The sequence below is a fragment of the Bidens hawaiensis genome, unplaced genomic scaffold (genome assembly GCF_021521415.1).
Source record: "Bidens hawaiensis isolate Kalapana, Puna unplaced genomic scaffold, B.hawaiensis_p1.1 tig00029603_1, whole genome shotgun sequence".
Classification (NCBI taxonomy): Eukaryota; Viridiplantae; Streptophyta; class Magnoliopsida; order Asterales; family Asteraceae; genus Bidens; species Bidens hawaiensis.
In genome coordinates this window covers 157,721-229,809 of record NW_027494901.1, presented here as the reverse complement: position 1 = coordinate 229,809, position 72,089 = coordinate 157,721, and the positions used below count along the sequence as shown (strand labels likewise).

Sequence of the window (72,089 nt, the reverse complement as noted above, 5' to 3'; positions counted from 1 at the left end):
AAGATGATATCAATAAGTTTACTAGTAACAATTTAGATTTAAACATAAAATGTTAAGTAGATTACATGCATGTATAGTGTATGTGTTTTTTTTAACAAAACATATACTTAAGTTAATATTATTACCAATCTTGTATTATTATCATATCGTTCTCATTTTTGTCAAGAAACTTATATGTATTATCAAACTTTAAACATGCATATCAATATTTAAGCATAAAACATCAAAATACACATATGTATGTAACATTAACCAGTTGAAATCACACATATTCATACTTTCTCTCTAACTCACGGCTCTCTCTCTCTCTACATATATATATATATATATCTTTGTATTTTAATCTCATCTTTAACCCTTTAGATCTTAAAATCACCAAACCAAGCTTAACCCATCTTTCTTGATTTGATGCTAGGGTTTTGATGGAGATTTGGATAGTAATATGGACATGAAAGAGAAAGATGGATGTGGGGGTGGGGTTCGGCCGCAAGGAGGAAGGGAGGGAGAGAATGGGTGGTGGTTTGTGTTGGAAAGGGTGGATAAATAATAAGATTGTGTTGGGACAAGTGTGTAGTCTAGGGTTATGTATTATGCATGCATGTATGTAGAATGATGAGAAAGCAAACCAAGGGTTAGGGTGGTGTGAAGGGTGGACGGCTAGGGGGGGCTATAGTGTAAATATTTTATTTTTTTGTTTAGTTCATTAACAACATGTATTTTATTGATCTTATTTTATAAAATACAACTAGTTAGGATTAGTTTTATGTAAAACCAATTACATATCTGAATTCCTTGAAAAATTAGCTTCGAAACCATATAAAGATGTAAATTTTTTGAGTTAGTTGATTTCGGGTCCTTACGGTGAGCGGTATTGGCTTCTACTCGCTTATTTTCTAATTTTCGCGAATCGAACATTCTAAAATTATACTTATGACCTAATATTAATATATTTACTGATTTTATAATATTTTAGGTCATTCCCCACGTTTAGGAATTTATTTGGACATTTAACCTTACCCGGGTCGCTGTCAGTGTCAGTTTTGAGCATTATTCGATATGCGCCAAAACTTAACTTTTTGAACACAATAAAATATAATATTCATATTCTTAGTGTCTTAAGACTAAAATATTATTATTTTATTTTCCATAATACGAAATTACACAATAAACAAGGATTACATTAGCATAGGATTATTCTTAAAAAGCTCGGGTGTCACATATATATCTTCCACTTCTCCATTTTTATTGAGGGTGGTCTTACCATAAGAATTCATAATTACAATTGTTTTATTGAAAATGTTCCTACTCATTAACGTACTATTCAGTTGTCACCTTTCTCAACCAAAGCCACCAAACTCAGTCGAGTTGCCTATATGTGTAACTATGATGACTATTTCACAAAAATATTACTTACACGCAGAATCTAGACCACGCCCTCGCCATCCTTACCTCATTCAACATGGGCTATGGGTTATATAATTCCTCTGTCGGCGAAGGTAATGACGTCGTGAACTCCATAGCCCTTTGTCTAGGTGACATCCTTTAGGAAGTGTTCTATAGTTGTTTGATGGTGTAGCATTCATTATTTTTCAAACCGGAAACCCGACTCATATATAAAAAAAATAAAACTTTCATTTTCGGATCCGCACATATTAATAACAAAACGAATTCTTATGACTTATATTATTTTTGTTATGTTTAACTTAGAGTATCGATTATGTTTAATTTCCTTATGATTTATATTTTTACAACTTGTGATCGATCAACCATAAACCAGGGATCAATTTGTACATATTATTTAAGATCCATGTTTTCCTTTCCCTTTGACCTGTCATCAACGACCAGCCCCACCCCCTTTCCTATCTTCAAGTCTTGATCCTCAAATCAAGCTGTAAAACAAGGAATCATTCATGCTTACTCGCGTCTTCTCCAACACGTTAATCTCCTATATGGTAATCTCGCGTAATTGACAGCAAACTTTGAACGAATTGATCAATTATCATTATAACAAACCGCGGACATATATTGACGCCAATCCCCTATAAATACTAGTCTATAATTCAATTAAACAAAACCACACTATCCTCTCAACATTCTGAGTTAAAACCCTAAATCAATTTCAACACAAAAGTTGTTTAAGATCGAGTTTTTGTGTTCCAAGCCGAAAACCCTAGGTTGTCATTCACCCTCAATACATCATCTTACAAGGTAATTAATATATGGGTTTTGATCAGATTTGAATGCTTGTTAAAATCCCTCTGTCAATTTCAACGAACAGAGGGTATAAGATCATCAATTTAGGTGTTGTCTAATTAGGGTTTATGTTGATTTGGGAACTTATCGTCGCATATAATGTAAGGCCCCCGCTACCAGTTCCCTACATTGGACGTTGGATTTACTCATAAACGCAGTTGTAAACATCAGAGTTAAATAAAACTTTCGCGGAATATTAAATTTTTCATAAATCATTACTATTAATTCGTAACTTGTCTTAAACAACAACTTGTCTTTCAATTTTAAGAACATTAAACATAAAACATAACAATCTTCCTTGAGATGCCAGTCTCTTCTTTTCCATGCCATGTGCCCACATCAAGAGAGCTGCCTCATCCTACTCACTTGCGTGCATACTAAAAGTCAGCTACGCTGAGTGAATTCTAGTTAATCAAGTAACATACAGTACTTTCACATACTTATACATGTGCATCCGTAGATACTTAGTATATACTTAACCTGCTTATATTTCTTTAGTACATACAAGAGTATATACTTTCTTTCTTTATTTCATTCTTTCTTTATTTTCTTTACATCTATTCATACTTTACATACTCATACATTTTAAAAAACATTACGCCCTACTACCTTTATTATTGTTAGGGCTCGGTCCCTTGTCTGCCTCGAATATTATTAGGGTCCGGCCCCTTTCTTCTTCGAGTATTATTACGGCTAGGTCCCTTTTCTGCCTCGAATATTATTAAGGTCCGGTCCGTTTCTACCTTGAGTATTATTAGGGCTCAGTCCCTTTCTTCGGTACCTAGCCATCCCTTATATTCATTCATAACATACATATATCATTCATACATCATATATAACATTCATATCTATAATTATAACCTGGCAGTACATGTAATATCCGAAGATCGTTCACATACCGACAAGCAATCATTCATATCCTTCACATAAATCATATATGGCATACACTTATCACTTAGGATAAGTGTATTAACTAATCACGTCGAGTATGCACACAGCCCCGAAAACATAACAAGGAAGGGGGCTAGAAACTCACATGAACTCGGTTATGTTCACCGTTAATGGTTATTCCTTTCTTTGGTTGTGCGCGACTAACTGTATAACAATAACACGTATCAATTAACTATCACTACTCATATCGTGTTTCTAGTTTAATTATAACCATCAAGGGGTCCGGGGGCAGCGCCCCTGGCAGTAGGTTTCTAGGGGCGGCAGCCCCTAGCGAGTCCAATGGGCAGAGCCCCTGGCTGGGGTCGATCTGCCAGGTCAGCTTAGAAAAGTTTTATTTTAATTAACTGTCTTAACACATTTTCCATTAGAATTTTAATCTATTATTTTATTTGCTAATTGATAAAGTTCGAGGGCTTCTTTGTAATTAAATCATTATTTTCTAAGTCCAGGGACCATTTTTGTAACACCCCGACCAAAGGCGGATTATACATCGGGGCGCCACATATTGTTTCATTACTCGTGACACTATTGAGTGTCAATATTTAATAAATACATTCATTCGCGCACGCGCAGGGTAAACACAAGATAACATAAAACATCATAAATCAATATATTATAAATCATAATATTCGAACAGCAAAAACTTGTCTTGATACATTTTAATCTAGGTCCAAATTAAAGAAACTTCCTATGTGTCCACAAGCTCCAAAACAGCTACTGCAAACCTGAACATGTGTTAAAATAAACGTCAAACACTTGCGTGTTGGTGAGAAATCAAGTTTAATACAATACATAGATAACCATAAATCTGCGCGCAACATGTGTATGTCTGGTTTTCAACAAGGGTGTAATCTGATCGGGACCAACTCTAAGATTCATAAGACTGCCAGTGCTCACAATTGAGCTCACAAACAAGACAAACTGTGTATGTGCAAACAAAAGAGAAAATCATAAACGATAGTTCTCCCGTGTTCATCTAATGGTACCATGAAAACTGCGGAATAGACCGACAAGACGGTTAATGATCCACACATACAAATAAACAGCCAAGTCTACGTCCTCAACACATGGGATACTGCGCGACTAAAGTTCATAAACAAGTTTAAGACTCTAAGTTTGTATGAACACATGAACATCCCAAAACATTAAAAGCAAAAAGGGATTAGGTACGAGATTACTCACTTGATAAACGATGCGGTGTAAGATAAAGCAAGAACCAACTTTAAACAAGCACAAGTTAACCTATAAATAAGATTATTGTTTTAATGATTGGTTTTAAGTCTTGATTATAAGTTAGTATAAATAAGTAAATTATTATATATAATATATATATACCGAAAATCAGGGCAGAGGAGAGGAGAAAACGGAGGCAAGAGAGGAAGACGGCAGAGAGAGCAAGGGGCAAGAGAACAGGAGAGATTAAGTGTTTTGTGTGTGTAGTGTTATGAAAATATTATTATTATTTATAGGAAAACCCTAGGAGACATAATCCCTAGAAAAGGGGAAAGGATCTTTAACAGGATCAAGCAAAAGATATCAAAAAGCATAAGAATCCAAAAGCAAAAGATGTCAAAAGATATGGTAGCTGCAGGGGGCAAGATAAAGCTGACAGGGAACAGTAAAAAGCATGGGCGGGTCAGATAAAGGTTCTGGTCAAGCATGGCAAAAGCAGATCTCAAAAGATAATGTCAGTCACTTTATCTGCCAACCAATGGGGTTGGTGCGCATGCTGCGCCGAAAGTAACTTTTCAGACATAAAGCAGATTAGGTCAACAGCTCAAAAGATAAGACAACACAAAAGCAAACGGCTAGATTCAACAGAAGAAAACTCAAAGGGTTCAGCGCGAGAAGCTCGAGCGCGAAGGCAGACACAGAAGGTCAAGAGAGCGTGAGCGCGAAGGCAGACAGAACCAACCTTAACGCGTCGCGGAAAGAAATACATTTCTAAGCGCGCCGCGGGAAGAATCACATTTCTTAGCGCGCCGCGGGAGGAACTAAAATTCCTAGCGCGCCGCGGGAAGAACTATAATTCTTCGCGCGTCGAGGGATGAACTTCGATTCTTAGCGCGCTGCGAGAAGAACTACAAATCCTTAGCGCGTCGCGGGAAGAACTACCGTTCTTAGCGCGCTGCGAGAAGAATTACAATTCTTAGCGCGCTGCGAGAAGAGTTTGTCTCGCGTATCGCTGAAACAGGTGGTCTTCACGCAGGATTCCTTGTAAGGGGTCTGGCGCGTGGAGCTGCGCAGACAACCTTAGGCGGGAAGGAACAAAGGACAAGCAAAGAGTTAGAAGAAAAAGAGGGAAACAAGGCTTAAGGGCGGGACGGCGACGAGAGGGAAAAGAGGGCGGAAAGAGAGAAGGAGAGGGACGGGACGGCGGAAAGAAAGAGAGAGAAAGAGGCGGGAAGGAAAACATATTATTATTATTAAAAGTAAAATATAAGTATAAATATTAAATCATAAAAGGAAGAGATCGGGTCAGAGAAACGGGTACCTGGGTCGGGTCGGATCAGGGCAGATGTCACAATTTTGTCATTTTATTAAACTTCTAGTTCGTTACCGGTTCTTAATGAATTGGGGTTCATTCGTTACTTCTGTCTTTCATACCGAATTGGCTAATTCGTTACTTTATAACGAATTGGCCTTAATAGTGAATTGGCCTTTAAGACGAACTGACCCTTATAACGAATTGATTTTTACAACACATGACCCTTTTATAACAAATAGACCTTCTAACGAATGAGGGTTCATTCGTCATCCCCCCCCCCCCTCCCACAACGAATTGCTTAACGAATGAAGCTAATTCGTTATTCTTCCTTAATGAATTACTTGCTACTTCGTTATTCTTCCTTAACGAATTACTTGCTAGTTCGTCATTTCCCCGCTAACAAATTAGGGTTAGGTCAGAATGTCAGAACATTCTCTGACATCCTCGTACACGATTTTCCGGCGCCGCCTTTCTGGCGCCGTCATCGCCGGGAAACCGGGATTTCGCCGGAAAAGCGAGATCTCAGTTATTTTCCACAGTTTTCACCGTTTTTCATCCCGTTTGATCCATATCTAAGCTAGGGTGACCCCAAAGCTCATCTTTTGATCGATTTATACCCGATTCCACCCGCATCTGGTGACTTTAACGGTTTAAGGGTGTCGGCTCTTCGTTTCGCGACTAAATCTAGCGGGTTTGGGTCCATACAATATCATACTATCATTACCTCGGGTCGGGATCGATTCTTCTTCTTGGTTTCGGTCTAGAGAAAGAGAAAACTTAAGTGTGTGTTTTGGGTGGTATATGGAATATGTGAAATGAATGAATTAATGGGTAATTATGGTTTATATATTACGGATCATGGGCTTAATCCCATGGACTTTTCTTCTTTCCTTTTTAACTCAAGTCCATAACTCATATCTATTTAACCCAACACAAGTCCAACTCATAATAACTCATATTTTATTTATTACCCGAAACGAGAAAACAAGATGTTACATATAATTATATTTAATCTAAAGCAAACTTATTTCAATATTCTAGTTGGTCCAGTTGGTCGTATTAGTGTATGTTCAACCCAGGCCCTTGCAGACCCAGGTTCGAGTCTCTGCAGCATCAGTTTTGACATTTTTTTTTTCTTTTTTTTCTTTTCTTTATTTATTTGTTTTAGTTAAATTCTACTATTTTAAGCTATAAATATAATAAAAAAACAATAGTGTTACACTTGTTTAACGAACCAAACTTCATTAAAACTTCAAAATAACTCTCGATTAATGTTTCCATACATGTAAATATAGATATATATGTTTTACATATATTTATAAAATTTATATTTTCTAGATTTAAAACCTAAATTTTAAAAGAGAATTAAACTAAGAATGGTTTTATTCGTCTAAGCGAGCGTATCACCAAAATAAGTTTTTCGTTTAAATACATAATTATATAATAATATTAGCAATTTATAGTTAAAAATAAATAAATAACTTGTGAAAAGTAATTGATCGTTACGTTTAATTCAACTTATGTAAAATGTATATTTTATAATATATATAATGCTTTATTAATCCCAAATCCGTTATAAACCCTTATTATTAAGCTTGTTCATTTATAGCATCTGAGTATTTATTTTAGTTGTACATTTAAAATTAGGACATATCATCAGGACTCGTCGCGGAAACTAACTAACTTATTCACGTTACCCGTCTCCCCGTTATCATCTACCATATCTCTAAGGTGAGTTTACATACCCCTTTTTCACTTTCATATTTTAGGGGTAGCATGTATACCTTATTCAATTTTATTCATTGTTTTATTTCTACATCTATTTCTAACACAATTTGTTACATTTTTATGTGTGATGTTTGCAATATCTATGACTATGCTCTATGTGTTTAAGTGTTTATTTTATGTTTGGTGGTTGTTATCTCATCCTCATCTATTCTCATCTAGTATGATCATATATTTACCCAGGTGCATTGTTTTTGTATCAATAGAAACGGATCCACATCTATTTAGTTGTTTACATGTTCGTAGGAATTGTAATGCTCAACATTAATATATGATTTGTGGTTTATATATATATATATATATATATATCAACTAAAACTTATGTATTCTCAACAACATTCGTGTTAACAAACTTTATTTTTATACGTGCTACATGTACAAGTAATTTACGTTGTTCAAGACTGAATAAATTAGTTTATCTTAGGATACTATTCAACTTACAAAAATATGATGTATTGTTATAATTATTGAATTTGTGTATGTGTTTAATGTTAATAAAATTAAATATTTATTGTCGTTTTAATTAGCGTCTTTTAATCAATACAATACGCCCTGGCATGTTCTGTCGCCTTTGGTCGGGGTGTGACAGATGGCCTCGACTGTTAATGCACAAAAGTATTGTCCATACAAGAAAGAAGTTGTTGTTTATCGTGACGAATGCACACTGGTTTATTACAATAAATTCCAGCACGAATATTTGCGGATGATTTTTATGGAAGATAAAGCTTTGTCACACTCGGATCCATTTAAAGAAGTGTTGAGATCACTGCTGGATGATCTCATAAAGGATGTTGCATCTGCACGTGGGGATTATCTAACAATGGTTTCCAGCGGGAACAAGAGCATATCAGATTCTACCTATATTTATGGGCTTATAGAATGGACTCCAAATTTATCAAATAAAGAGTGCACTTAATATAATGCACTCCTTGTTTTTCAAGTACGATCACTGTATTGGTCGAAGAGGAGGAAGAGTTTATCAACCTACATGTACTCTTATATACATGTGTTCCCCGTTTTTTAACATGAGCACTTTGGTGAGATCTCCGCTGCCACCCCCACAAGGTTCAAATTAATTTTTTCTTTGAACACTTTTTTTTGTAATATTTAGGTCATCATCGTGAATTAAGCATGTTCCGAAGGGTCAATGGACATTTTTATAGTTCTATTACGTTTATTACAAAATTTTTACAAAATGCCTCTTACCATTTATTTTCTATTCGTTCTAAATATATCATTTTGTTTAAATATTTCATTTTCAAAATTGAATAATTAGTAAATTTGTTCCATAATAAGTTTAATCATTTACAGAAAAATCAACTTTTTTGTTGTTAGATGTTTTTAATAGTATTGTTATATAGATACAATAAAGGAAAGTTAACCACCTATACACGTTACCTTGTTTTTTAATTTTTATTTTTTAAAAGTCTTATATTACATATTTTTTATGTCATGTACGGGATTTGAACCTGATTATATTCAAAATCAAATATTTATTTGATGCCATAATTCCATATTTTTTATGTCATAATTCCAACAGCTCATCCATCTTCATCTTAAGGTTTTAACAGTGACAACCTCGTATGTTTGTTATTATTAAATTGCTTGCAAATGGCAGGTTTTCACGGTTGTCTAGTTAAACGTCATTTTGTAGTAAAATCTACATCGTTAGATGATTTTCATGTAATGATGTAAGCAAGACAAGATTTTAATTTAGAAAACCAGGTAACTAACCTAAGGTCATTGTTTTAATAAGCCTATCGGTAGGGTCCTGGAACTGCGACGCTAGGCACTCATTTTTGTAAAAAAATTTGCAATGTTTTAAACCACATTAGGTACGACAATATGCATTTAACATCTGTAATAAACAAACATGCCCAGTTTAAGATCACTCGTAGCTACTACTAGTAAGGTTTGGATTTAATATCTAAATAACGTCAAGCTGACATGTATAATACTAAATAATAGTATCTATTAAATACAATATCATAACTATTGATACGTTATATTAATACGTTATGCAAGACATATTCGATCAATAAATATGTTTAGTTACAAATGTACTTGCTCTTTATGTACACCAGTCGCCTCATGCGGGTTGATGTGTAAAAGTGTCTTCTAGCACATGTTTCATGTAAAACCGAATAACTGAGTTAACCATTGCACCTATAGGGCAGACTTGGGTCGAGTCCCAACCGTGCTCTGTGAATAATGTTTTTCTATTCTCCACATAAACATCCATCACAGACTTAAGAATGGGATTCATTGTCTACAAATGAGTTTCTAGAAAAGAAATTATTTATAATGGACCACATTTCATTTTCATCTCTTGGTGAGCCATTGTACAAGACTCTTTTATCCATCTGATTGGTACATTTGGAGAGTTACAAAAATCCGCTTAATCTCACATGATGAGTATCTTAAGCATTATTCCCTATCACCATACACCCTCTATTCACAAAATAACGGGCCTATTTTTCTAAAATATTACAATTGTGCAATTGACTATTAGACTATAATGCATCCCATTGTTTGTGTGTGTGTGTATATATGTGTGTGTCTCTCTATACATGCATATGAAATATTACATTTCACACCTCACTTCATTCTAATTTCCCAAAACCTCCACAAGCTAAACCCATATATCTTCCACTTCTCCTTTTTTATTCAGGGTGGTCTTATCATATGAATTCATTATTACAATTGTGCTTCTGAAAATCTTCCTACTCATTAACCTACTATTCATCTTGTCAGCTTTCTCAACCAAAACCACCAAACTCAGTCTAGTTGCCTATAAGTGTAACTACGATGAATATTTCACAAAAGTAGTACTTACGAGCATAATCTAGACCACACCCTCGCCATCCTTACCTCATCCGACATGGGCTATGGGATCTATAATTCCTCTGTCGGCGAAGGTAATGACGTCGTGAACTCCATAGCCCTTTGTTGAGGTGACCTCCTCGAGGAAGTGTGCTGTAGTTGTGTAAATGTTGATGCTAGAGTGTCACTATCTAGTCAAAAACAATAAAATCAAGTTCTTAATCACCTAAGCAAGCTAGGGTAAGTAGGGTGTCGAACCACGAGTAGTATGTAGTCAGTGTAATGTGTAATAGATTTTATACGATTATGAAGTACTGAATTGTAGTGCTGATCACACAAGCAAACAAGATTGAGTTTTAATACTGATTAAACACTTTAACAAATCAACCAATTAATAAAAGCAAATCACACCCGGGGTTCAAGTATGCACACAAGCAGTAATCTCATGCAACCTAACAGATTAACTATCACTGATTAACATAGACTGACTAACGAGCTAAACCTTAGGCAACAACAATCACTAACACATGGCACTGGTTATCAAACAATCCCTACCAGTGTGACTCAACTAAGGGCAATTGCATGCTTCATTGAATTCAACTAGTCAAAACAGTCCTCTGAACAATTATTATAACAACCGACAAACTAATCGTTCTGATCAACGTAAACCTAAACCGACTGAATGCACAGCAATACTAAACATCAATACTCATAGATTAATCAATATTAGTTACAAAGCATTCGTTCTTAATACATGAGAAAACTGAAAATGATACAAACTTTACATCCTGGGTATGACTCGAAGGATTTAGCGAGCCTCGACATTATGGAATCTTCAATTATGATGATAATGAACATGTATGTGATCTCGGTATGATTTGGAATGATGGATCCGTCCTCTCTTTTCTCTAGAAACTACCTGGAACTGGTTGTAGAATCACAGGGTCATCCAAAGATACAAAACATAAAAACCCTAAGTTTCCCGTCTTCATAACCAATCGCGATACACGATCGGGTCTTCTGGGGTCCATCGTGATACGCAATGGGTCTTTAGGCAATCCCATCACGTATCGCGATGGGTCTTCTCACCAGCAATAAATTATTCTTTTCCTCTTTTCGCGTGCTGGACGTCCCGGGTCTTCATCCCGTTCTTCAATTGGTCCTAATCGCTTTAACGTCTATGACCTGAAATACAATAAACATGTATGAAGTATCAAAATTCCCATAATGAACAGTTAAAACTAGTAAATAAACGAGCTTAACTATATACAAATTAACCAACCATCAAATGCCTCGACTGTTAATGCACAAAAGTATTGTCCATACAAGAAAGAAGTTGTTTATCATGACGAATGCACACTGGTTTATTACAATAAATTCCAGCACAAATTTTTGGGGATGATTTTTATGGAATATAAAGCTATGTCACACTCATATCCATTTTAAGAAGTGTTGAGATAACTGCTAGATGATCTCATAAAGGATGTTGCATCTGCACATGGGGATTATCTACCAATCTTTTCCAGCGAGAACAAGAGCATATCAGATTCCACCTATATTTATGGGTTTGTAGAATGTACTCCAAATTTATCAAATAAAGAGTACACATACTGTTTAGACAATATAATGCACTCCTTGTTTTTCAAGTACAATCACTGTATTAGTCGAAGAGGAGGAAGAGTTTATCAACCTACATGTACTCTTATATACATGCGCTCCCCGTTTTTTAACATAAGCACTTTGGTGAGATCTCCGCTGCCACCACCACAAGGTTCGAATTAATATAACACTTTTCTTTTAAATATTTAGGTCATCATCGTGAATTAAGCATGTTCCGAAGGGTCAATGGACATTTTTACAAATCTATTACGTTTATTAAAATTTTTCACAAAATGCCTCTTACCATTTATTTTCTATTTGTTCTAAATATATCTTTTTGTTAAAATATGTCATTTTCAAAATTAAATAATTAGTAAATTTGTTCCATAATAAGTTTATTCATTTACAGAAAAATTAACTTTTTTATTTTTTGAGATTTTTAATAGTATTGTTACATGGATACGATAAAGAAAAGTTAACCACATATACATGTTACCTTGTTTTTTAAATTTCATTTTTTTAAATTCTTATATTACACATTTTTTATGTCATGTACGGGATTTGAACATGATTATATTAAAAGTCAAATCTTTATTTGATACCCTAATTCTATATTTTTTTATGTCATAATTCCAACAGCTCATCCATCTTCATCTTAAGGTTTTAACAATGACAAACTCGTATGTTTGTTTTTATTAAATTGCTTTCAAATGGCAGGTTTTCACGGTTGTCTAGTTAAACGTCATTTTGTAGTAAAAGATGATTTTCATGTAATGATGTAAGCAGAACAAGATTTTGACTTAGAGAACCAGGGACCTAACCTAAGGTCATTGTTTTAATAAGCCCGGCGATAGAGTCCCTGGAGCCACTAGACGGCTAAAAGAAAAAAAAAGACGACTAAGTGAAACTTTAGCATACAAGTCGAGTAAACGACGACGTTAACAAACATACTTATGTTTAAAAATGGGGATCTTGTGTGATAAGAAAGTAAGAAAGTTTAATAGAGTGAAAATGGTTTTATAAGATGGAGTGACGATGGTTGTATAGTTTTATAAGAATGGTTGGTGAAAAATTAAATTTGAGTAGGTAAATGTATTTATTTCTGATGGCTAAAACATGCCAGCTAGGAGAAAAAAATTGTCGGCTAAGAGAAAAAATAATAGAAACCGGCTAAATATTTAATTAAGTGGGTAAAAATATTTAATTTTGGGACTAAATTTACATCAGCTAAGAAGACGACTAGGAGATAAAAAGATAGAAGTCTGTTAAATATTTAATATAGTTGGTAAGATTGGTAAAATATTCAAATTTGGCGGCTAAATGAAAAAAAAAGACGGCTAAGGCTACAAGCTGAGTTGGAACCGGCTAAGAATGAATATTTGGAGCTGGCTAAGTGAATAGACACATATCTCGAAGCCGGCCAAAAGTCAAGGATGTCAGCTAAATAACCATATATGTAGGCTAAGTTTAGCCGCTTTTGACACGTGTCGAATTTTTATAGGCTAAAGATGGGTCCCGTTTACTTTTCATAAAATTTTGTGTCCACAAAGTTCTTAGCCGGCTTCGTTGACGTATCACTTGTTTATTGGTCAAAAACTCAGTGATTGGAGAGATGTAGTCTAAAATAGGCATGTCTATTTTAGAAAAAATTTGGTCAAAGTTGCTTATTTTGGTAATTTTCTCATCTATTAAATACAATATCATAACTATTAATACGTTATACAAGACATATTCAAAATTGCTACCTATAGGTGTAATGGTTTACTTGTTTTAGCAATTTTGTTACAAATATACTTGCTCTTTATGTACACCAATTTTGAATATTTGATTTTGGTGCTTTCAAATGGAAAAAAAATAAAAAATAAAAAAAAATGTTAAAAAAAAACAGGGTTGATTAGAGGGTCACTATGGAATTCAGAATCAAAAATGGGTCATGCTCGACTTACTCTATTATTTTTACTTAATGTACTTCTTCACTTACTAAATTAGTCACATCATCTCTCTACATTTAGTAATGTAAAGTACGTTTTGCTAGGGTCAAGTTATTTTGCCCGTCAGTTACCGGTCTACTATTTTAACATTTATCCAGTTTTCTTCTATATGGGTTTCCCCGTGTTTTCTTGATTTTAGAGAGAACAACTTGGTATGACACTACACAATTCACATATAAATTAACAATGATCTTTTGTATGATACATTTGACATGCATCTTTTTAGTTCATTCTCTGTTTGACCCATTATAGAAAACAAACCCAATCAAAATGCCATTAAGACAAACAACTCATAGGTGCTACAACTGAATAATCAATTAATCAACTGTTTCCTTAACCATACGCTAAAATCTGGTAAAAAAACAGCAGCTTTCATAGTGTCACATATGAAACAACAATCTTTTTGGTGGAATAACGAAACACGTGGTGGTCGTTATTGATATTATTTGTTTGTTTTTTATATCTTCTCGGCTGGGGGTAGCTCTTGACGCTTCGTTGGACTCCCTAAAACACGTTCCATATCAAAACGAACTTCAATGTTGCGTATACTGTATCCTACCACCATTAGCCAATAAAGCAGCTTCGCCAGTTCCGGGGCACTTGTTTCTGTCACACTAGTCTGTATAATCATCACAAAAATACAGTGTAAAATAATACAACATTTGACAATATATAGTTGAGAAACAAATACAAGTTCTTATTACAATAATGAATTTGGGCATGGAACTTTGGACCTAATTTTTGTTCTTAATTAAGTATTTATACACATTTGACATTTACGCTATGTTCCAGAGTTAAATTATAGAGAGAAAGGAAAAGAAAGTGGAAGGAATTGAAGAGAAAAGTTGTTCCAGAGTTTTTGCTAGGAAGGAAAACAAATGGTGAGAAAATTGGTAGTATTTGTTTTCCTCCCAAATTGGAGAGAATCAAAAGGAAAGGAAAGAAAAGGAAAAAGATTACAATTAGCCCATACCTTATTTACATTAGGTCAAAGAATGTGTTGTTCTTTTTCTAACCTTCATCCCTGATCTGTCGTTCCTCGTCAGAGCATTATCATGTTCAACTAAATTGCTTTATAATCATCACCTGCTATGGAGATTTGTGAATGCTAAAGCTCAAGCCTCTAAGCATGTGCAGAGAACCGAAATGAAGGTTTGTTAATGCGTATTGCTTTTGTGTTTAGATGTAGATACAATTGGCGATAATTAGGTGTGTGTATCGGTTGGTTTGGGTCAATTTTTGGTAGGGGTATGCACGTTTCGGTTCGGAAAAAAGGCTTGAAAATATGAAAAAAAAATGAAGGGTTCGGTGTGGTTCGGTTAATTTTGGTTTTTGGTTTTGTCGATTTCGGTTAACGATTCGGTTATTGCTCACCCCTACGTTTTGAGCTAAATAATTTGGCAATAATTAGGAGTGTGTATGGGTCAGTCTGTTTAATAACCGATTAGTTATGCTTATGTTTGGGCTAAATTATCTTGGTTACATATTTATTAAATTTTTATAAATTATAAATAATTTATGATGAAGGTAGACTGATCTTGATGATATGGCTTATACACATCAGATGTTCTCATATTCATGAGAAAAGTTATGTACTAACCTATGTTGCATGGGAACCGGTACGGGAACAGGAACGGGAAACGGCAAAACTCAAAAAATCAAGAAACGGGTACGGCACGGGTACGATAATAAATACATATAAAAAATAAATATATAATATAGATAATGTACCACAAAGTCCAAAATATATTCATACGTTGACGTAAACTTCAAAATTCATATATCTTCCGATGATAATCAATCATAAATTTTTCAAAATTCATACATCTTCTAAAGCAAAGTAGTCAAATTTTATCAATCATGTAATTATTTACCAACTACGTTAATTTGGATAAACGTTGAAAAGTTAAATAAGTGAAGAAAAAAACTAAGCCATGCGCGAGCCTCGAAAATAGTAAGATACTAAATGTATTTTAAAATATTAAACGTAGACTAGTAAAACAATATAGGCATATAGCCTACTTTTTAGTTTTTACTCCATAACACAGAAGCCATTTAATAACTTTACTCGTTACCAACATCTCCTTCCTTCTTCTTCACCTATTTATGAAAGCTTGTCGCCATAGTTGCCGGAAAAACACTCCAACCATGCTATTTTTCCCCCTTCTGTTCACACTTTAAACGCTTCTGAAGTAACAATTTACTGGTTAAGCTTAAAGAAAGGTTCTTCTTGGTATATCTCGGTTAACATAAATTCCGACGAATTTGGAAGGTCCATGGACCCTCCCCTAAATCCGCCGATTAGCACCCTTTAAATTGCGGAAACGTATCGAAACAACCTATGACTTTTCGAAACGGTCAACGACCGTCCCCAACTTTAAGGAAACGGTCAAGAAACGTTTCCGGCCGTCCCCATCGGCGTTTCCGTCCCTGGCGAGTTTCCGGGACGGGGTACGGCACGTTGGCCGTGTTTCCGTGCATCAGAGGTACTAACATTATGAATAATAAAAAACTGTTCAAGATTCTTCAAATGACTAACTTTTATTTATGCAGAAACAGTTATCATTATCAATAAGTTTTGTGGTTTTAATCAAGAAAGGATTTTGTGGCAGGTTAGAGTAAAAGTTGCAATAGAGGCTCTTGATTCGGCAGTTAACCGAATGCAAATGTTTATGCCTAAGGTAATTATTACTATTATGATACATGAGTTTAAATGTTGAAGGAAGGAAGAATGAGGTTATCACGTTAAAATATGGAGGCTCGTTTGAGACCACAAAGGTAGAGATGGTTTAGAGAAACGAGTAATGGACACTTAGAAGTAACCTAAGGATATAATAGTAAAATTGTAATTTTCTTTTCATTTCCTCCCAACTGGGGAACACATAAAATGTAAACTTCCTTTCCTTTCCATTCAATTCATTAAACTAGGGAACACGCAATAAAATTACATCATTTCCTTTCCTTTCTCTCATACTTTCTTTTCTTTTCTCTCTTTAAATGAAACTCTGGAACAGAGTGTTAGACCTAAGCATTTTTTGGCTACACAATTTATTAATTTCTTAGAAATTACTTAACATTCAATAAAGAAAAATTATCATTCATAAATTCAATAACAAAAGTCGGTTTTTACGAGTTCAGTTTAGTTATAAAAGTCATTTACGGGTTCAGTTCGGTCATAAAATCCGGTTCGGTTTTACAGGTTCGGTTTATAATTACATGCAAAACCGAACCTAACGGAAATTCGGTTTTTGAATAAATATAGAGTCAAACCGTCGGTTTTAGGTTGGATTCGGCTATTTCGGTTACGGGTCGATTATTTTGGTTTCGTGCACACCCAACGAAAAACATTGCCTTTTCCGAAAAATCTTGAAACAGAGTTAGGATTACAATATACAAGGATGTGTTCTTGAGTTATTTATTTATTTATTTATTTATTTATTTATTTTTGAGATAGAGATGACAAACAAATAAAAGGGAAAAAAACTTCAAACTTGTAACATTTTAAGTGTATATTTGTAAAATTGTCAACTCTTCATGCTCTCAATCCAACTCTAAAACACTAAAAGAATATAAAAATTTAAACATCATGCTAACCTTCATTTGTGTAGGATCTGAAACAGCCAAGAGACGTTTAATAAACGTGTTCATTGCAACCACCACGTCCTCCCCAGCACTACTTGTCAAATCCTGCATAATTTTATACAGACAAAAAAAGCATTCACGAATTCATGCATGCAGTAGATAAGTTGACATATCCGGTAACTTTGAACAAGTTGACTTTTTTCTGAAGTGGCACCGACATGGCATGTGAGAATCAGTCAACTTCAAAGATAGCTCTAGGGTTAATACCATAAAAAAATCTTATTTCTCATGAAAAAGACCCTCAACTTGTAAAAAAGGACAGGAAAAATCTCTATACTCATTATGTATATTAAAGTCTTTAATGTTAAAACTAATGGCTTGTTAACTCATAACATATGTTGGTTAAAATAAGATGGCATAATGTTTTTTCACAAAAATGTTAAAAGCTCACTTAAAACTTTAACCAATTTAAGAGTTAATAACTCATTATTCAAACAATATTTTCACAAGCATTTTATACAAGTTTAGGACTTTAATATAAAAACTCTAGTGTAGTTAGTTTAATATATCAAAGTTATGTTTATCGACTTTTTCGTGAAAAATAAGAAAATATGTTGGCTTTCTTATGATATTAACCCATTGCTTTATATCAGTATTGTGAAACTTGGATAGATTTTTCTAGCTTCAAACGAAGTTACTTTACCTATAACAGAAAGTTGACTGTTGACTAATAGTTTAGTGACTTTTTCGTGTGTTTTCTACAAGTTAGGGAGACTTTAATATATCAAGGTTAGGTTGAGTGACTTTTTCGTGAAAAAACAAGAAAGTATATTGGTTTTTATGGTGTTAACGCATTGGTTTATCTTGATATTTTAAACTTTGATAGATTTTTCTAGCTTGAAAAAAGAGTTGGTTACTTATAGAAAGTTGCCAAATGTTGGTTTACCTTTTTATGCAATTTGCTTTAATTAATTACCAACAAACTTTCTAACCTTGAGATTTTGGGGTTCGAGGGATTTAAGATAGTCCAACAATTCATTCGATCCATTGGCGGATATTCTTTCTACTTGACGATTAAGTTCCTCAACTTCTGCTTCAAGTAATTCAATGTATTTGATTGCATCTATTTTCTCGGGACCCGAAACACTATTCCATCTAATAACCTCCCCCGTCACCTTTTTCTGTGTCCCCGGGGCATAATCTGGTGCATCCTGTATATTATACAAGTGAAACTTAATAATCCATACTACAAACATATATTTTGTTTTTAATATGGGACAAAATACAGATACCTTTCCGATTTTATAAAATCAAGACACCCATTTTGGTAAGGACTATTAATTAAAAAGTGGACCATCTTTTTACTCAAAAGACATTAGGGGACCCAAATCGAGGAAAAGATAAATGGAAAAAAATGAGCTTCAAATCTGCAATATCAGATGTCCGTTTTCTGTGGGAAACTAGGTGGGCCCGGATGAGTTGGGTAATGTGTCCAAGCAGATTGAGTTGGAATTTGGATAGAGTTCAACTCGTTAACGCTTTTATGTACATAAATCTGGATCAGTGTGTTAAATAATACGATTCAATATCACGATACAGGAAGTCGTAAGTAGGCCTGTAAATGAACCGAGCGTTTAGTGAGCTGTTCATGAACTGTTTGGAAGAAAGTTCATTTATTCAATAAACAAACAGACATGAACAAAACTTTTTGTTCATTTATTTGAACGTACGAACATGAGCACTTGCCTCGTACACTCATGTATGTTTGTGAAGGGTTGTTAATTATTATTCACTTATGTTCGTTCATTTACGTTTTCTTAGGTCCAACAGATTGATATGTTGACTTCTAATTGGTGTTTGCTCAATTATGTTCATTTATATGCTTTCATCTATGTTCACTTATGTTCGTTTACATTCGTAAACCGTTCATTTGTACTATTAAACGAACAAGAAAACCCCATTTGTTGTGCATTTTCAATCGTTTGTGTGGCTAAAGTAAGACGAATGAACACGGACATGCCCATTAGTGTTTGTTCAGTTTGTTTACTGGCCTACCAAAAATCGAAATTTGAATCGGTACCTTTTTCTCCTGTGATGTATCAGGTAGTGCAACTTGCTCCAAACTTTGTTGCAATTCTAACCGATATTGTGCATTCCTAAACATATATCCAGTCATCAAAACACTGTACATGAGTTGTGCAAGATTCTCTGCAACCTGATTGCACCAGACACAATTAAAAGAATGCAATGTGTCAATAACTCTATACTCAAATTGTTTAAATCAGATTATATCCTTATAATCAAACAATCTATAAAAAACAAAGACTTACAGTGGTAACAGTTACTGCAAAAAACTGAGGGGGTAAAGTTCCCACCATATTTGTTACGGTTTGGCGCATGGCATCTACAACCTAACAGATATAACAGTAAGTATGATCAGTTTATAACACACATATAAAAGAAAAAATAAGGAATGAATGTTACCTGCTGAGGTGCTCGTTTAACAAATAACTCCATAAATTCTGGTTGCACATTTTTCACATACTCCAGTAGAATTTCCCTCCTGTTTTTCTTTGAAATTCATATATAATCAAAGAAATTTATATTTAACATTAGTATTAGTATGAAAAACATTGTGTCAAAGAGTAATGTTTCTTAAAAGTTAAATGAGACATTATCAACATATTCAAATGCATGCTTCTTTTAATGTTCATGAATCTACAATTGTAATTAATATATAATGACATAAAAGACAAATGTCAATATAAGTAGGTGACTCAAAATCATTAGTATCCTTAATTCCTTATCAATCACAAAGAAGGTGCAAGATATTAAAGAAACCGGTCATATGAATTCACGTAAAGGAGTATAGAAGCTGGTCACATGTATAGATGTAGCAACTTATAAAACCATGTTTGTGGCATATACATAAGTTATTGTCAGTTTGTCACATATAAATTGAACATGTTTGTGGCATATAAAACTATGTCATTTTTAGTAATAAGTCTACCTGTTTTGTCAAGCATTTATGACGATTTCACTAGCTTAGTAAGTATCTTCACATGCTCATTCTCCCCATTTTGGTTTGTTATTAACTTCTACTTTCCACAAACTAACAAGAATGAATTCATATGACTTGTAAGTTCAAATGGACTTTCTGTCCAATTGATTTTCTTCCATAGTTATTAAAAACGTTGCTTTTTTGCGCCTAGGCGTTTTTTGCAGCAGAAGCGCAATTGCAGCGCTTTCCATAAAAGCAGGCGCAATTTTAGGCAGTTGCTAGTTTTTTTTTTTTTGATATTTTAGCTTGATTTGATTTAATTTGTTTTTTGATTTATCACTTACTTACCTAATATTAATAGGTTTAACAAACAGTTCACAAAGCAAGAAGCCAAGAACAAACTTATCAAAATAAATAATAATTTCTCTCATTTGAACACATCGGTAACGTTTCAAAACTGTTTACTAAATATATATATACAATAAACAGTTGATCATTGGCAAATTATTGCGATTTTACTGTTTACTAAATAAATACTTACAATAAACAGTTGATCACTGGCAAATTATTGCGAGTTTTTCATGAATAGCAAGAGATCGATCATTTTGGTATTTGAAAAAAGTGATATTTTTCCATTACAAATTTTGTTTTTGTTTTATTTTAAGTGCGATTTTTTTATGTCCACGCTTTTTTTACGACTAGTGCCTAGGCCCTCAGAGAGGCCTATGCGCCTTGAGTGCGCCTAACGCATTTGATAACTATGTTTTCTTCCTTATCCAAAATCTGGTACACGGGTAATGAAGATTATAGCTTTTTAACTAAATCTTTTTCTTCATATTTAACATGTACTTTTTGGAATCATTCACATCTGTTTGATATCATATCTGTAATAAACTATGGTGTCGTCTCCTAAAGAAAATTTGGCCTTATTTTGTAACTAGTCCACATCAAACTTGAACAGTTGAACTTTATTAAAAGGTCTGATCTCAAAATCAAAACAATATACAATTGTGCAAACAATAACAGTATACAATTACTACTTACTATAACCTATTTTAACAATTTAACATACTACTTTCCGAAATTTGAAAGAAATAATATACAACTAGGCAAACAAAATTAGGATACAGTTATACGTATTATGACCTATTAACAATTTATCATGACTAATTTCCAAAATTTGAAACAAATAATATACAATTAGGCAAATAAAACCAGGATACAGATACTACTTACGATAACCTATTAACATAAGTAATTTCTGAAATTTGTAACAAATATTATACATTAAAGCAAACAAAAACAGGATATAGTTACTACTTGCAATATCCTATTAATAATTTCATACAATAAATTTCCCAAATGTGAAACAAATTATATACGACTAGACAAACAAAAACAGGATACAACTACCACTTAGTACTTACTACAATCTATTAACATTTTAACTGACTAACGCTTTTCAATACCTATTTTTTTTGCAACTCAAAACAATGTTTCAAACTCAATATACTAACGCTTTTCAAAAAATTCAAAACCTAACTAACTAACTAAGTCATGACATCATCAACCGGTGGCTCGCAATACTCTTTGATTCCTAGATCCTAACATATATGTATAATTTCCTCAATGACATGCCCTCGACGCCTCCACCGCTCTTTCCATATCCTGGAAGTTCATGCGGTGTCTCGGCCGAACGGACAACTTTAGTCTAGTTGACTCTTCCACCTCCCGTGCAACTATTTTTGGGTCCGGGTACCGGAAGTCACCGTGACTCGCGATATAGCTGGAAAAGAAACGTTAACATTATTATTATTAAACATATAGTCAGTTTAATTCCGTGTACCTTCTTATCTGCTTATTTATTTCGGCGATCTTGTCTCGAGGAGTCGATACATGTATACCAAAATCAATCGCGTCCTTCATATGTGGGCAACGGTTAATATTGGCTTCGTTGCCAACAGGCTGTTTTGGTATTCGACTCGTTTATCGTCAGGTCTCAGAAAGACGGTCTGCAATATATGCATCTCGTCGACTGTCAGCTGTCATTCAATTCAACATGTTTAAACAAGTTATAAAATAAACGTTGATCATTAAAAAAAATACATATATTATTTAAAACACTGTTTACCTCGACTACATCGATCTCGCATCGGTTACCCACATCGTACGGGTGAACCACGAACAAGAACACGACCGCATCAAACACGGTTTTGAACGTGTTCCCAAACGCAAATGTGCCTAGCACGAGAAACGCGCAAACGGTAATTACAGTGTGGGGAGCAACAACCTCAAGGATGATCAAAAAGATGAGAAGTATCGACACGACAACCAATATACTCAATATGTGGTAGTGTGTGTTTACGGCCGCGTTCGTGTTCCTCAGAGATCGTGCAAAGGCTCTACGATCACTGAAGACATTAACCTGTGAAACAAAGGAGAAAAACATAGTTACTTCAAGGTATGAAAGACTATTGGATTTGGATTCAGATTGTGATCTATATAGATTTTGTTACGAAGTGTTCATGCATTTTGGGGTCGGTTCATCTGCACTTTGAAAGTCAATGTTGCAATACTATTGGATCTGGAATCTTTCTTATTGCAACATTGACTTTCAAAGTGCAGATGAACCGACCCCAAAATGCATGAACACTTCGTAACAAAATCTATCTATATCACAATCTGAATTCAAATCCAATAGTCTTTCATACCTTGAAGTAACTATGTTTTTCTCAATTGTTTCACAGGTTCATGTCTTCAGAGAGCCCTTGCACGATCTCTGAGGAACACGAACGCGGCCGTAAACACTCCACCACATATTGAGCATATTGGTTAGCGTGTCGATACTTCCCATCTCTTTGATCATCCTTGAGCTTGTTGCTCCCCACACTGTAATTACTATTTGCGCGTTTGCGTTCGGGAACACGTGCAAAACCGTGTTTGATGCGGTCGTGTTCCTGGTCGTGGTGCACCCGTACGATGTGGGTGACCGATGCGAGATCGATGTAGTCGAGGTAAACAGTGTTTTAAATAATATATGTAGTTTTTTTAATGATCAACGTTTATTTTATAACTTGTTTAAACATGTTGATTTGAATTGAATGACAGCTGACAGTCGACGAGATGCATATATTGCAGACCGTCTTTCTGAGACCTGACGATAAACGAGTCGAATACCAAAACAGCCTGTTGGCAACGAAGCCAATAGCCAATTTTAACCGTTGCCCACATATGGAGGACGTGATTGATTTTGGTATACATGTATCGACTCCTCGAGACAAGATCGCCGAAATAAAGAAGCGGATAAGAAGGTACACGGAATTAAACTGACTATATGTTTAATAATAATAATAACGTTAACGTTTTTTTTCCAGCTACATCGCGATCCACGGTGACTTCTGGTACCCTGACCCAAAAATAGTTGCACGGGAGGTGGAAGAGTCAACTAAACTAAAGTTATCCGTTCGGCCGAGACACCGCATGAACTTCCAGGATATGGAAGAGCGGTGGAGGCGTCGAGGGCATGTCATTGAGGAAATTACACATATATGTCAGGATCTAGGAATCAAAGAGTATTGCAAGCCACCGGTTGATGATGATGATGCCATGACTTAGACAGTTAGTTAGTTATGTTTTAAATTTTTTGAAAAGCGTTAGTATATTGAGTTTGAAACATTGTTTTGAGTTGCAAAAGAATAGGTATTGAAAATGGTTTATGATGATGGATTTTTTTTGTGTGCAATTAGAGAGTTAATCTTTATTTTATTTATGGCCTTTGTGATTTTTTAACTCACCAATTGTTAATATGTTTGCGGATCAAAATTCTTTCCCAAAGGCAGGCAAACCATATATATATATATATATATATGAAGTTATGAACGAACAACCTAACTAACTAACCTATGTTATGAATTACTAATTTGTTTATAAATATACAATTACGGGTGAACTTTGGCCGTCCAGGTTGTACATCACGCGTCACTTTTTGTTGAAACTATTTTGCTCAGGTTGGTTCTCATTGGACCTCATATTCATTTTACTTTACTTAGTTGTTACTAGACCAAACTTCCACTTTCTCTTGATCTCTCTCCATCTTTTAACTTTTGTTCAGGCATGCACTGCTCATCAGTCATCAGTCTGGAGAAACCCTGTCCTCTTCCACCAACTCTTGCCACCACCGTTATGTTGCTTTTCCACCGTCTTCACTTCCATCATCACTGTTGCCTGGTTCTATTTTTGGACTCTTGGTGGCGGTGGTGTGGTGTTCGCAGACGGTGTCGGTTGATACAGTCGCGGTGTATGGCTCTTTTGCAAGAAGCTTAAATCATTATTATGAAATCCATTGATTTGAGCTCTGAATATTGTCGTCAAATCCCCAATTTGGGGTTTTCCACGATCACTTTTGGGCTAATCTTCAATGCAGTCATCGAGTTTATCTAGGTCAGTAGACTAAATCGATTGTAATTTGTAGTTGCTATATATTTTACATTGTCATTTAGTTAGGGTTTTCAGTTTGGGAATTAGGGTTATTTTAGCATTAATGGTACAGGTGATTGGTACTTTTTATGTTTGTTATCATGTTAGCAGCTGATATATCTGCATCGATGAGCTCTGGTGCTAATAGCAATTTGGATTCGATATCAAAGAGAGGACCCGTCGTTCTTAGTTTAAAGCTTTGGGTGTTCAGGTTTGTATCTTTCAGATATATTACCTGCACTACTTGCTACATTAAAAATGATACGAACAACTTAAAGCTTCAATCAAATCTTGAATTTTGTTACTGATAGTTTCTTATGTTATAGAAGACATACATAATTCTCTATAGAGCACAATAATATAAGCTTAACTGAAAAAGAAATATTGTTTAATGTAGACTGAATTGATGGGAAAAACTCTTCTTAAACTTCAGTCAAACAAATGAAATGTTCATCCTGCTCACAAGGTAAAATTGCTCATACTTTTTTTTTGGTATTATTTTGAGCATGATTACATGGATCGCGGTACGGCTCAGTACGCGGTACGGAAACTGGTATGCGGTTCGTGCATTTCAAAAGTTCGGTACGAAGGGGGTAGGCTCATTCCGAACGCCAATTCGGTACGCGGTACGGTGTACCTTATAGTCGGGTACATTGTGTCATATACAAAACACTTTAAATAGATTTTTAAAAGTTTTTAACTTGACTTAACAAAAAATTAACTTTAAGTAAGCTTTATTTATGTTTCAAGATATTAATAACATATATGTAGAAAATGAAGGTTAAACTTTAGAAAAAAAATTCAAACTTAAGGGTAAAAAATGTAAATTCTAAACTTATAGTAACATCAAGTGCAGGAGTCGTAAGTTAGTAACCCTAAATTCTAGAAGACCGCCTTCTTATTCTCAAATCTCCTCTCCGACAGCCTCCAATCTCCTTCTCAACCTCCTCATTCGATAAAAAAATATTGCTGATTTTTGTCAGATCTTTATCTCTTCTTCGATTTGAGTCACAAAAGCGCTACCAAGCACCGAATTCAACAACTCAAAACGCGATTTTGATTAAAATTGTTCGATTCTTGCAATAATTGGGAACGGTCAGTTGACCGATCCCGATCGCGTTTCCACAGCGATCCGGTACGATTATGTACCCGTTTCCGGTACGAGTGATCCGGAACGAAGATCGCAGGTGTTGCCACGAATCGTGTGACTATGATTTTGAGATATTCATGTCATTATTTAGTGTCAAAAACTTATGAGTTCTCATTTTTGTTGCAGCTTGGAACTCATAATTAAGATACATTGATTCAGTTTTATCACAGTTAAGTGTTAGGATTTCTATTTCTAATTGAGTTTTTAGAAAATTCTTTTCTTTTTATCATCCAACAAACACTTTCATAATTTGAGTTTCTTCAAAGACTTTTACTTTCAGCTACCCAATAAACTTCTTTATATACTTCAAACCATAGTCACAAGATTCGCTCAAAGTGCCACGTTTTCTGATCTGGATCGTTCGTACCAAAACGCGGTAAGAACACGATCCCAGTTCACTTAGGTTCGCAATTCCAATCTTGAAATTGGCGTTCCCGTTATTCGTTTCAATTGGTTCGGATGCTCTCTAGATTGTGAACAGGATCAATTCAAAACACGATCCAACTCTATGGGAACATCGAACAATTTTTGGAAAGAGAGAATTTGGAAAGCCATTACGTATTTGGAAAGTCACCAGATTTAAATTTCCAGAATTTGCCTTGTGTAGATGATGAAGAACATGATGTCGGCTGAAATTAGGGTTAGAGGGTTTGTTATGTTAAAGTTGTTAACTTAAATTACACTTTTCACCCTTGAAGATGTCACTTTCATTTAAAATTGACCCTGTACTTCTTATAATGTGTATATATTTTAAAAAAATACATATAAACATACAAGTTTAATTGGTACGTCGTACCACATTATGGTACATCGTACCGGAGCGATCCGAAATGAGCCTACCCCCACTCGATCCGAACTTTAGGCACCTAGCGAATTGCGATCCCGTTCCACGTTCCCGAACCAAAGCGTATCGCGAACCATGTGACTATGATTTAACCCAACTAATTTCCAAATTTTGAAACAAATAATATACAATTAGGCAAGTACTACAAGGCAGTAACAATTTCACATGACCTAATTTCCAAAACCTAACACAAATAATACACAATAAAGCAAACAGTAACAGTATACAGTTACTACTTACTGGTTACTATAACCTAATAACAAATTAATATGACCTAATTTCCAAAACTGAATCATATAAATATTATTATGAGTAGTAGTAGTAGTAGTAGTAGTATACCGTTGCAAATCACTACTATTACTGCCCTGCGAAGAGTCCTACAGCTGAGATTCAGCTCGCAACCTCAACCTCAAAAACGTAAGCAGTTACTACTTACTACAAGCTATTAACAGTTTAACATGACCTAATATCCGAAATGTGTAAGAAATAATACACCATAAGGAAAACAAAAACAGTATACAGCATTACTATAGCCTATTAACATATGAACATAACTAATTTCCCAATTTTAAAACAAATAATATACAATTAGGCAATTACTAGAAGCCATTAACAATTTAACATGACCTAATTTCCGAAATCTAAAACGACAAAACAAAAACAGTATACAGTCATTACTTACTACAACTATTAACAATTAGCATGGCCTAATTTCCAAAAGTGAACCAAATTATTGAAAATGTTTACCACAGAAGCGTTCAGTTGTTGAGAATCACTACTATTACTGCTCTGCGAAGAATCGTGCTGCTGAGATTCAGCTCGCAACCTCAATCTCAATCTAAATTTCCCGCAGCTAACCGTTGGTTTTCCGTAAACATGAACTGACGACGGAGAACACAGTCGGAGCAGATGATTACTAACTAAAATTATGCAAACAATAAGAGTATACAGTTACTACTAACTAAGATGTAATAGCAACTTACTATAACCTATAAACAATTTCACATGATCAAATTTCCGAAAACCTAAAGCAAACAATACACATTTAAGCAAACAGTAAGAGTATACACTCACTTACTACAACTTAATAACAGTTTAACATGACCTAATTTCGAAAACTGAATCAAAATTTATACCACGGAACCGTTGGGTTGTTGCGAATCACTGCTCTGTGAAGAATCCTGCGGCTGAGACTGAGATTCAGCTCTCAGTCTCCCGCGGTTAGGCGTTGGTTTTCCGTAAACACGAACCGATGAAGGAGAACAGAGTCGGAGCAGGTGATTAGTTTTACATGATGCGAGAACAGAAGAAGAATGTGATGATAAGAATGGCAATGGCTTCAATGTTAAATACGAAGACATTTGAAATTGTAAACCCTAGGATTGGGGTTACAAGATTTGATGATAGTATAGCCCAGGCCCAAGGTACGGTATGGGAGGAGAAACAACAAGAAGAAAGAAACGGATTAGGATTAGGATTAGGATTAGGATTAGGATTAGGATTAGGATTAGGATTATTCATCTTTTGGGAGAAATATTTTAGATGTGTTGTGTTGTGTTGTGTTGTTATTTATGGGGGCAAAAGTTGATGTCTTTTGACGCGTTTTTATAGGCTTTTATGATGATAAGAGACAAGATAGCAACGAGGATGAGGCTATATAGACTAAAGCAAATAGGAATTAACATTCACAACTTTTTTTAACAAATCAGCGTTTTAATTTTTGTTTTTAGGTCACCATACTCTTCAATTTAGAGAGTCTTGTTGCACCACTCTGGTCAGACTATGTTGTCTTAAACAAATCCGCATTGACAGAGGAGTTGTTAGTGGTTTAAACTATTATTCTGTCATACGAGAGCTCGAGCTCGGCTCGTTTTGAGTTATTTTCTAAAGTTTGTTTTTTAAAGCTCAGACACAACTCGTTTATTGGCAATTACTTTATTTAAGTTTTTATTGTGTTTATATACTTTAAAAAGAATCTTCAACAAGCCTATGCTCAACCCGAGCTCAAGCTAGTGCAATACCTTAAACTAGGCAAAGCTCGGCTCAAGTTCAGCTGTGTAGCGTAAACTTAATTAATACATAGAAGTCCAAAAGAGAAGAAACTTAAAAATACAGAAGGCTTGTTAAGACCCGACGAGCCCAAACGAACTTTCCATACAACACTAAAGCTCGGACTCAATAACTAAACGAGCTTTATCAAGCCCAAGCTCGAAAAAACTCAACTCATTCGAGCTTTTTATCGATCCGAACTCGAGTAGGTCACGAGCAGCTCGACTCGTTTGCATCTTTGTGAACCGTCTCTATTTTCATGGATCAAGTTTGTTTCGTTTGCACCCTTAGGTATCTTTGTTTGTTTGTGTTTTATTTCAAATATTAAGAGTTTTACTTTTTGTCACATCCTAACCTACTGCGAAAATGCCGGGACGTAACTGATTGCTCACAGCTTTTCAAAGTACTATCATGCAATATATAAAATAACAATATCTATTATTTATTTTCAATAAGTCAAAGTACATGATTTCATAAATAGAACAAATAAGGTCAAAATAAAATTTAAGTTATTGTTTTTTCTCTCTAACATGCAATCCTATGTTCTTCACCAAATCTTGCAACTAAATCACATGATAACCTGCATATGCGTATAAAATGGAAAAGTTTGTCAACAACACATGTTGAGTAAGTAAAGCACCAGTTTAAGACACAACAATAATAACATATTATAAATAAAGAAAGATGCAAACTGTTCATGTGAGAATAAACAGGTAAGCCATAGCACATACACAATAATCAATCATAAAGAAAGGGCTCAACCAATCCATATAAATGCACATTGGTTACCAAGCAAGGACTAAACCGTTGCCATAAAAATGGACAATAGTTGCCGAAGTAAGCAAATAGCGTTCAAATAAAGTAAGTAAGCAAATAACAAGTTAGGCACAAACCAATATACACACAAGGATTAACAGTTGCGGTTTGGAATACTATATAATAGTTAAATATATAAGATACGCACATGTCCCCAAAAAGTTTAAAAATAAATAAAAAGGGGAGTGAAATACTCACCTGATCGGATGAACGAAAAACAAGTGATGATGTGAGAAAGATAAATCCTTCGGGATACACCGACAAAGATTCCTAGTTAAATAATAATAATATGAATTAATTATAAGTGATATAACATAATTTAATGAATTAAGATTTTGATGTGATTAAGTTATGTTTGGAATAAGAATGTTTATTAATTGATCGATTAAATGTATAGTTATTGTTATTGTGAAAGCATTAGTTTAAAATAAATAAATATGAGTTGAAATGATTATATGATTATTTAAATAATATATAATTAAATAGAATACAATTATAAGTGTGTACATATATAAATATAACTTGTAATATATTAAATAATTTAATACAGACATAAAATATATATTTATGCAATTTATATCTTGGAATATTTAACGGAAAACAAATTTTATAAATATAATTAAAACGTCTAAAAATATGATTGTTACAATTTTTAAAGAATGATACATATAATATATATATATATGCATAAAATTAATATAAGCTAATTCGTAAAAACGTTCAACGACGAAGAACGTGGATTAAAGTGTCGGGCTTTAAATAAAAAGAATAAGGTTTACTATTATTATAATATACTTATAATAGTTACATATTTATATGTATTCATTTACATATATATATATATACGTAAATGAAAGCTTTTAACAAGATCTTGACCAAAGACGTAATTTCATGAGGTCGGTTTAAGTAAAATAACGTTTATTCTATATTAAATATTAATTATGATAATTTACAAAATCCTTAACTAAACAAAAACAATGGAAAAGAAAAGAACATCAAAAAGAAGAAAAAACATGCATCCAGGGTCTCGAACCCGAGACCTGGCCGTTACAATGAATCACAGCAACGCACAGAACCACCAGGTAGGGGTGAGCAGAAAATCGAAAAAACCGAACCAAAACCAAATTAACCAAAAAAACCAAACCGAAACATTAACCGACGGTTTTTTTTTTTGAAAAACCGAAATTTCGGTTTCGGTTCGGTTACCTATTTCTAAAAAACCGAAAAAAACCGAACCGAACCGACATATTAACCGAACCGTGTTACTTTAGGACCCACTAGAATATTTAATTTGTTTAGCCCAACTTTATGGCCCACAAGTCTTTGTTTAACATATACAAGTGTGGCCCATTTAACATTTAATATTATTTGACCTAACATTATAACACATTCCTGGCTTCCTTCAACCTCTCAGCCGCCACCATCCCTCACCCTCTCAGCCACCACCACCACCAGCCGGAAGCCACCACCACCAGCCGGAAACCACCACTCAACCACCACGACATTCGCATGCACCAGCACGCACTATTTCAGACTTTCAGGTTAGCCAACAAGTTATTGATGATGTTAATGGCAAAATTGTTGTTCAGTTTATTTATATGTTTTTGTATGGTTTTGTAGTTTAATTCAAAATTGTTGTTCAGTTTAATTTCAGGTTTTGTATGGTTTTGTAGCCACCACTCAACCACCAGCACCAGCACGCACTGTTTCTGACTTCAACGATTCGATTTCTGGTATTTCTCTTTTCTGTTCTTAATAATTACGTTATTATTATTTGATACATGCAACATTGAATTGAATATAATATAATATTTTGTACAAACTGTTGGAATTGTTGTTTGAAATAATTTAATTATTATTATATTTTGATAAAAAGAATGTTAGCAGATTGCATGCCATAGATAAATTCTATTTTTGAAAGTGGAATAGTGCCTTTGATTTATGATAAAAGTTACAAATCCACCAATTGTTATTGAAATAATAAAAATAGTAATAATGTACTTTTTGGTTCATTTATATATGTGAGTAATTGTTAATATTTCTTTTGTGTAAAAACAGATGGAAACTTCGTGTAGTGTGACTCCAAATATGAATAAAAATGATGCACCGGTTATAGATGTTGATGAAGAAAACTTGAACGAACCGGTCGATAGTGAACAAACCGTGGAGAAAGAGGGGGTTGATGGTAAAAGGTCGTATGTGTGGATACACTTTACAGAAAATAAGGAAACCGGTTATTCCAAATGTCATTATTGTAAGAAGTTTATTAAGTCAACTTCAAAATTAAATGGTACGAGTGGTATGTGGAATCATTTGAAGCTATATTGTCGGACTTCGCCGCTTTACAAAAAGGTAGATAAAAAGCAGTCTACATTACGTTTTAAGCCTAAAAATTAGGGGGAAGAGAAGGGTAGTTTGACTACTCATACTTTTAATCAAGATCGATGTAGAAAGTCTTTTGTTCGGATGATCATATTAGATAACCTTCCATTTAGTATGGTTGACAATCAAGGGCTTAGAGAATTTGTGTGGGAGTTGAATCCAATGTTTAAGTTTCCTTCTAGATGGACGGTTGCTAGGGATGGTTTGACAACATACGAAGAAGAAAAAAAAGAAGCTAAAATGTCTTTTAAAAGAACAAACCGTATCTCTTACCAACGACACATGGACATCGGTTCAAAATTATAATTATATGTGTCTTACCGCACATTGGATAGATGAAAATTGGGTTTTGAGGAAGAAAATTCTCAACTTTTGCCAAATTTCAAATCACAAGGGTGAGACCATTGGAAAGTTAATTTATCGTTGTTTACAAGAGTGGAGGATAGATAGAATATTTACGGTGACCGTTGATAATGCTTCATCAAATGATGGTGCAATTAGATATTTGAAAAAAAATGCTTAAAGGTCCTCATTCGGTGCTAGATTGCAAGTATTTGCATATGAGATGCAATGCTCATATTATAAATCTTGTAGTAAAGGATGGTTTGGAAGAACAAGTTGCTTCCATAGCTCGGATTCGAAATGCGGTAAGATATATAAGATCATCTCCTTCTAGGTTTCAAAACTTCAAAGATTGTGTTGAGAAAGAAAATATTGATTGCAAAAGGAAACCATGTCTCGATGTAGATACTCGATGGAATTCAACATTTTTAATGTTGAAAACGGAACACAAGTTTTCAAGGGCGTTTGATAGGTACTTCTTATTATTGTTATGTCACAGATAAAGTGAAGGAAACGTTTGATGTATGGTAAAGATTCTTTTAGAATTGATGAAGTCAAAGATAAAGTGAAGGAAAAGTTAATGGAGTTGTATCGTCATTATAAGTCAAAAATTGATAAAACAAAAGAGCGAAAGAATACATCATCTTCCACACCTAGTTTGGTTGATGATAATGAAGATGATGATGATGATGATTTGGAAAAAGCTTATTTAAAGTATTTAAAGGAACAAGATGAACAAGGGGTTGTTGATGATAATGAGGTAGAAATATATTTGCATGATGGAACCGAAAAAAGAGAGGAAGAATTTGATGTTTTAGGGTGGTGGAAGATAAATTCGGTTAAATTCCCCATTCTATCTCAAATGCTAAGCATGTTTTGGGAATTCCAATGTCAACCGTTGCATCGGAATCGGCTTTTAGTACCGGTGGTAGGGTCATTGATAAGTATAGGAGTTCCCTTACTCCTAAGACCGCCGAGGCATTGATTTGTACTCAATATTGGTTACGGTATTCACCAACGGATTTGCACGATTCAAATGTGTATGGTCAACAATTAGAGACTTTGATTGAAAAGTTGGAGAACAAAGAAATTGGTAATAATGTTTATTTTATAATGTGTTTTGATATTTTAGTTTTTACTTAAATATTAATACAATTATATGTGTTGTTTTTAGATGTTATGACCGGAAACAATACACCAAAAGGATCTACCATTGATGAAGATGATAAAGATTGGGAGTAACTTTGAAGATGAAGAATATGAAGAAAAGAATGAAGATTGGAACTAAACTTTTAATGTTTTTTTTGTTAAGAACTTTGTTAAATTTAAACTTTAGTACTCTTTCAAGTTTGTATTTGTTTGGTTCCATGTGACAAATGCCTATTTTTGTGTTTGGAATCTAATATGCATTTTCATTATTTTGATTTTTTTTTTGCAATGTCAAAAAAAAATAATAAAAAAAAACCGAATATAACCGAACCGAAACCGAACCAAAACCGAAAAATCGAAAACCGAAACTGATAGGTTTGTATATTTGAAAAAACTGACTTTTCGGTTTCGGTTTCGCCTAAAAACCGAACCGAACCGTACCGTGCACAGCCCTACCACCAGGACAAGCGGCCGTGATGTTTAGAACACGAAAACAAAAAAATTTTATGTTACAGCCTCTCAAACCCAAATCAATTGATAAAACAATAGATGATTCAATTGATAAAATCGTTAATTGATTGTTTAATTGATGTTTGGGCTAATAATCAATGACTGAAGACGAACCAGTTACAAAAAATAATTACCAGAAACGATGAGGTATTGATGGTGAACAGCAGCAACGAAACCCGACGGCAACTCGATATCAAATATCGATATTGCAGGCCGGTATGATTCAATCAATGATGGGGTTAATGATCTTCGTCTTGATTAGAAGCTGTGAATGTGATTAATTGTATTTTTAACAACTGATAAGCGTATATTGATGTTATGATACATGACGGAATGTTTATTAACAAATACATATTAACGAGATCGTTTTTCTTAATTGACTGTGTCGGTGATACGCGTTTAGGTAACATAAACTATTTCTATTGTCAATTCCATGATTAGAACGAAATTTAAGGATCAAGACACAATGTGGGTATATGGGTTACGGGTTGATGAGTGGGTTTGGGTTTAAGTATAATAATTTATTATTTTAAATCAGATTTTGAAATTTAGCCCCTGCACTATAAGAATGGTTACAAATGAGGTTAAAACTAGAGTTTAGGGGGTATTTTACTTATAATTCAAAGTTATAAGATTAAAATATAGTTAAATAATATAATAAGGAAAAAGAAAAAGATAAGATGTAAAAATTTAAATATCTTATCGATTAAAATTACCCGAACATAAGAACGAGTAGGGTATCGGTACTTGTTTAATAACTAAAAATCTGTGTTGTTACACTTTTAGTCTCGTTTATTATACTTATATTCATATAGTTAATTTATATCGTTGTTACATATTTAAAATAGATAATCTATATAGAATTTTCTTTTTTTCTAGTTTTCTTGTTATTAATAGGACATAATTACAGAAATTATCCTTTATGTTTATATCAGATTTCACTCGTTGTCATTTATCTTCAAAAGTAACATGATTTGTACTTTACGTTTTCAAAATGCTACATCGTGTGTCCTTTAACCCTAACCCAACTAGATTTTATCATTAACTCTGGTCATGTGCATTGTACATAAGGGCAAATCAGTCATTTACTCTATTTATTTATAATAACATTTTAATAATTAAATTAATATATATATATATATAAGATATCTCTCCCTCTCTAACTCAAACTCTGATCTCTCTCTCTCTACACACACTCTCTATTTCTCTCTTCTCTACACTTTACCCACACAACCCCAAACCACCATCCAACCAACCGCAACAGAATCGCCGGCCACCACTATCAAGAGAACCGTCGGCCACCACCATCCACAGAACCCCCGGCCACCGCCATTGTCACTGCCACCACCCGCCACCACACACACCATCTGTCACTGCCACCACCGTCTTCCACCTCCACCCATCTCCATTACCGGAAACCACCACCACAACTTGCCCTTCATCAGATCTGCCTTCTAAACCAAATTACGGTTTCTATCGGCAACGGGCGTTGATTTCAAGCCCGAATTGGTCCGCCATTATTTGATTACAAGCCCTTGTGGCGGCGGGGCTGCTATTATAAAAGATATACACCCTGATTAGGTTTTGGCAGCGATTATTAGGGTTCAATTTTGGTCCTAGCGGCGTTGGTGAGTTTCCGACAACGGAGACAGTTGTTGCAGTGGTTGTAAAGGGTTTATAAGAGAGATAAGAGTTTTTGGTTGTTGTGGAGGTGGGAGACGGTGCCGGCGGTGGAAGGGGAAGACGATGTTTACAGGAGGTTGGAGACTTGGGTGTGAGACGGATGTGGTGGTGGTGGTTTCGGTGGGAACAGAGAGGGCTTTCGTCGGAGAAGACGACGACGGTGGTGTCTTGCCGGAGATGGAGCTCGGTGGCAATGGAGGAAGAAGAGGAGATGGGAGGTGGTTTGGGTTAATTATATTATATATGTATAAATATTTTAATTAAATTGTTTCTAATTATTTTAAAATGTATTTTTAAATAAATTATTAAAATGACTAATTTTCCCTGCACATGATCATACTTAACGAGAAAAACTAACTGGGTTAGTATTAAAGGACAAACGGTGTAACATTTTGAAACATAAAGTACAAATTATGTTACTTTTAAAGATAAATGACAACCGCTGAAATTTGATGTAAACATAAAGGACAACATCTGTAATTATGTCTTATTAATAGTATAAAAAATAATACTTTAAAGGAAACGTGTATATAGCTAAATATATTAAAATCCTCACTTCTGTCCTAGTGATAGGAGGCTTGGGTTCTTCAATGTAGACTCAAGTTTTAATACCACTTGTGTCACTTTTGGTGGATATTGACAATGAAGAATTTGAGCTAGACCGTGTGCAAAGGTTGTCAGTTCGAACCCAAAGCCCACTCGAGTTTTCGTCTCACTGTTTGTTACACCAGAGAGAGTTATGCTCTTGTGATGGCACACTGGCTGTCAAGTGGCAGTCGACGGTATGGTTTCCCGGGGGGAACGCCCAAGCCAAATGTAACACCACGTAAACTACCCTCTTGAAGTTTAGCCAAAAATGTCAAACCCTTTAAGTTTAGGGACTTAAAATAAAATTCTGAAACTTATGACACATCGCGATACGCAATGGGATAACAATTAAGCCATCGCTTTATGTGATGGACTTGCACAAAGATCGATATTTGGGCGGCTTAGTGATACGCGATGGCCAAACCAATAGGACCATCGCAATACGCAAAGACCTCGTTAAGTAACCGGGTACACGCGTCCAACCACGTGTCAACACATGGCACGTTTTGACAGGTCACGTGTCATTATGTGGCATTCTTGTATAATTGCGGCGCCGCGATACGCGATGACCGGCTATGCAATCCATCGCGTATCACGATAGGGAGCAGATTTTGCCTATAAATAGAAGGTTACGGGATTGAGCCTCATTCATCCCAAAAATACCTTCAATTTACACATACATAACCTAGGGAAGCGTGCTTGATTGTTGTGACGAGCCGACGTTCCATTTTCTCAAAGTACTGCAAGTATCGAAGTCTTAAGCAAGTTATCAATAGAATAAGCGTGTTTAGATCAAGATCCTACCCGAAAAAGTTCATTCATTTCTTGTTATTATCATTTCGAGTACTCGTACTAAGGTAGGAGTTATGTTTGAGATATGTAAGTTATAGCTTAGACATTAAAACGAGGCTATGGCCTTTAACCTTGAAATTATTTTATAAACATTCACAACGAGTTTTCATAAACGTTACTTCGTAATGAAGTAATGTTAACAAAGTTATATTTTGATGGACATGTAGTAAACTGTAAGGGGGATATCACTAGCAGTGAGTTTCTTGCCTAAGGAAAAGTAATTCGTATAAATCTCAATCAACCACGGGACCCGTTTACTTACCTGGAGAAACTCACCAACGTGTTAGAACCTATTAAGCCAAAGCATGTTATATCAAACGTCACATAAAAACAAAGTGTTTTCATTCATGAACAAAGTTGTAAAATATTTCAAGGTTAAGCTTAAGGGTAATAGCTTAATCAAGAAACGTTGTCACACCCCGACCAAAGGCGGCAGAACATGCCGGGGTGCAACGAATTGCCCAAAAACACAAGACACTATTTAAAGTTACAATATTTAAACAACTCATTTAAATTCATAAAATCATAAAAGTCACATAACTTGTTCGTACAAAATACCGAATTCAAATCATAGCAAATAATATATTGTTCATTTTGCTAATATCCTAAAAGTCTTAATTATGTTTTCTTCAAGTCTCGAGTCAACCTAAATTCAAACCTGTAACATCGCATAAAATAGAATTTGTCAACACAAAGGTTGGTGAGCAATTTCATAGTTTTGAACAATAAGTATATAATAGGAAATTCCACAACTTCTATACAAAACAATAAATAATAGCAACAATTTAGATAATGAAATCGTTAATAAGAATACATTAACGGCACTTTGCTATAAGAGAATACCAAATAGTCTAGTATTTATGTGAAATCGTTAATAAGAAAACATTTACGACAAATTTCTATAAGGGGATGCCAAATATACTCGGATTTATGAATCAACCAACCAAAATCGATAAACACATTAGCATTTAAGCATGTAAGCATAGAATACCAAATCGAGCATTTATTTAAGTAAAGTATACAATAAAGTTTGTGGTTTAAAACTCAAGTATAAAACATTTGGTTTAAATAAGTATGCAATATCATCCCAAAAACGAAAGATGGAAAACGGGGTATGAAAAGTACCCACGTTCAAGTAATAAACTTGAAAGATTGATGATTTGGAGATTAACCGGAACAACGAGTTTAACGAACAAAGCCTAAAAGGAAAGACGTCTTATATTAGAAAAGTTGCCTTGGAAGTCTTTAAATAAAAATAGATGATGAGAAATGTAAACAATTAAAGTTTAAAGTTTAAAAATGTAAATATTTAAGAAATTATAATACTAGTCTTTTAAAATATAAGTTTGCTCGAAACCGGGTTAAAGTATCTAGCCCTTAATATTTACTCAACCTATGTTAAGTAATAAGGTGGGTAAAAATGCAAGAATGCAAGTCCCTTTATAATATAGATACTAAAATGGGTTTTAACGAGTGTTCGAGTTGTTGGTTCGGGTCTTGATAATTGGTCAAACCCAAAGTCAACTTTCAAAATAATAAATGTTATGAGATAACTCAATAAAATTTAAGAAGACTTAACCAAGTATGTAGTTCTATTGTTTTAGAACTAACAACGTCCGTTAAGCGGGTGTTCAGTTTTGTCGGTCCAAACTTTGTTATAAGATCAAGTTGGATTCAACATTCCAAGTACTTTAAGAAAATAATTAAAATCATTTTATAAAGTATTTTTAAAGAAATATATAAGTCTTGATAGCTAGAAACACACTTGTGTGTCTTAAGCTAGTGAAATCGGTTTAGTTTGCCTTGGTTTGGTTTCCATCTTGGAATAAGATCAAGAATGGTTACTACATGCCCAAACATCAAAGAACTTGTATAATAATTTATAAATGATGATACTTAAGTTTTAAAACCAAAAAGTTAACAATAAAGACTTTAAACAAAAGTTTGGTTTTCGGTTCAGATCTTGTTTCGGGTTAAGAACGAAGTTAGATTCTATAAACCCATAACCATGGAACTTATAAAAATGATTTTAGAAACTTAAATCTAACATAAAGCATGTTTATACAATTATTTAACAAAACTAGTAAACAAAGTTCAGTTTACGGTTTGGAGCTATTTACAGTTAAACCGAGGCTAGTCACTACAAACCCATAACCATGGAACTCAACAAATATGAAATACAAACTAAACTACTTAAACTTTAAGCAAGACTAGTAAGCATTAAAATAAATATAGTATAATCAAGGACTATAATGAGTCCTCCATGAAGCCTTGCCTTGTAGCGTATCACCTCACCCGACCATGGCCAGAGAAGGTGCATATTATATATATGTTGTACCACAAGCTTAAGTAACAAAACAAAAATTAAAAAATGGTTCTTGATTGATTATTAAGAAACCTTGAAGAGTTGAAGTTGTGTTCTTTGTTTGGGAGAGAAAAGATGAGAGAAAAGCCGTAAAAGGTGTTTTCAAAATCCGACAAGTGTGAGACAATATTGTAACATAAAATCCATCATTTTGATTATATTGAAGGTTTTGTTTTACAAAACGGGTCAGTTTACATGATAAACAAATTCAAAATGAATATACGATTGACCCGAAATTGACTAATGTCACAAACATCATTCAAAATATTTATACAAACATATTTATGCATGGGTTAATATCTTCTCAATCAAGAAAGGTTTCAAACGCACCGATGGTACAGGTGAATACGTTAACCTTTACAAACAGTCAAAACATATTTATACTATATAAGATAAACAGGTTGTTTGTCTTAAAGAGTCGGTCAACGTTTACATGAGATTACGGGATCTCAAAAACGTTATAAAACAAAATAGAAAATAAAAGCAACTCAGACCGATTACACATGTGTCTAGATCCATACATAACTGTCTAGCCGAAACAGTCAAAGGCTACATGGGCACGGGCTAACAGTCATAACTAGTTCTCCATTAAGGGCTACGTGGTTCTGGGAAAACTTTTGTGTGTTAGGGTAGTGGTACAAATCCCGGAGGTAGAAATACTTTTGTTGAGCTTGTACAGAAAACTATGTTTGTAGTGTAACTGTTATTTAATTATTTTGGAGTCATACGTGTTCACCAGCACATAGCTGACGTCTTTTTCCAACCCAATGCAGGTAATTAAGTAACTATAAGCAATAGCAAGGATTGAAGCCGTCATAGAGTTAGAAGCGCGTTACAAGATGGCCCAACTTTTGATATAAAAATCCTTGTAATATAAACTCGTATTTTGTAAACGAATACTTGGGTATTTAATTCCCAAGTAATTTTTCAATGTAAATTAATATTTTAAGCAATTTAAAGTCTTCCGCTAAAATTAACCCATAAACTCTGATATATTTACAAAACAGGTACCAACTATTGGTCACACTTCTAAACCCTATGATGGGGTGTGACACCAAACTCTGAAGTCAGCGTGGCCTAGTTAAGAAAACATAGTCTGACCAGAGTTGGGCACATGACTCTTCAAATTTGGAGAGCCAGGTAGCCTAGATACAAGAAATCGTCGTTATAAAAAAACCTAAATATATTATAAAAAATGCAGGAATATTGGTTAAAGCGGAAATGTTTTTTTTTTCTTGCCATAGGCTATTGGTAATGGGTTTAAAACAATATTTTGAAATATGAATTGATTATTGGTGGGATCGGATTGATCTAGAAAGGTTATTTGGCCTTGTAATTAATTTAAAGATTTAAAATAAAGTAGAAAGTATTACTAAAAACCCCACAAAATCAAATGAATGCATTTTTGACGGAGCCATGGAGGTGTTTCATTGGTCACTGATAATCGTATGTTGGATATCATGGAGAGTGAGAAACGAGAAATTAGAGGAGACTTCTGCTCATTGGGTCACTGATAATCACATGTTGAATATTGTGGAGAGTGAGAAACGAGAATTTAGAGGAGACTTATGATCATCGGGTCACTGATAATCGCATGTTGGATATTGTGGAGAGTGAGAAATGAGAACTTAGAGGAGACTTCTGGTCATTGGGTCACTGATAATCGCATGTTGGATATTGTGGAGAGTGAGAAACGATAATTTAGAGGAGACTTCCGGTCATTGGGTCACTGATAATCGCATGTTGGATATTGTGGAGGGTGAGAAACGGGAATTTAAAGGAGACTTTCGGTAATTGAGTTATTTGTGGTACAAAAATTGACAGGGTCATCTACAAAGATTTAAATACTATGTCAAGTAGAAATAAAAAGATCAGTAGGTTCTAACGAGTAATGAAGTATATAAGCTAATTTATTTAAACGACGATTAACGTTATAACAATCGGTCGCTACTTTTCTTATTTTTTACTTGATTCTCTTTTAAATTAATTTTAATTTGTGCCCTTAAGTTTAATTAAATGAGTTACAAATAAAAAAATTAATGCCCCCTTAAAAATATTGGCCTCGGGGTCCGGCTCACACAATCCCCATGCCAGCAATGAAAATAGATTGAAAGTCAAATCGATAGAATGGTCAGATTGATGTGAATTCAACATTAATTAATTTTATTTGTTTTGGTGGCTTCTCTCCTGAGTCCTGACTGTGGAGAGTCAGGGCTGTGGTTTTTTGCTGTGTTAATAAAGTTTAAAGTTAGAAAAAAGATACCCTTGCCACATTTGTTTGCATTTTAAGCCTTTTAAGGTGATGGCCTTTTTTCCTTTGCTCAAATATGTTTGAGATCCAGTGATACCATTATGTACTTTCAAGACATTTTTTATTTGTTGTATGTTCAACAGGTAACATTCAATAATGATAGTATTGATCTATATTTATAGAGGGTTGTAAACAAAATAACTGTATTAAGTACGCTTTCTATACAACTTGAACATGGAACCTTGTCAAAAGTCAAAACCTTCATTCGATTTATTTGGTGAACTAACCAAAAGAACAACATAAATTAATTATATAACTAGTCTTATTTGGTGAATTAGAATAATCAGCATAAAATATAGATGGTAGGAAGTGTTAGTATAAAAAGTAAATAAAAGCATCGTAAAATTATACAATACATAAAGCAAATAAAACAGTAAACTACAAGTATTTTTACAACTTAATAAACAAGAAATAAGATGAATAAAAGACGTTAAGTTAAAATTTAATTACCATGCATATCGCAAATAAATAATAAATTACAAGTACTTTTGCAACTCAAATAAACAAGAAAGGAGATAAAACATAATGTGTTTTTAGTTGAAGGTTCGTGTTTAATATGGATCTCTAAAAAGAAATTTCGAGTCTTTCAAAAGAGAATTTGAGTGTCTTGCGTGTTTAGTTTACAACTACTGGAATGCAGTATTATATATTATGGCTAAAAGGATGCCCAAACAAGTCAACAAAAATAACTTAAACCTCTTCAATGCAATTTATTTTTAAACATCACGTGTGCTCTACATCACACGCCACATCACACAAAGTCCTTCACGCCACCATCAAGCACGCTCCACGTTATATCTCAAGCGGCGATACAAGTGTGTGAAGTGCAAAGCACGCCATCAAAGTTTCACACCGCGTCCATTGCCATGCTACGCACACGTGCTAATTAAGGGTGCTTGACAAGCTTTAGGGGCCAAGCTTCTTTTTGTGTGTGTCCTTAAGGGAACCAATTAGTAAGGAGTGCTCATCCTTAAACTATCAATTGTTGTTTAACTAAAAAGTGCATAACGTAATACCACGTAGATAATGCATATTTTGTAACTAATATTTAAATAAAAGAAGGGGGAATTATTATATGTGTTTGTTTGCATGTGATTGGTGAAAAATAGCTAACATGGAGTATTGTAGTTAACATGCACAATCCGTAAACCTGGTGGTACAAACCGTATAATCTGTAATTTTGGTGAATTTTCTTCCACGTGTGCTCATACGTGTGTCTCTCTTTAACCGCTTTTTTCCATTCATGGGAAACCACACCTCATTTACAAAAACCCTCTCCTCCTCCGACAACCTCCCACTCAACCGCCATCCAAGTTGCGGTTTTGAAACATGACTGCTTTCACACAGGTTCTGTTTTCTTTTTCTAGGGTTTTGTTGTCTAAGATAAGTTCGATTTTCAGTTGTATAGGTGAAGCAACTTTACCAGTTGTTATTATTAGTTGTTAACTAGTATTAAAATCCCCCCGCGTTGCGGGGGTGGTCCAACCATCGAAGACCATGATGCCCATAGTGAGTGTTAAAATCGTTGCTCAGAAGAGCTGAGACCCGTCTTCATAGCTCAAATCATAGCCATAGGGAATAAAATTGGGGTTGAGGTATGTCATCATAGCCCAAACCATAGTGTTGTAAATTGCGGTTCAAATGAGCCGAAGCACGTTATCATAGCCAAAGCACAAATGAGCCGAGGCTCGTAACCATAGTGAATAAAATATCGGCTCACACATCATAGCATTGAACATCTAAAAATACCAACAAAAACCCATCGAGTCCATATTTGAAGAAATCTCAGATGACCTTACAATCACCACATTGAGATAAGTTTGAGTACCGACAACAATTGCCAGTCACGAAAGACAATTGCCACAACCACTCCACCGACACCAATAGTTCCAAATCGGAAGCCAACAACGATTGACGACCATCAATAGCTATAAGATTCCCCCTTTTATCAATAAGTTCTTCTTTTGGTCAAACCAATATAGTAAGAATTCTTTAAAGAATTTTAGGTTGCAAATTAATTTCATACAACAATAATAAATCTACAAATTCTAGCGAAGAAACAATGAATTGCAAAGATAGTCAAGTATTTTTCTTCTCTTTAACTGAAAAAACCCATTTGTTGGGTGTCGTTAGCTCCAGCAAATAAATTTATAAATGTGAACTTACTATGTTACACACTATTAGGGATAATATGAGGGAAGTAAGGTTTGTATCCACAGGGAATGTGAAATTTTTAAACCATGATCGATTTAGAACTAGTATTCGTAACAGGGGGTTTGTGCAAGTAATAAATTATATAATCATAAAGCTAACTAACGGTGGTACAAATGTTTAGTATATAACTAAAAGATAAAATAGCTAACATAGAAAGAGACAATTATTAAAGATAGTTCCGACACAAGGGGTATTTCATACTTCTGATTCGAGATACGGTCATCAATAATTTTTGTGCAATGATTTCTATTATTAAAAGATTTGTATCAATACTAAACGTCTCGCCGTTCGGGCGTTCCCTCCATCTATACCTAACTAAGCGTAGTTCGTTAGTTAGAGCCAACTCGCTACCCTAAGCTCACGCCGTTCGGATCTTAACGTGTGAGTTGCATGTGATGAAAGTATTAATTATCATTTAGTGTTCACGCCGTTCGGAATACTAAATCACATTGTATAGTTTCTATAACAAGATTGAATTCATAGACAAATGCAAAGTCGTCATTTGTTCCTTAGTTATAAAGATTAAAATCATATTTCATATTTTTAGTTTGAAGAACGTCTTAGCATATTAATAAATTGATCAGGTTCATTAACAAACTAATTTGAATCTAAACAGAATTTCGGATTTAAAGTTCAAGAAATTATACAAACGAAACCTTTCTACAATAAATCACATGACTATTTCACATTCGAATCATAATACAAAATAGAGCCCTTAATGTCGAAATTAATAGGTTATTAGCCTAACATAGCAATTAACATAACCAAATTAAACTTACAAAGTAGAGACATACTACTCGTGGGGTGTTCGGGAAGAACTTCGGAACTCCCGGGAAGTGGTTTGAACCTCCTCGAGACTCTTGGAACCTCCTTGGCACTCCTATGGAATTTATTTAGCTAATTAGAGAGAAGAGATGTAAGAAATGGGATGGTTTTGGCTGAAAATCGGGCTGCTATTTATAACTGAAAATCTGGAACACTTATGGGTCGTAATGTTTTCAACAGTATCCGACCCATAATAGTAACTTTTTATCTGACCTTATCTCCAACTCTAGATTTTTAGGATCATGTTTCCTACCGACAGTCTTTATGGATCGTAAGGTGGCTTTATGACCCATAAGTTTTATTTTTAGATGTCTTGATATTATCTATTCTGGATTTTTTGGATCTTGGTTGCACCGACGAAGAATTTTGTGATACATAATGACCAACGGTTCTTTATTGGTCGTAAGGGTGTTTACAATCCATAAGTGTCAACTAATGTTGGAAATCTTTATGGGTCATAAATTTCAGCTGGTCTTTTGTCATCGAATCTTTACAGCCCATAAGATTTGCTAGTGTCTTGTTAGTCTTTTTATCTTCAAGTCTTGTCTTTGCTTTTGATATTCATTTCTTTCGACTTCGTTCTTTCGATCAGTTGTTCATCAGTTTTCCTTCAGACCAAGTTGCTTCATTCACATTTCGGACCTTGTTACTTCATTCCGGGTTTTGTTTGGTTTCTGCATTGTGCCTTTTGGTTATTATTTCCTGTTTATTTGGACCAGTTCGTCATTTGAACCTACAAATCCATGTTCAAATGGATTTGTAATGAACCTACAAAACCATTTAGTATCATACTCAATGGATTTGTAATGAAAAGTGTATAAAATCGAGGATAAATGATATTAATAATGTGTATAATTTTGCACACATCAAATATCCCCACACTTCAACATTTGCTTGTCCTCAAGCAATGCCTTAATGTGTAAAAACAAGAGGTCACGGTGATCATCAAAGGTAGACAAATTATTGGCAAATGTAGAGATTTATACATGTAACAATTCAGATCTTTTCGTTTAATATTTTATCCAGTACCCGACCATTTTTATTTCCGGGAAATTTTATCGATAAAAAAAATATTGCGTTTATTGAGTAAATTAACTATTATTATATTATCTTTAACTAATTATAAAATATATATTTATAACTTTCAAGTTTTGGCAATTTTAACCCTAAACAAGACTTTTACCCAATTTTGTTTTCACTTTCAATCTCCAAGGACTAATGTGTAATATATATTATTATAACCCACCAAAATCTGGTGACCCGGATCCAGACCCGCTTACCCGATCCAAACTCAAACCCAATTTCCCTATTATCGTGAACCTGATTATCATAGGTGATGCCTTGGACCTCAATTATTGGAATCAATATAGAAATTAAATTAAATACGTATTATACTTACTTGTTTCAGCCTAACCGACCTCTTAATTAAGTTAATTCAATCAAAACCTTGGTTCGTATTCCTAAATAGTTACGCCGACAATATTTTGATCTCGTTATATAAGTAAATGATGATTATACTCAAATTAAACTTGCAAACATACTTCTCTTAATCTCGCCGTTATAACCACCAACAATAATTAGAGTTATTCTGTTCGATTATGCCGTTCCTAAACCTTCCAGCGCCGGCTACTGTTCTTATCATTTGGTCATCGTTTAAGCATCGTTAAATGTAATTAAAGGCATGGTTCTGCTTGTCGTTTTATGCTCTACGTTAACCCTAAGGTTAATTGAATAAAAAACAATATGTGTAATTGATTTGATAATTAGGGTTAATAATTACATATGGGTAATCAGTTGCTGTTATAATATATTCAGTTTTCATACATTTAACAACTAACAACCCAGCCCAGCCGGGTGGGTTTTCTGCGTTCAACTATGGTGCCGGCCAGGGATGCAAGTTCGAACCTTGGCCAGCTCGATTTTTGGTCTTTTTTTAAAAAAGGGATTTAAATGATCTAATGGTTTGCTAATTGATTGAAATACAAAATAAACATTATTTTATTAAAACTGACGTCTTGGAGTTTATGTTTTTGTCAAATCTTGTTAAAAGCTTATATGTATGTATTTATGTATGTATGTATGTATGTATGTATATATGTATATATATATATAATTTATAGGGTAGGCTTAATGTAAAAAAACAATATTTTCGTGAGAAGAATAAGAATAGATATAGACCTTTGGATCTATGATCTAGTGGTTGAGATTGGTAGTTTCTAAATAATTGTATTGTTTCCTATTTACATGGTATAGTGTCCATATTTAGGTGGTTTGTTTTATTTTAAAGCTCTTCTCACTCTTTTCACAAAACTATTGTTTTTTATTTGAACGTTTTTCTAGAAAAAAGATGGAATACGCTAATCCCTGTCGTACGAAATTTTACGCGACAACTGGAAGCATCGATCTACACTTACCATTCAGTTGAAAGCGGTTTAGCAGATCCCGTGTTATTTTAAGCGAGAAGGGTATGATTGTCTTTTTGATTCGTCATTTAAATTTGGTAATTTGCGTATAAACGGTTACGATCCTGATATTTAGATTAATCAAAATCAATTTCTTATTTTACGAATCAATTTTTGTACCTAAAACTAACAATTGTGCTCTTTTAAGTACATGAACCAGTTTTTCAAGCGTTTTTTGTGATTTTAGGGTTTTGAAATGGAAGACGATCGCGAATGTAAGTTTTTGTTGTGTTTGAATTAATTAACTGTAGTTGTATACATTTATAATCTGTATGTTAGTTCTCATGAGAATCACATGATAATTGAATTAGTTTAGTTTTGTAGCGTGTTACGAGCGTGTTCATATTAGGACCGTCTTTTTGATTTTTGATGTTTCATAATACAAACGTACGTATCATGAGCGTGTTAATATGTCTGATTATGAGCTGATTATAATGTTGTATAATATGAGCGTTTATGAGCGTGTTACTATTATGTTTGTTAAAATGGTTTTGATTATAATTTTTGAGCGTGTTAATGCGTGTTTGGATTATAATTTTTATATTGATGTTTTTGTGTAGATGATTCAAGTGTTTTGGTTGAAGGTCAAGGGGTTGATATCATTCCTGAAGTTGCTTCTTTATACAAACCTGTTAAAGGAATGATGTTTTCGTCAATTGATCAAGCATTTGATTTTTATTGTGAATATGCTAAAAAAGCTGGATTTGGGGCTCGTAAAGGTGGATCTTACATGCATGGTGGTGTATTAAAGACTAAATACTTTACATGTTGTAAAGAAGGTCACAAGACAACTAAAATGTATGATTCAAAAGGTGATTGTAATGAATCAAGCAAGCCATATTATAAAAGGAGGAAGAGGCCGACAATAAGATGTGGTTGTAGAGCACATATACATTTGAAATCTATTAACGGTGAATTTTTTAAAGTAGATGATTTTGTTGAAGGCCATAATCATAAAATGGTTGCAGATTCTGATATGCAGTTTGTTCGTTCTGCTAGGAAGTTAACACATGTCCAAGAGGAAGCTATATGATGAGCTGTCTAATATGAACTTGGGACCTGTTAAAGCGTTTAACCTTATGAGAACACAGTACGGTGGGTTTGAAAAGGTAGGAGCAACTAAAGATGATTGTAAGAATTTTAAACAAGGTTTGAATTGTTATATCGGAGAGTATGATGCTGAGATGATTGTTCAGAGATTGTGCGAAGAAAACATTTTCATCTGATTATTCTTTTGAATATGATGCCAATGATGATCGTGAGTTAATTCGTATGTTTTGGGCTGATGAGACTTCAAAGAGTAATTATATTGCATTTGGGGATATTATATCTTTTGATGCTACTTTAAGACTAACAAGTAAGTTTGTGTGTATGTATAGGATTGTTTTGTATGTATATGTTTTTTGTGTCTATTTTATATGATTTTATATGTTCAGGTACAAGGTGGTTTTTGTCTTGTTCACAGCAATTGATAACCATTGTCATAGTGTTACTGTCGGTGCTGGATTACTAGCTTCTGAAACTATTGAATCGTACACATGGTTATTGCAAATGTTTCTTAAGTCATTTGGTCATGCACCGAAGGTTGTTGTTACTGATCAAGACCCTGCTATGAAGCAAGCTATTGCAGCTGTGTTTCCAAATACAAGGCATAGGTTATGCATGTGGTATATCATGAAGAAAGTTGCTGACAAGGTAACTTTTCTTAATTGTGTTTTAAGCAGTTTTTGAATAATGAGTGTTTTACAAGCGTTTAACGGCAATAGTCTTTTTCTTTTGTGACAACGAGTGTTACACAAGCGTTTAACATGTTTTTTGTGTTATCTGGTGGGGGTTGATTTATGTAACAATGAAGATTTTAAGAGTAGGCTGTGTAACATTGTGTGGACCGATTCAATTAGTCCTTTAGAATTTGAGGAAAAATGGCAGGCTATAATGGTTGATTTTGAGCTTGACAAGAATAAATGGCTTACTGATATGTATGAAATCAGATTTGATTGGATACCTGCGTTTTATAGTGATGAACTTTTGTCTGGATTAATGCGTACAACATCAAGATCAAGGAGCGAAAACCATTTTTTTTGGAAAAGCTACAAATTCTCAATTAACATTAGTTGAGTTTTTTAACCATTTTGATTTTTTTATGGAGATACAGAGATACAATGGCAGACGGTGTGATCATGATAGTAGGTACACGTATCCGCAGTTAGAAACCCGAAGTTATCTTGAAAGGGAAGCATTTAGGATATATACAAGAGCTATATTTAATGATCTTCAAGATGAAATGAATGAAATTGTTGGTGGTGTTTCACAATTCAGTTCTTGTGAAGAAGAAGGAGGGTTTTTGAGGTGCAAAATAATGGATTTTAAGGCGTATGTTCCAGGTTTTTTAGAGGTAATTTACGAGCGTTTATTAAGTGTTTTTAGTTTAAAGATGTTTTAGTTTAAGTTAATTAACAAGCGTTAGATAAGCGTTTGACTTTTTTTTAGGTTGTGTTTAAAAAGGACGGTGAGTTTGGTGAAGAGTCTATTGCAACATGCTCCTGCAAAAGATTTGAACAATATGGTTTGTTGTGTCGGCATATTTACTACGTCATGAATATGTATCAAGTCAAGAAATTCCCTAAAAGATATATAAATGATTGTTGGAGGAAAGAGGCTGCGGTGAATATCCGAACAGTTCCAATGTCAGAGTTTGGTAATGATCAGAACTGGAAGATAAAAGAAATTTCAAGTGAAATAAAGTATGCCGGTGAATACCTTATCAATAGTTATGTGTCAGATATTGATGAATTAATTAAAGTTAGAGATGAGATGAATTTGATGATTGAAAAAACAGACTTAAAAAACAGACTTAACTCGGTATGAAAGGGTACGTCCATCTAAAAGGTATAGATTTGCTGCTGTCCTAGGTTTTGAGCAGCCATCAGAAGTTACGGTTCGTGTACCTACTGGAATAAGAAACAAGGGTCGTGGGTCGCACAAAAGAATTAAATCAAAGAAATAGATAACCATTAGTCGCTCTGGGAAGGGTTATAGGGAATGTCAAATTTGTCACGTAAGTGGTCACAATAACATGACTTGTAAAGCATTGCAGCAGCAACCGCAACAATGAATTCGTAGTTGGTTAGTTTTTTTTTTTTCGGTTGTGTGTTACGTAGTTAACTTTTTTTATACAAGCATTTCACTAAGATATATCAGGCGTATGACGAGCGTATGACAATCAAACATATAACAAAAGAAGGCAACATCATAACAAAAGATAAAAATATTTTATTTATTTATTTTTTATTACATGGGGTTACACCACATCAGACCCCATCATCATCAGACCCCATAATCAGACCCCCCATCATCAGACCCCCATCAGACCCCTCAGCCCCCATCAACCCACACCCCATCAACCCCCACCGCTCCCTGCGTCTTGATCTTCTCAAGCCCATCTTCCTTGAACTTCATGTTGGCTGACAAATTTGAAACCATGTCAGCCAACCTACCATAGACGGATTCGTAGCATGCAGTCTGCTGTTTGAGGAACTCAACAGCCTGTGCCTTGAACTCACTGTCAGGTAGCTCCAGGAGTTCATTTTATGCATCAAGAGTTTTTGTTTTCTCTTGAAGCACATATGTCTGTGAGTGTTGAAGGGCGTTGAGAAACTTCTCGTCTTTTTGTTTCTCAAGATCAAGTTTGGCCTTGACCATGCTTTTTACTGATTCATCGGATGAAAACATTTTTGTGTGTTTGTTTTTTTTTTAGCTTTTTTGTGTGATATGATTTACAACAATGAAGGTGAAATATATAGACATAATTTGGATGTCTATTAATTGTGGGTAGTTGAGATAGAGTTTATTCAATGTCATTTAATTTGATGTAGGTTATGATCATCACACAAACTGCAGATGAGTTGTTATAAATGTTATTTTAAGTTTTGGACAAAACTAGATTAGAAAGTAGTTTCTTTTTAACGAGATTCGATGGCTAGCGTGTAAAAGCGTTCAAGAGCGTTTAAGTACGAAACTATGTTTTTCTTTTTGTCAGATGAGTTGTAATAAATGTAATTTTAAATTTTATTTAGAGTGTTAAAAGCGAAATATATATATATATTTTAATCTTTGTTTGATTGTTGACATAGTGTAAATTTAATTTAAGTGATTTGATGTAGGCTATCATAACAAAAATCTGTTTTTACTTGGAAGTCAATTTTGGCAGATGAGTGGTTATAAATGTAATTTTAAGTTTTTATTTAGTGTGATAAAAGCGTGATATATATATTTTTTAATATTTTTGTTTGGCTGTTGACATAGTGTAAATTTAATTTAAGTGATTTGATGTAGGCTATGATTACAAAATTTTGGCAGATGAGTTGTTATAAATGTAATTTTAAGTTTTTGACAAAACTAGATTAGAAATTAGTTTCTTTTAACGAGATTCGATGGCTAGCGTGTAAACGCGTACAAGAGCGTTTAGTTGTTTTTAGGGTGAGTTGTTATATTTAATTTAAGGGATTTGATGTAGGCTATGATTACAAAAGTCTTTTTTTATTTGGACTTCAATTTTGGCAGATGACTTGTTATAAATGTAATTTTAAGTTTCTGACAAAACTAGATTAGAAATTAGTTTCTTTTTAACGAGATTTGATGGCTAGCGTGTAAAAGCGTACAAGAGCGTTCAGTTGTTTTTTGCTCATTATTAGTGAGCATATAGTAATGAGCTTACACTGTTCGTATGTTGCGTCCGCGAGCATACAGTTATAAGCGTGGTCAAGCGTGTTGTCCTTTTATTATTATTTATTACACTATTTTTGTCCGTGAATATGTAGTTGTTTTTTTGTCCTTTTTGTACTATTTGGTCCATGATATTTTTTCTATATATATGCTATATTTTGTCACAATCATACCCACCCATCTCAAAATCAGTTATAATGGATTCCTCATCATCATCATCTTTCAAGGAAGTGTTGAAGATGAAAATTGTTGAGCAGATAGCCGCCGACAAAGCTTGCCGTGACAAGCTAACACATGAGTTTGTGATGCTTAATTATAACATGAATTACAGGGATGTTATTACGAATGTTCTTGTCAAAATGCCTGCTAGTGCTATACGAGATCTTGCTGTTTTGTTTACGGTTGACATAGGGAAGAATGAGTTAGAAGAGTTCAAAGAATTATCAAAGGCAATTCTTGAGCTAAACTGTTCAATGAAATTGAAGTTGGATTTTCTCAAGTCAATATTAGAGTAGGAGGCAAGTGGGTGATGTTTGAGAGTTTGATGAGTGTTTTGTATGGTTTTTGTTAATTATGTACTCCCGTGGTATTTTGTGTGGTAATAATAATATTCCAATGTTTTTTGTTAGTTGATTTTTCCAAACATAAGTACATTGACCAAAATAGACTAAAAAAGCCAACAAAGTCAAATTAGTTGTTGCCTTATTTTGAGTTCTTCAACAATCTGCTCCCCGAACATTTTGGTGTCGTTGTTTTTTCTAAATTGATCCGCCTTCTCGATTAGAGTTTCTCTTTTCTTGTTTATATCCGACAGAAGGATGTTGGCCAAATACTTTGTCCTCAACTATTTTAGCTGATTCTGTTGTTTAGGACATTCTTTGTAAAATCCACATGTCCATGGTTTCTTCCCGTCATACATCTCCATGTATCTCATTGTAAAAATCCCACAATCTACCCCGTTTTCGGTTGTTCTCCATGACATCCTTAAGCTTGTCATTGGAGCCTTTTTGATTTGTTCAGCAATGGGGTGATTTATTTTCTTAAGATACATGTAGAAGACGTTTTTCTAAAAATACATTAAAATCAATTAATTATTTAACAATTTTATAATAATTTTTTTTGTTGAGAGAGAGTTACTGAGCATTTACCAGGATTTGTGGATTCTTGTTGTATCTTTCTTCAAAAATTCGTTTGATTTCTTTTTGTTTGTCTTCTGGCTTTTTAAACTTTTGATTAGCTGGTACTTCTTGATGTGCACTGTTGTCAAGCAACTCTATCACTCCGGTTTGAAGTTGAAAACAACCACATAGAAGTGATTTCTATGTAGTATTGGCACGAAGAAAATAGCAACTTCCTTCATTGTTTTGATATCACACCTCATCATCTGTTTCTCAACGTTGTCCGTAAACACATCGAGTCTTTGTTCGTTTGTGTGACCAAATGCCTCATTATAATGGTCACTTGTCTACATGTTAAAGAGTTTAACAATCGTTTAACAAGAGTTAACAAGCGTTTAAGATAACATGTATAATTAAAGCATACCAGCAGTTTGCTTGTACCAAAGAGCCTGAATGGTGATTCTGCAGATTTTTTCTTTTCCTCAAAGTTCAAGAGTTCACAGAATGCATCCATTGCGTTTTTTGTTAGATACAAACCAGGACAAAAGCTCTCAAAAATCACCTTAAATGAATCTGTGTAAGTAGTCTTGAAAACCTCTTCCCATATGTCATCGAGGTAAAAAAATATATACTCCGCAATTGTTTTTTCACCATCTGTGACTGATGTGTTTAGTTCAACCTCTCTTAAAACATATGGTGATCTCAATGCCAGAGGTAACTTTTTCTTTCTTTCTTCTCTCACCAACTCTTTGTCTTTATTTTCTTGCATTAATGATAGCGGAGATGTAACTTTGGGTATCATTTTTGAAGTTGATGTCGGTGTTTTGAAATTTTCACTTGGTGGCATAGCAGCATCACAAATAGAATTTTTCACTTGGTTTTTCTCTTCAACCCTAGTAACTGAAAAACAACAAGCTCAAGTCACTGAAGCAGATTACCAAAAAAATTTATATAAACCAAATGAATTTTTTTTCTGTCTTACCTATAATATCTTCTAGAGTTGCATCAGTTATGAGATCAACACCATCTTTGTTTTCACCCCCTTGTATCAGCTCTGATGCAATTGCACTAGATTCTTGGGCTTTTGTAGGAACATGTACCACATCAGCTCCAAGTGAGATAACTGTGAAGCAATAAGTGTGAGCGTTAAAAAGCGTTTATGTTTGAAACTAGTAATAAAATATAGACTAGCGTTCAATACCTTCAGTTTCTTTTGGAATTTCAGCTTCTTTTTGACTTTTTGCTACAATGTGTTCCATCTTGTCGTCTTTCGTTCCAACTTGTGTATCTTTCAAATGAAATATAAACCTATTAAAACGAGTGTTTGACAAGCGTTTAAGTTGTATAAAGATAAATTTAAGCATATTAATACCTTCTTTTGGCCATGCAAGTACAGTAGAGACAACCGAATCAAGTTTATTATTCCCTTCTAGCTCTGTTACTATAATTCTTCATCTTTGTTTACTTGAGATTCATTACCAATGACAGCTGTCATATAAACTTTTATTAATAATATTCTTTCAAGTTGTATAAAAGAAGTTTTTAATTTATTTACCTTTTTCGGGCTCCTTAATATCTGTATTTACCACTGCATCACCACCCCTTGCACCACTAACCCCTTGCATCATCAATAGTTTCCCAAGATTTTTTCTTTTCTTCTGACAGATTATAAACTTCTGGAATGTTTGGGATTTAAATTTTAGATATCAGAGTTTGTTGGGCGTTCATAGTATAAGTATATAGAATTGTACCACTACCTTCTTCACCAACCACAGTATCTGAACCAATTACTGCATCTGAATGAACCGACTCAATTGCGGCAGCTGTATTAGAAGTGGGAACTTACAAAGACAAATATATATATATATATATATATATATATATATATATTTGATTAAGAATTAGATTGCTTTTCTTACCTAAATTAAGGAGTGTGTTGTTTTTCACAGTTTCACTTTCTTGTGTTTTGGTAACCACATTAGGATTGAATATGTCTTCCCAATCACAAAACCTAGCAAAGATATGTGGATTTGATAGATGTTTTTCCTTCCCTTCACGGACCAATTCATTGATTTCTTTGCAAAGTATTTCAAATTTCTTCATCTTCTTATCCATTTTCTTATTCCAAGACTGTAAAATGAAAATTTAGTTATTAATAAAATTAAGATATTTTTGATTTGATGGATGTCTCACCTTTTCTTCCTTTGTTTCTTTTGGTGGTAGGTAAGCAGATATAACAGACAGCTGAAGTGGGGTCATATAAAAGTCGACCAGTTCCTGCGTGTGTGTCCCCAATGGCATTTTTAAACTCAAATGTGACGTATCATCATCATCATCATCAAATTCGCCATCGGCATTGTGATCAGCATTATCTGATTCTATTTCACTTCCCTCATCTGTTCCTGACATTTGATCATGTATCATTAAAAGAAACACATTAGATGAAAATAAAAGTTTTTTGTTACCATGTTTTTGGTTGTCACCATTTGTATCAGGCAGATGTATCGCATTGTCACCAGCAGGTGCCCCACCAACTGTTTTTGCAGGTTTATCAGCAGAAGGAATATCAACTGTATTATCACCAGCAGATGCAATCTCACTAGCAGATGCAATCTCAGGAGGTATCTTGTCACCGGTGGCTACAATCTCACCAGCAGCTGCAACATCATTTTTACCAGCAGCTGTAGCATTAGCAGTATCATCTTTAGCTGCAATCTCACCAGCAGCTGCAATCTCAGGAATTATCTTGTCACCGGTGGCTGCAATCTCACCAGAAGCTTCAACATCATCTTTACAAGCAGCTGCAGCATCAGCAGTATCATATTTAGCTTCCTCGTTTTCAACATTCTCATACGCAGGAGCGTATTCTTCATTTTCAGAATCATCATCTACAAGAGGTCCATTATTATACAAGTATTTCTCCATCCTTGCAAGAGTTGTTGTTGTTATGTAGTTGATTGCAGGTGTTGTGATCGGAGCCCCAAATGTCCCATATTTCTTCTGATACTCATGTGTGTAAAGCATCGTAAGAAAGGTGATTGGACCGTTGTATTGTTCATTTTCATCTTTCCATTCTTCCTTTGTCATCTTTAGGTTTTCAATTACATAGCCGCACCAGTCCATATTTGGAATATCTGTGAGATTATCGATTGCAAAGATGAATCATTGGTTGATTGTTGTTGATTTTGCAATAAAACTTATACATGTGTTAAACTAAACAAGGAAATTAATTTTAAACATGTCACCAACTCCTTGATCATCCGTCAATTTCTCTCTCACATGCTTTATAGTTATTCTTGTAGTCGGGAATTAGTTCTTGAACCTATCAGTAGTCGCATCATCCCCAACCTTGGTCTACTCTTGTCTAAAACGGGTATTTTACCCATTGGTATACCCAACACCTCTTGAACTTTTGTTGCTGTTATCTTAATAACACCACTGCCGATGTTCAATTCATTAAACCGGTGATCGTAGTTCATCAGCAACCAATGCCCTAACATTGATGGAGTTTGGTTAATTTTCAGGTTTAATATTGAACCAAACCCCATTTCTTTAAATCAATCTTTTTGGGCAGAGCTCATTGCACTCACTGCATCGACAATGTTAAATGGTGCACATCTGAGCCGCAACTTTCTGTCTAGAAATTCAATAAAAGGTTTCCTTTGCACCATTTCAGCTGGTTTCTTTTCTTTAACAACATTCCACCTTGGTTTTTGGAAGTCTGAGTCCGAACTACTCTCTTCCACCTCTTTCATCTTCTTTTATAAAAATTTATTGATTGGAACTTCAAAGTCCGAATCAGAGTTTGCTTCAACATGTTTTGTCTTAAGCTTTTTGACTCCGCCATCAACTTGTTTTGTTTTAACCTTTCGCTTAACTGATCACACATAAAACTCAGATATTAAATAACTTAAAAATTCTTATCAAACGCCTAATACTATATGCAAATCCAATTGTTCAGTTAACAAGCTTACCAAACACTCATCAAACGTACATGAGCAGTTAAAGAACCTGTTATTCAGTCATCTCAATCAAGACTACCAAACGCATGCCAAATGCACAAGACCAGTTAAAGAACCTGGTATTCAGTCATCACAAACAAAAGTACCAAACGCATGCCAAACGCATTCCAAACGCACAAGACCAGTTAAAGAACCTATTATTCAGTCATCACAAACAAGACTACCAAACACATGTCAAACGCACAAGACCAGTTAAGGAACCTATTATACAGTCGTCACAAAGAAGCATACCAAACACTTGGTATACCCATATGGTGAAATCAACCCAAACGCATACAAACAGAGGTTAATTGACAACGTAATAACCAATAATTAATACATTTAAGATAAAGTTAAACCCTAAAATGATTACATTTTACTGATTTGTTGTCAAACGCTCATTAAAAAAACTGTTAAAACCTCTCTAAAACCTAAAACGATTACAGGAATAATAAACAAACACCTGATTTATTAGTAATCTGAGGTTTATCTTGTTTAAGCTTTGATCTTCGTTCCTTCGTTGAAGCAGATGAGTTAGGGTTCTTTGTTTAATCCATCTTCATTTTTCGATTGAATGTAGTATGCTTCAGTTGCTTCGTTGTCGGAATAGTTGATAGGTTTAGTTGATTGAATGAGTACTCTTCGTCGCCGAGATTAGTTGATTAATAGGTTTGATTATTGCGAGTGATTTTAGGAGAATAATGGAAACTAATTGACGATCTTACCCTTTTTGAAGAATAGAGGCGCGTGTTTTGAAAATTTTGATCGACGCTTCCTGATCTCGCATACACTTCGTACGATAAGGGATTACTGTACAATAACCGCCCTCTATATATGTATGTATTATAAGAATATTTTAAAAATAATCAATCATCGTTATTTTATTAAAACCCGAAAACATTATTGGTGTTTTTGTGTCGTTGAAGTCGTTATAAATATGCTTATATTAACTTTATATATAAAAAATATTATATATATATATATGTATGTATCACTCTTTAAAATCTGTAACAATCGTACTTTAAACATATTAATTATATTTACAAAACTTGATTTCTGTTAAGTATTCCAAAATATATTCTTTGTTATATATATATGAACGTTTGTATTAAAAATTTAATATATAATAAGTTACATTTATTTATTGTATACATAATAGTTGTATTATATTTAATTAAATATTATTTAAATAATCATATAATTATTTTAACTCACGTATTATTTAAACTAATAATAACAATTTCACCATAACAGTAACCTTAGAGTTCAATCGATCAAGTAATAACATTCTAATTCTAAACATAACTCAAATCAAATCAAAATCTTAATTCATTAAATCATGATATATCTTTTATAGTTAATTTATATTATATTATTTAATTATGAATCCTTGACGGTAAATCCCGAATGGGTTCATCATTCTCACATCATCATCACTTGATTTTTGTTCATCCGTTAAGGTGAGTATTTCACTCCCCTTCTTTTACTTATTTTTAACTGTTTTGAGGACATATGCGTTCGTAGATAATTTCTATTATATAGTATTCAAACGCAACTGTTTATCCTTGTGTGTTTATCAGTCTGCCTAACTTGCTATTTGCTTACTTGCTTTATTTGAACGCTATTTGCTTACTTCGGCAACCGATGTCCATTTTTATGGCCTGGTTTAGTCCTTTCCTGGTAACCAATGTCCATTTATATGGATTTGTTGAACCCTTTCTTATGGTTTGATTGATTGTCTATGTGTTATGGCTTAACTGTATATCTCACAAGAACAGTTTGCACCTTTATTTATTATTATTATAGTGTCTTAAATCTGGTGTTATACTCACTCAACATTGTGTTAACAAAACCTATTTTATTTTTAACGCATATGCAGGTTATCGTGTGATGTGATTCTCAAGCTTGTTTTTAAAGAAAACTTAGGTTGCATGCTAGAGAAGAAGATACAAGAAATTAGAATATTGGATTTTGTTTTATTTGATTTAATTTTAATTTGTGTACTTTGGTTAATTTGATGTAAATGATTATTTAATTAAATCTAATAGATATTTCACATAATATTCCATGATAGTACCTTGAAAGCTGTTGGCAATAAGTTCACGCTCCGACATTTCCGCCGTAGGTTGGGGTGTGACAATACACATACATGATTTTAAAATATTCAAAGATGATAGGAAAAAGACTAAACCAAGTGTATTTGTTTTAGATGGGGTTATTGATAGTAAATTATTCACTCTTTTGCATCCATCACATTCGCTCTCACTCGGTTTCTTTGTGTAAACTAGCAAATAATGTACTTGTATTTTTAGTGATCGCTCAAAATCTTAGCCATAAAGCAACATTGTCATAAACTTGCAATGGTATCTCACCATATAATATATGGAAGTTTTAATGTGTATAATTTTGCACACATCACCATTACATCAAACACTCAAATCATTGGGAGCCAAAACCTCAACATATGCAAAACATACAAAGTTAAAAAAAAACATCAACTAACTACACATAAAGATGATGTGTGTATTGTATGAAATATATAGTCCACTATAACTAATCACTTGAATAATTAGTTACAGAATTTGCAAAATTATAATAAGTATAAACTTTAATATATAAATAAATCCACAACAGTGTAGACATTTCATCATACACCTTACAGGCATAAATAAAATGGACAATGCCTTTTAAAACGAAGGTACGTGATGTGCTAAAAGTAGTCAAATAATAAATAACTAAAATTATACTAATCTAGACACTAAGTAATATTCTAGACCCTAAAACTAACTTAAGCTATTAACCGGCAAGTGAACCGGTCGACTCTAGTACAGCAAAGTAAGTCCGGATATCGAACCCACGAGACTCTTTAAATTACGAAACTAGCAAATTAGACTCAATTACAAGACACGACTATTTATTAATAATATTTGAGGGGGAATTTAATACTAATTAATTAAAACTCTAATAATAATTAACGAATGATTACTTTAATTAACTATTAATAAAACAAATAATGTAATAATAAACCCGAAACCTAATTATTATAATAATAATAAAACATAATCATTACTTAAACTTAATTAATTAATTAAACTTAACCTAATTTAATTTATCTAATAAACAATTTAGAAAACTTGGACTAATTCAGATGATGAAAATAACTACCCAGGCCAGAATCCCCAAAGTTGCAGTTATTAATTTAAATGGAAAAAAACGCAAGTTATGGAACCGGGATCATAAAATAGACTCTTGACAGAAAACCCGAACAGGACCCTTGAACTTCAAGAAGACGCGTATGGATTTCTAACAAGTTTTAAACTCACCAGTTTTATATTAAACTTCCTTACGGTTATTTGATCGCTTATGTCTAAGTATCTTTTATGATGAAAACCTACATTACAGCGCGAAATTCAAAGATAATAAAGTAGACTCAATTAACTTAATAGACTAAGCTGACAATCAAACCTAGACGGACTCCTTACGAAGAACTAAATCTAGCAATCCCTACAAGCAAAGATCTATTAATAGCCTATCACCTTACAACTTTTTAGACTAGCAGCTCACTTTTATTTGTTTACTTGATTTTATTGTTTCTATGATTTTAATGCATATTAATCACAAACTAGCCAAGAACACACAGTAATTGACCTAACAAAACCCTATCCTATGAAACAATCAACAAGAGCAATGTGAAACAATAAATTCTAGTAAACAAAACCAACCAATCAAATGCATCAATTAAATCAAACTCAACCGTTTACTTAGAACATAAAATCCATAATGAAACGAAATCCAAATAAAATCAAACCGAACTAAGGTTCATCACGACCTAGGTAGTTTATGAAATTTAGCCTAGCATCACAAAGTCTAAATCAAACAAAACGAATAATAATGAAAACATGGTGAAAATATAAGAAACGGGGAATCGAAGATGATAAAACCCGTAAACTCGAACGTGAACGTGTAGTTTAAGATTTATATCACAGGCTACACGGCATACTTTAACGTTAAACCTACCCAAGCATCATTTGATAACGTATTCAGATTTTAAAACTTATAATATTTCCACTTTTCATACCAATAATTGAGGCTTGAGTATGGCCCAACCTTTCATTACTTATTTTCCACGGACGAAACACTTTACCCATAAAATATTTCCGTTTTAACCATTTTATCAAATTGCCCTTTCATTTTCAAGGCTGAGCCTACCGACACATCCCAAGTTAAGTGCTTTTTCTTTTATTTATCTCATATTATTAGTAGTTTGAAAAACCAATTTCCGATAAATATCATCATCTCCCACTTTTACGCAACAAAAACTAGACTCAAGGGACATTTTTTAAAACATTTTTTAATTTTTTTTAAATCAAACTCAAGTACAAAAACGAAAACAAAACTAAAATTAGTTGAAACACTTGTTCCCATCCCCACTCTTAAATTTTGCATTGTCCTCAATGCGGGCACGGGAAACACGACTCGAAAAATTTAAAAACAAAAGCTAAAAATATAAAAATAAAAAACAAAAACCTAAAAAGATAAAAACAAAGACATAAACATAAAAACATGAAAACAAAGTACAATGGAAAAGACTTAGCTGGTAACATGCGAGACTGTCAATGTGCAGTCTTTTTCCATGGGTGCTCTCCTTACCGACCGCTCAACGTGAATTGGTAACTTATTCTCTCTTTCTGAACGGACATGGCCTCTCCTCTCGACAAACCTACGTAACATCAAACATAAAATCTAAAAATAAAGGTTACTTATAAAGTTCAAGCATCCACCAACTTCCAACCCTCCAACCCAACCAAAAAGTCTAAAATAAAATCCGTACAGACCAAATAAAAACAAAAACATCATAAAAAAAATAAAATAAAAACATCACAAAACATAAACTCCCATGTCAGCTCGTCAACTCAATCCTCGTCTTCTTCCTCCTCTGGCTACTGCTCAAGAATACGGTATGGCTCAGCATTATCAATTTCTAGATGACCCGTCCTATAAAAAGGTACTCCATGACCATAACCCAAACCACCCGAGGCACTCGACCCGCTCGGACCCGCATCGTCCGGCTGTCAAAGAGAAGCAGGCAAATCAATACGCAGTGCACTCATCATATGCCTCATGTGCTCATCCTGTCTCCTCTGGTTCGCTTCAATCAACCTCTGCTGTTCTTGAATAATCTGCATCAAACCATCCCGGCTCTCGGTCACATAACCCCTGATCTGATCAAAACCGGACTCCATCCGGTCATATAACGAATCCAAAGTAATATCCTCGGGGCGAGGCTCTCTGACCGGGAACTAACCACCTGGTCTCTCTGATCTGTGAAGCGGCCTCTGGTGACGGGACGGTAAGCCAGCTCGCATAGCCGCAGCAGCTGCGGTCCTTGGTGGTGGGTGAATCTGTGGGCCCATCTTGACATCCTCCCACTCTAACGGGTCAGACCCCTTCAAAATTCCAGCATTCCTCAAATCCTTAACCTCCAAAAACTCTCTAACGGGTCCCTCTGTCAAAATTTCCGGTTTAAACCTATCAAACACACCCAAATATCTAGCAATCCGTGTAATGTACGGGCCCATATCCAACCTTGACCTATTTTTTGTTCCCCCACGTCTATTCCGATGAAACGACCACGCCAAAAGACTCGCGTAGTTTATCGGAACCTTATCAACCATAGCCATCAAACAAAAAATATCCGACCAATTTACTTTATTGTCGCCCGAACCGCGACCAATCAAAGTATTAGCCAAAACCCGGTGGATAAACCAAAGAACGGGATCTCGAATATCCGACGCCACATTCGCTCCCGAATATGAGTAAATAGAAATTTTGTTCCAAAAAGTGGCCAACTCGTCCAAACCGATACTCACATCGTGCTTATTCAAAAACGCACCCCGTAGACCCGTCACAAACCCCGGTTCTCTCACCTCCGCATCCGTATAAAAAGCACTTGCTATTGCGAACTGTGCGATAGTCATATTGTACAATTGTCGTCCCAAAGAAAACGACACCGCATCTGACTGAGCAAAATTACCATCTTTGTATTTAAACGTGCTCAGAAACTCTAGTGTAAGCTCGTGGTACTGTGGTTCGTTTAATTCTAACATCTCCCTAAACTTTGGGCCGAATAACTCTTCAACGCGCTCATTTTGACCAATCGAACCCACTAAATCCCAATTTATCGTCTTGAACGTGAGGAGATACGAGTTAGCTAACTTACATAATTGATCATACTCTGCCGAATTAACATCAAACTTAAGTAATGAATTTTTCTTAAGGTTTGCAACTTTTCTAAACACAATCTGTCCGGGTTGATACTCGATCACCCGAGCCCTCGGGTCCATGAAAATAACCGGTTCCGGCTCACCTCGCGGTCGTGCGGTCGGACCTTGTTTCCTCTTTTCCGCCTCTTTAGACATCTAAACACATTTAAACAAGCAAACAAACATGGGAGTAAGTAAAAAAAAACTAAAAAGAATAAAAACAAAATATTTTTTAATTTTTCGGATTTTCTAATTTCTTTTATATATAAAAACTGAAAATAAAATAAATTTTGGAAGTTCGGGTTACAAAACGTTTTAAACCGACTCATTTAGATGAAAATTGAATAAGTGCTAGTGGTTTATATATTTACTTAAAAGGTAACGGATAACCAATTTGTTAAGACTTTTACTAGCTTATAAACCCGAAAACCTTCACACCGACTCAACAAACATCACCTCCTCCCGGCACTTTAATTGTCCAAATTAAGCCCAAGTGACAAAAACCTGAAAAATTTAGTCGAAAACGAGCGAAAAAAACACACTTTTAGTAAAATATATATTGCTTAAAACTTGTTTTCCGGCTCGTTTTTAACTACTAACACAACAAAGTTTAACATCTCAAACCAAAATCCAACACTAAATAACTCGTTTAAACCCCAAACCGACAACCCGACCGCAACAAAAAATAAAGTGTCAACAAAGTCCAACCCAACAACCGCACCCAAAAATCCCAACGAAACTGCCAACCCTTCAACCCACATCCAATAATCTAACTTAAACATCTTACTTGAACAAAACCTAACAACAAAGTTTGCAAAATCTAAGATAAAACTAACATTAAATTAAACAAAGATTACAAAAATTACAAGAAATCATACCTTGGATAGTGAAAACCCGGATGAACTTGCAAAAAATTGAAGAACTAAAGTGTGTGCAAGTGAGAGATTAAGTGAGTTTTAAGGTGAAATTAATGGTGGATTATGATGTTTGGATGATATGTAGGTGATTAAGATGATTAATTTGGTGAATAATGTTGAAAAAAAATCGAATTTAATGGTGAAGAAAGGGGTGTTCGCGGCTAGGGTTGTGAAGGGGGGAAAAGGGGTTTTTGTAAAAGATGAAAAATATGCATAATATGGTGTTAGATTAAAAAAATTCGGATATAGGGGAGTAGGGGTGCCGCGGCGCGCGAAGCCCGAGGGCTTTTCCGGTCGCGCGACGCCTACCCGTCGTTGTAGGTTTAATTTGTTTGTTGTTGCCTTCGCGGCCCGCCACGCCAAAAAACAAGACCTCCGTCGCGTGACGCCAAGGGGTGTATTGACAGAAAGTTTTTTTTATGTTTTAAGCCTTATTTTGTCTTAGAAAAATTTATAAAAATTGCCCACTCATTCTAATGTCCATTTTATGTTAATTTTACGTGTAAAACTTACCTGGCAACTTACAAATCCTCGTAAAACCTCTCGATATGTTGGTAATGATTCCTTGCAACGACTCGACGATGCAACCAAACTACAAAAATGAAAGTTAGTGACTCAACGAAACGAAAATAAAATAAAGAAATTATACAAACTCTACACTTGAGTTTTCACTCAAGAACCCGGTATGATGATTTAATTCGATGGATCGAGGGGAGTTTCCTCCACCTCGATTGACTCCTCCGGCCCTCCAAGATAATGCTTTAGACGATGACCGTTCACTTTCCATGAAGTTCCATTGTCTGGATTCTCTAACTCCACCGCTCCATAAGGGAATACTTCTTTCACCAAATAAGGTCCCGTCCACTTGGATCTCAGCTTACCTGCAAATAACTTCAAACGAGAATTATATAACAAAACTTTATCACCTTTCTTGAAGTCTTTACCTCCCTTTAAACATCGATCGTGCAACACTTTCGTCTTTTCCTTGATATCCAATGATCGAGAATATATCGCATCACGAAGCTCCTCTAACTCATGAATTTGAAAATACCTTTTCCTTGCGGCTTCAGTAAGATCAACATTCACCGTTTTCAATGCCCAAAACGCTCGGTGTTCCAACTCAACGGGCAGATGACAAGATTTACCGTAAACTAACATAAACGGTGTAGTACCCAACGGTGTCTTGTACGCGGTTCAAAATTCCCACAACACGTCATCCAATTTCTCCGACCAATCTTTCCGACTAATCCCAACCGTCTTCTCCAAAATTCTCTTCACCCATCTATTAGCATTCTTGACATGACCATTCGTTTGAGGATGGTAAGCGGTAGAGGTGCGATGAGTAACTCCATAACGAGCTAATGCTTTCTCCATGACGGAATTGCAAAAATGAGTACCTCGATCACTAATAATTGTCCATGGAGTTCCGAACCAAGTAAATAACTTTTTCAAAAACTTCACAACAACTAGAGCATCATTCGTGGCTAATGCTTGGGCTTCAACCCACTTTGAAACATAATCTATCGCCACCAAAATATACTTGTGACCACCGGAAATAGGAAACGGTCCCATAAAATCGATGCACCGAACATCAAAAATTTCAAGAGTTTGTATGGGGTTTTGAGGCATCTCATTTTTCGACGAAATATTTTCGGTGCGCTGACAAGTGTCACAAGTCTTAACAAATTCCACCGCATCTTTTACAACCGACGGCCAATAAAAACCACTATCAAATACCTTTTGGGTCGTAGCATGCGCTCCATGATGACCTCCCTTTTAACCTTCATGAACATGCTTCAAAATATTCAACCCTTCTTCTTTCGACACATATCTTCTAAGAATTCGGTCACCACCAATCTTGAAAAGAAAAGGGTCATCCCAAACATACCGATTAACATCCCGGAAAAATTTATTCTTCTGTTGAGTAGTCATCCCTTTTAACACAAGGCCCGTAGATAAGAAATTAGCAAAATTGGTGAACCATGGCAAACCTTGCTTTCGGCCGTAGCAAAATCAATCGACTCATGCGGAAATCTATCACCAATTTCTTCTTCGCGAATCTTTTCTCTCTTTGGATCTTCTAAACGAGAAAGATGATCCGCCGCAACATTCTCCGCCCCCTTCTTGTCTTTAATCTCTATATCTAACTCGGAAAGTAAAAGAATCCACCGTATGAGACGGGGCTTCGCGTCTTTCTTGTGAAAGAGAAAACGCAACGCCGAATGATCGGTAAAAACGGTGGTCTTAGAAAGTACGAGATAAGACCGGAACTTGTCAAGTGCAAATACAACGGCTAAAAGTTCCTTTTCGGTGGTGGTGTAATTTTCTTGGGCATCATTCAACGTCTTACTCGCATAATAAATAGGGTAAAAATGTTTCTCACGCCTTTGCCCCAAAACCGCTCCAACCGCATAATCGCTCGCATCACACATGAGCTCAAACGGTAAATTCCAATCCGGTGACACGAGAATAGGAGCACTTACAAGTTGATCTTTCAGAAACTTGAATGCCTTCAAACAATCTTCATCGAACACAAACGGCACATATTTCTCTAATAACCGGGTCATCGGGCGGGTAATCTTTGAAAAGTCTTTAATAAACCACCGATAAAAACCCGCATGACCAAGAAAACTTCTTATAGCCTTAACATTTGTCGGTGGAGGAAGCCTACTAATCGTATCAATCTTCGCCCGATCCACCTCTATACCGTCTCTTGAAATTTTATAACCCAAGACTATCCCTTCCATCACCATAAAGTGACACTTTTCCCAATTCAACATCAACTTCGTCTCGATAAACCTCTTCAACATTTTCTCAAGATTAACTAAACAATGATCGAAAGAATTACCGTACACCGAAAAATCATCCATAAAAACCTCCATGGACATCTCTATCATATCCTGAAAAATTGCCACGATACAACGCTGAAAGGTAGCCGGAGCATTACACAACCCAAACGGCATGCGACGATACGCATATGTACCATACGGACACGTAAAAGTCATCTTCTCTTGGTCTTCCGGTGCGATAGGAATCTGAAAATAACCTGAAAAACCGTCAAGAAAACAATAAAACTGTTGACCCGCAAGACGCTCCAACATTTGATCAATTAACGGCAATGGGAAATGGTCTTTGCGAGTAGCATCATTCAACCTCCGGTAGTCAATACAAACCCTCCAACCGGTAACCGTACGCGAAGGGATAAGTTCATTCTTCTCGTTCATGACAACCGTCATCCCCCCTTTCTTTGGAACAACCTGAGTCGGACTTACCCATGGAGAGTCCGAAATCTGATAAATCACCCCGGCATCCAACAACTTAAGAACCTCTTTTTTGACAACCTCTTGCATATTCAGATTTAAACCCCAATGAGGTTGAAACACCGATTTATATTCATCTTTCATTAAAATCCCGGTGGGTACAATAAGCGGGGCTAATACCTTGAATATCCGAAAGTCTCCATGCAATCGCCCCTTTATTCACCTTCAATACCTCTATCAATTTTGACTTTTCTTCCTCACTCAACTTAGACGAAACAATAACGGGCAAATCTGAGCCCTCTTCAAGATACGCATACTCTAAATATGATGGAAGTACCTTTAATTCCAACGGAGCGAGTTTTTCCACCTCTTTCTCACAAATAATCTCACTAACCTCCATGATCTCCGCCGAACACGAAACATCATTTACCACGTCTTCCTCATCATCCGCCATAATTTTCGTCAACTCGTTTTCCTCGTCCATCCCAACCAAATCGGTTCCACAAATATAATCAAGACATTTATCAAAACCCGGAATAAAAAAAAATTTAGAAAAAATATCGAATGGCATGGACCGCTAACATCATCACTATCACTCGGGTGCTTATAGACTTTGTAATATCATAAGTAACATTCTCATCACCAACCCGAAGTGTGATCCGCCCCTCATACACATCAATAAGAGCCTTAGCCGTTCTCAAAAACGGCAGACCGAGAATAATGGGAACCTTCTCGTCGGCTTCCATGTCAAGTACCACAAAATCAACCGGAAATACAAACTTGTCAACTTTTACTAATGAATTCTCAATAATACCTCGCGGATACTTAACCGAACGATCCGCAACGACAACGACATACGAGTCGGTGTAAGCTCACCCAACTCCAATTTCTCAAACAACGAATATGGCATAAGATTAATACTCGCACCCAGATCCGCCAACGCTTGACTCATCATATCACTTCCGAACGTGCACGAGATTGTAAACACACCCGGATCCGACAACTTTTCCGGAACCCGATTCAACACTACCGCCGAACAATCCCCGCTAAGTGGAATAGACGAAATCTCTCCCAACCGATCTTTTCTCTTGAGTAAATCTTTCAAAAATTTCGCATACTCTGGCATGTGTTGGAGAGCTTCAACAAATGGAAGATTAATCTTTAATTGTAGGAACATATCTAGAAAGTGCCCGTATTCCCTCGTGTACTTTTGATTCTTGAGACGAGCGGGATAAGGAACATGGGCAATATTAATTTCGGGGGGTGGCCGAAATACGACCGGCTCTTTCTCAACTTGCGGCTCAATAATTTGTGTTTTAACTTGTGACTTACCCGGGGCCTCCATCTCAATTTCTTCATCAACCACTTCCTCTTATTCAATTCCAACCCTTTCTTTTTCAACCTCGGGACCCAAAACCCTTCCGCTACGAGTAGTAACTGCTTTCAATTGAGCGGCCGGATTCGTCTGAGTAGAACTCGAAAACTGTCCTTGAGGCCTTTCATCGAGACGACGAGCAATGTCACCAACGGTTCTTTGAATATCGAGAATAGAAGATTGTTGATTCTTGAAGAGCATATCGTGTTCGGTCAACTTTTCTGTGTGACTTGATCTCTCTCCACGATTTGCTTCATCATCTCCTCTAGACGTCCCATGCTTCCATTAGGATCCTGCACATTATTTTGAACATTAGTACCATTGATATTATTATTATTATTATTATTATTATTATTATTATTATTGTACTGACCTGTCCTTGATTGTAAGAATTTTGATAGCCGGGTGGTGCGCCTGACGGACGCCAGTTGGACTTATTCTGATTTGGATTCTTGTAGGTGTTCCAATTTTGATTGTTGTTGAAGTTGTTATTGGGAAACCATTCTGACCACAAACATAATCGACTTGCTGATTCATCATCGGGCACTCAAAAGTGCCATGTCCACCTCTACAAAACTCACACTTGTCCACCTTAGTCTTGAGTTCATTCACCTCTCGGTTTAGTGATTCCAAAGCAGAAGCCACAGTAATATCCAAATTAACCTGGTGTACACCTCGAGAAGATGAGGATGTACTGCTAAGGGGAGTGGAATTCCCGCTTCGTGGCCCTTTGGCGAGGTCCGATTGAGCGAAGCTTTCAAACATCTTGATGCATTCGGTGACATTTTTTCTCGCCATTAAGTTACCTCCAGCAGCAGTGTCAAAACGAACTTGGGTTTCGTATGTCAGCCCATGGTGTAAGACCATTCTGTGAACAACGAGCAAGCAAACTCTAAAAACGCTTCCAAGCATGGCAATATTGTTCATCTGGTTCCATGTGAAACGAGTGAATCTGATCACGAAGAATAGCCGCTTTAGCCGGTGGAAAGTATCTCTTGATGAAAGCAGAACGTAGTGCTTCCCAAGTGGTGTATGTGCCAGGCGGCTGAGTGTCGAGCCAGAGAGCTGCTTTACCTGCATGTGAAAAAGGAAAAAGATGTAATAAAATAGCATCTTCAGTAGCACCTTGCAAATTAAAAGTTTTCAAAACGCGGTAAAGTCGGTTAATGTGAGCCGGTGCATCCTCGTCATCGTTCCCATGAAACTGATTAGTTTGAATGATGTTGTTCATGACGTATGATGGAATTTGCCACGAGTTGGGATTGTTGATCGTGGGAACGACGATGCATGACTGGTTTCCGGTTAAGCCATCAAAGGCTTGAGTAGCAATTGTCCTATCGTCAGCCATTTGAACGTCTGGTTGAATTCTCGAACTTTCTGGTGGTGAACTATGTGGTGAAGATTTTTGTGAAGAAGTAGCTTCTGACGGTGGTTTCTCTGCTGACGAGCTGGTCTCGGTCTTGAACGGAGAAAAATCCAGATTTACCAGCGGTGGTCCTTGCGAACGAAGATGTGGCATAAACCTGAAATCGCAACAGACCAAGTAAGTAGACTAAAAATTAAAATTTAAAGCTAAAAACGAGAATAAACTAAAATTAACTTATACTCTTACGACTCAAACGAAAATAAAACAAATAGCACGTATGTAGCAATTAAGTCCAAATAAAGAAAATAACGCAATCGCTAAGAGTCTCCCGGCAACGGCGCCAAAAACTTGATGTGCTAAAAGTAGTCAAATAATAAATAACTAAAATTATACTAATCTAGACACTAAGTAATATTCTAGACCCTTAAACTTAACTTAAACTATTAACCGGTAAGTGAACCGGTCGACTCTATACAGCTAAGTAAGTCCGGATATCGAACCCACGAGACTCTTTAAATTACGAAACTAGCAAATTAGACTCAATTACAAGACACGACTATTAATTAATAATATTTGAGGGGGAATTTAATACTAATTAATTAAAACTCTAATAATAATTAACGAATGATTACTTTAATTAACTATTAATAAAACAAATAATATAATAATAAACCCTAAACCTAATTATTATAATAATAATAAAATATAATCATTACTTAAACTTAATTAATTAATTAAACTTAACCTAATTTAATTTATCTAATAAACAATTTAGAAAACTTAGATTAATTCAGATGATGAAAATAACTACCCTGGCCAGAATCCCCAAAGTTGCGGTTATTAATTTAAATGAAAAAAAAGCAAGTTAAGGAACCGGGATCATAAAATAGACCCTTGACAGAAAACCCGAACAAGACCCTTGAACTTCAAGAAGACGCATATGGATTTCTAACAAGTTTTAAGACTCACCAGTTTTATATTAAACTTCCTTACGGTTATTTAATCGCTTATGTCTAAGTATCTTTTATGACGAAAACCTACCTTACAGCGCGGAATTCAAAGATAATAAAGTAGACTCAATTAACTTAATAGACTAAGCTGACAATCAAACCTAGACGGACTCCTTACGAAGAAATAAATCTAGCAATCCCTACAAGCAAAGATCTATTAATAGCCTATCACCTTACAGCTTTTTAGACTAGCAGCTCACTTTTATTTGTTTACTTGATTTTATTGTTTCTATGATTTTAATGCATATTAATCACAAACTAGCTAAGAACACACAGTAATTGACCTAACAAAACCCTATCCTATGAAACAATCAACAAGGGAAATGTGAAACAATAAATTCAAGTAAACAAAACCAAGCAATCAAACGCATCAATTAAATCAAACTCAACCGTTTACTTAGAACATAAAATACATAACGAAACGAAATCCAAATTAAATCAAACCGAACTAAGGTTCATCATGACCTAGGTAGTTTATGGAATTTAGCCTAGCATCACAAAGTCTAAATCAAACAAAACGAATAATAATGAAAACATGGTGAAAATATAAGAAACGGGGAATC

The 72,089-nt window shown here is 34.8% G+C and overlaps 1 protein-coding gene across 1 annotated transcript; it reads right to left on the bottom strand.

Moving 5' to 3' along the window:
• Window positions 1-14,207: 14,207 nt before the first annotated feature.
• Window positions 14,208-28,211, bottom strand: LOC143579124 (uncharacterized). Its single transcript, XM_077062514.1, has 7 exons — window positions 28,080-28,211; window positions 19,957-20,043; window positions 19,803-19,883; window positions 19,553-19,687; window positions 18,465-18,683; window positions 17,485-17,577; window positions 14,208-14,509 (listed from the first exon to the last, which is right to left on the bottom strand). Exons 2-7 carry the CDS (start codon window positions 19,987-19,989, stop codon window positions 14,348-14,350), a joined length of 723 nt encoding a protein of 240 aa, XP_076918629.1. The 5' UTR covers window positions 19,990-20,043; window positions 28,080-28,211; the 3' UTR covers window positions 14,208-14,347.
• Window positions 28,212-72,089: the final 43,878 nt, after the last annotated feature.

Bases quoted from the DNA above. Each gene is read 5' to 3' on its own strand.
- LOC143579124 (XM_077062514.1), bottom strand. From the start codon at position 19,989: ATGGAGTTATTTGTTAAACGAGCACCTCAGCAG. The intron at 19,884-19,956 runs GTAACATTCATT...TATATCTGTTAG, and splicing joins TTAAACGAGCACCTCAGCAG to GTTGTAGATGCCATGCGCCA. The intron at 14,510-17,484 runs GTTAGCATGATG...ATGATTATACAG, and splicing joins CAGATCCTACACAAATGAAG to ACTAGTGTGACAGAAACAAG.